At 48.0% G+C, this 70,915-nt stretch overlaps 1 protein-coding gene across 1 annotated transcript; it reads left to right on the top strand.

The window, feature by feature from the left end:
• Positions 1–34,739: 34,739 nt before the first annotated feature.
• On the top strand, positions 34,740–63,593 carry LOC128944335 (acetyl-coenzyme A thioesterase-like; the record flags this gene model as incomplete). The annotated part of the gene is made up of 17 exons (XM_054287518.1): positions 34,740–35,043; positions 35,363–35,432; positions 37,793–37,853; positions 38,808–38,909; positions 41,449–41,581; positions 43,390–43,540; positions 46,192–46,311; positions 46,927–47,083; positions 48,194–48,249; positions 48,608–48,668; positions 49,957–50,046; positions 51,837–51,970; positions 53,359–53,487; positions 54,946–55,072; positions 55,816–55,984; positions 56,904–57,056; positions 63,464–63,593. Coding segments are annotated over exons 1-17 (2,147 nt in total), but the record flags the coding sequence as incomplete, so codon positions are not given.
• Between the last annotated feature and the right edge of the window lie 7,322 nt (positions 63,594–70,915).

Here is a 70,915-nt window from a genome sequence, read left to right as displayed (position 1 = left end):
GTGAGGGTTTCCAGGAGCGCTTCTGGTCCTCCTCTTTCCGGGTCGAGCTTGAAATGGATCTCAGCAGAGGTCGAGATGCTCTTTCTGGACTTTTCCCTTGAGAGTGCCTGTTTCCTTTCCTTCTCGGGCTGGCTTTCAGCAGCTGATGGCTGTGGTGTGGCTGCTTGCCAAGAGCCCACCTGGGTGCCCTCTTGGAGCCCACCAGGGATGCCAATGTTTCAGGATCTCTTGCTGCTCAGAGTGACCCCAAGAAAAGTTCAAAGTCTCTTTTCCCAGCCCGGCGCTTGAAGGAGTCAGGGTTCTTAATTTCTCAGTCTCTAGGTTCTTTATTTTATCTTATCTATAAAAAATTTTCTCCTGCCCTGCCGAGGTCAGCTCAGCAGGACAGTCCAGGCACTCTGCCTGCCCCCAGGGCGGTGTTATGTCTTTATACTAAAAACTACGTGTACAATGTTTACAATTACTTTCCAATACCTATCACCTATGTTAGACAGTGACGTTCTACTCTAAACCAATCAGTAAGTGCCAACATCACAGCAGAAGATGGAGGCCAAGAAGAAGAAGGAGAAAGGCTGGACACACCCAGTTCCCTCCATCTTGCCTCCTGTAGCCTCATACCAAAAACCCCAAAATCTACTTTTCCACCCCTTCACTAATATTCTACCTAAACTGTTGTGGCCTGCTGATCTTCATATAAGGTTTGTAATTTGCTCTACGGGTCATAATCAAATCCACCGGTGTTTTGGGCTCCGTGCCAGGGCTCCTGAGCCCCCTGGCAGGGGTCCTGGCCATCCTGGACTGCCAGAGGGATGTTCTGGGTTCCCACAGGTCTCTTCTTCGGTGTTCTACTGGTTGGTTTTTTGTTTCCTCTCCTGGTTGTGCTGGGAAAAAGCCCCTGCTGGGACATCTCTGCACCCTGGCATCCTGGGCATCTGCACAGGGATGGGCAATGTAACAAAGGACTGGCTGGAGGCCTTTGGAAATGGGAATTTATGGACAGGTGGGATTGCTCAATCTGACTGCACTGGGCCCTCATGCAGGACAGAGCTCTGGATCTCTTTCCTGCTTGCCTGGATTCCGTTTCCAGGCAGTGTGGGCAAGGACTGGCACTCACCTGCACAGAAAGGCTTCTGCCTTTTGTCCCTGTAGCTAAGCCCAGGGCGAGATTCCTCCTTTAGTGCTCAAAGAAAGGAAAGGAAATCCCAGAAGGGATGTGCTGTGTCTTTGAAACCATTACCAACTCTGAGGAACACCCCTGCTGGAGTAGAACATGTCCCTGTCAAAGGAGGTCACCCCTCTGACCAAACTGATGCCAGCCCAAAGGCCAGGCCTTCTGCTGGGCTCTGGAAGGGGTTCTGCAGGCAACGTGCTCAGGGGAGAGATCTCCACTGGCCTCACTTCTCCCAGGGATAACACATCCCATCCCATCCCATCCCATCCCATCCCAAGGGTTCCCAGGATGGCCACAGACACAAGCAGTGGGATCCAGCACACTTACTCAGCTCTTTGAATAGCGCTTCTACACCTTTCTGAGCCAGACAGCCAGCAGCCACAGACACTGGACATCAGGTGCACATGAAAATAAAATCAAAGACAGGATATTTAACAAGGACCTTTCCCCAAGGAACTGCAGGGCTGCACTGAGCAGGTTCTGGGGCAGAACACATCCCACAGCTGGCCCAGGAGCCCCATGCAGTGCTGGGGGTCCCTGACCCTCGGGCCCACTGAGGCTCTCCTGGGCCAGGGAGCTGCCTCAGCTGCCACAGCACTCAGGCACCACACAGGTGCCCCAGTCCCACCAGAGCACAGCCACCCACGAGAGGGTGAGACCCTTCTGCCTCACACCAGGAGTGGAGAGGAACCTCCCAGGCCCCTTCACTGTCCCTTGGCACGTTCATTTCAGCCTGACCCTCAAAGCCCTGCTCAGCAACAGCCCCCGCTAGAGTAGGATGTGTCCCTGGTCAAAGGAGGTCACCCCTCTGACCAAACTGATGCCAGCCCAAAGGCCAGGCCTTCTGCTGGGCTCTGGAAGGGGTTCTGCAGGCAACGTGCTCAGGGGAGAGATCTCCACTGGCCTCACTTCTCCCAGGGTTAACACATCCCATCCAAGGTTCCCAAGGACGGGCACAGGCAAGAGCAATGGGAGCCATGAGTCCACACTTACTTATGGACTCAAATTGGCCTCCTTGGTCTTGCTGCCATGAACTCCCTTTTTTTGTGGCCATTAGGTTCACCTGAAAAGAAAAAGAAAAATGAACAAGAGGAAGCTTCACTATGATATTTCCCCTTAGGTTTTAAAAAATGCATTTAAGAGCTCTTTTGTGACACATATATCCCTCAAAATATACTACTCAAACCTCTGATCTCTTCAGGGTTTCTTAATTTACTGATTTTCCTTTCCATCACTGTCCAAACAGAATACAGCTCTTTCCAAGATATTCAGTCCTTACTTCTGGTCTCCCGTATCATTTTCTCTTCGTTCGCTCTGCAATGCAAGGGAAAAGAGGGGCAAAATCTCTGTGGTTACAACATCTCAGCACTAGAGAAGATAAGGCAGTTGATAAGATGTTCTGTTGCACTCCCAGCTGGTCCCTAACCCATCTTGTCTGCCCTGGAGCTCTGAGAATTCTCACAGACACACACTTCATCTTCCTTGGTAAAAATTAAGACCTTCTGCTTTTGCAGAGCGCAGAACCTGGTGTTCAACCCCAGTCATATTTTCCTCAGAGGCAAGGGACCATTTTCCATTCCTTCAGACTCAAATCCCGGAGGTTATCTTGACCAGCTATGAAGAAATCTATGGTGAAAGGACAAGTGACCTTGGCTGGAGTCGACGCAGGAGGTGTCCTGACCAGAGAGTAATTACCACTCATTCCGTGATGCAGAAGGCATGAAAGACACTTTATTATTTGTGTATAGTATTAAGAAATATACAGTTCCTATAGGAACAGTAGTGGACCTAAGACCTGATTGGTCTTAAGGTGAAAACCTCTCACACTAGTGATGCATTATGATTAGTACACTCTAGCAAACCATTTTGATAAACAACGGTTATAGAAAGAGAGATAATAATTGTTTGATTTTTTTTTTCTAGGATTGTTAGGTTCAGTTTGTGAGAAATTGTCTCTGTTCATTCTTTGACTGAACTGAGAATATTTACAGGCTGGCTGCCAAATATCCATCAAACTTCTCTCACTCCCCCTCCTCAACTGGATAGGAGGAAAAAATACAACTGAAGAGCTCACACAAAGCCTGGGACATCCCTCTCCAGCTGCCACCATGGGCAAACCAGACTCGACTTAGGGACGATTGCTTTGCTTTCTCAGCAATTCCCAATAGGGCAGCAAGCCGGGTAACAAAGACAAAACTGAAACCACCTCACTCCCACTCTCCCCTCTCCTGGCTGTGAACACACCTGGCGCAGGTGGCTGGGGCAGCTGCAGTGCCTGATGCAAGCTGAGCTCCAGGTGGGAGCCCCAGACAGGAGCTCGTGAATGGCCAACAGAGCCCAACAAAGGGCGCCAAGAGCGGTGGCACCGCTGGGGAAGGGGCACCGAGAGACCCAGCAGGAGCTGAGGGCCCGGGAGGAAGAGCCAGACTCGAGCCTCGGGCATGCAGACTGAGGGGATAAAACTGAGGGGCTTGGAGGAACAGCTCAGGCTGTTGGAGGAACAGCTCAGGCTGTTCCTGTGTCACTGCACTGGGATTAAATGGCTTTATGGAATCACACAGCCGAGACTGCTCTGGGAAACCTGGGCTGGAAACAGGGAGGACACAGGGGCTGGGTGTGGGGAGTCCAGCAGGGCCCACTGGGGCACTGCAGCCCCTGCTGTGGAGGGGCTCCTCCCAACACTGAACACCTCTGGTGGCTGGAGTGTGACGGCCAGAGAGCCTTGGGAAGGGTCAGACTGGGAAGTTTCCCACATATCCTCTTCTGCACAGCTGGCTGCAGAAAGCAGGGCCCTGCTGACCCTTCCAACAAAGCCGCCTGTCCCTTCTGAGCACATCCATCAGAGCAGCAGGGACGAGGTGAAGGCAGAAACAGGGACTGCTCAGGAGTGAGGAAAGGTCTGCTCAGGGCACAGCTCGCTGCTGTGCTCTGCTCTCCCTCTCCTTGCACTCCATTTCCCGGGGCTGTCTGCTCCTCGGGACTTTCTGTTTGCTTTGGCCACGTTCCAGAGAAGGAGGAGGACCTGGACTGAATTAAGGGGCCCCTTGCCAAAAGCTGCTGCATGTGCAGAAAGCTTTCCTGGTGTTCAAGGAGAGGATAGACCCAGGTGAGGAAAAGAGGGGAGGATCAGAAATAGAGAAATGCCGGCAGGGACCCAAGAGAAGTCACAGCCCCAGGGCCCATGGCTGTCCCACGGCTCTAACTGAAGGCATCAGACAGGAAATGCCAGGGGTGATTTCCCAGGAATGAACCCTGCTCCATCTCCTCCCACTACATTTTGCTGTTTTGCTCTGGTCTGAACGGAGGGAAAGCGTATAAATGGCAAAAAATGCTCAGAGTTTGAGGAGTTTTCTCCTAAAGCAGAGCAATAGCGTGATGGCTTCTCAAACAGGAACCATGAGTAGATGATGTGCACGTGGAGCTGTCCTGGATGTGCCTCTGCCATTGATCCCTGATGAGCACAGACATTAGCTCAGATCACCGCTCATGGAAAGATGGTTGTGCTTCCAGGGATGGGTCACCCCACTTCTCACAGTCAGAGACACATTGTCCTCTCTGTCTCTCATATTTGGAAGGAGCCCTGACAGCTGCTTTAGACAGGAGAATTATTTTATGCAGGGCCAGATCTGCACTCTTGAGCCAAAGCTGAAGCTTTGAGGGGGAAAAAGAAAAGGAAGGGGGAAGGACAGGAGAAGAGAGGAGAATAAAAAAGAAAAGGGGGGTGGGGCGGGGGTAAGAGAAGACAGAAAAAATATGGAAAAAAAAAAGAAATAAATGAAACAAAAAAAGAAGAAACTCTCTCTGCCACATTGTCAGTGATGGCTTTGTTGCCCAGAGACCAAGAGAGTCTGGTCTGCCAACAAGATGCCCAATAAATTAGACATTTTGAATTATGCATTGAGTGCAATAAAACATTATTACTAGCATGTCAGTTAAATCCAGGAGGATTGTATGAGTGGTGGTGAAATCTCATTATGCTTTTTCTGGTGTGCTAAGGTGAGCTAATAATATTACATATAAAAATTAAAATAAGTTCTAGTCACTCCATGAAATAATTATTCATTCTATATTAGGACTAAAAATTTTTCCAATCATCCAAGATCAAAGCAACAAACAATTATCCATAATGTATTCATGGCAACCAGGCTGTGCCCAATCAATATGCTACTTACTTTTTACTTTTTTCCCATTTAATGTGTAGCAAGAGTCATGGTAACAATTTTTGCTATCAGAAAAAAACCCATGAAATAAATAAGTAAAGCCTGAATTGACCATTTTTTCTCTATGTAGGAATGAATTAGGAACTGGGTTAGTGTCTGTAGACAGAGGGCAGGAAGGGACAATCGACTTTGAATGGGAATTCTATGAAATATTAACTTCGTGGTCCCCCTCCAACCCTTCCTGACTGGTCCCCCACCCTCTGCAGCACAGCTGGGCCTTGATGAGGCAAAGACACTGAAAGCCCTGGGGGCCCTGGAGGGCAGCAGGGCTCCTTCAGGCCTCAGCAAAACCCAGTGAAGGCCGCAGGACAGTCCAGGGAGCTTTTCCCACTCAATCCCCTCTGGCAGAACTGGACTCAGCACTTGAGCCCTTTCCCTGGCTGGGCTCCTGCTCACACAGCCGCGGGTGCTGCTGCCTTGTTTGGCTGCTGGCCCGTGTGCTCCCCCTCCCAAGCGCTGCCTTTTCACCTGGAGCTCGCTCAGTTCAGCCGAGAGCCTCAGGAGAGGAGTGCTTTACTCCTGGCTCTTGGAGAGACCATTCCTGCCCTCAGAAGAGGCTGCCCTGGAAAGCTCGGCATGTTTCCTGACAGGCATTTATGGGAAATCAGTATCGAACGGAGAAAGGAGGTGCTGGGGGGGAGGGAGGAGCCCGTGGGGGTGGGAACCCTCCGCAGCCGCTGGTTCAGCCCAACAAAGCCTTCTCCTCTGGAGCCCCAGCTGTGTGCTCTGCTGCCGGCCTCAGTCCCTGCCCCTCGGTGCCTGGACCCCGCTATTTCCCGGCTGTGCCAGCCCAGGCTGGCACTGGGGAGCTCATCCCTGTGCGGGGCAGGAGCAGCTCCCCGTGAGCACCCCCCATCCACGCACCGGGCAGCTCTGCTGAGCCATCGCTCCCGGATCCCCGCGCTGCTGGGGCCCTTCGCTTGGCCTGGCCACGGATGCCAGGGCAGCTGCCATTCCCATGGGAACCCGCTCACTGGCCTGAGACCGCTCCAGGCTGCCCCCAGAGCTCTCCTGCCCACTCTCCCTGACGATCAGGGGGTTTCTGAGCTGCCAAGGCAGCGCCCCCCTTTCTGACCCTTCCACTGCTCACTCACACAGGTCAACTTAACCTCTGCCCATCCTGTTGAGGATGTCCAGGTATCCCAGCTGCTCTTCACACCTCCCATCCTCATCCTCCCTGACACTCCTCTGGCAGAGCCTCTCCCCTTCCACTGCATTCCACCAGCACTCAGGCACAGCCTTCCAAACCATCCAGGGATGGGTTTGGCTCTGAACAAAAATGATGTAGGCAGCTTCTGAGATCAAAACCAGCAATTTTGGGTTCTCAGGGGTTCAGAAACTCCCACTCAGGAGCATTTGGACTAAGAAACTGCAAGTTTGGGAGCTCTGGGGTCCCAAACACTGATTTAGAAAGATTTTGGGCTCTGAACAAGCCTCAACTTTAGGCAGCATTGGGGCTGAGAAACACCAATTTAGGGAGCATTTGACTAAAAACCACTGACTGGGGGAACTTTTGGCCTCAGAAAGTCCCCTCTAGGCAGCTTTTCAGCTCAAAAGTCCAATTTAGGGAGCTCTTGGGCTCAGAAGCACATGTTTAAGGAACTGCAGTACTCAAAATGGGATCTCAGGAAGCTTTGCAGGTCAGGAAAAGCAACTTGGGGAGCTTCAGGGCTAAGAAACATCAATTTAATGAGCTTTGGGGCTCAGAAAACTCAGTGTCCAGAGACTTGGGGCATAAAAGCAGTAATTGAGGATACTTTGGGGCTCAGCAATACCATTTCAGGACACTTTTGGCCTCAAAAATTGGCATTTGGGGAACTTCACAGCTGAGAATACAGGAGTCTCAGGAGCATTGGGGCTCACCCACCTGGGGATGTTTTTGGGACCTGAAACAGCATTTGGGCTCAGGAATACTGATTTAGGGAGCACTGGGGCTCTTAAACACCAATTTAGGGACACACAGGCCTATGAAACCCTGATTTGGGGAGTTCAAGGCTGAGAAAAAATCATGTTGGGAGGTTTGGGAATCAGGGAGTGATTTGGGGATATTTTCAGAGCAAAAAGAACAATTTAGTGAGCTTTTGGGCTCCAAAACAACCAATTTAAGCCGATTTTGGGCTCTGTAGTCCCTCTTTAGGGAACTTTGGAGCTCCAAAACAGCGACTTAGGGAACTTTTGGGCTGAGAAACATCAACTTCGGGAGCAGAAGGAGCAAGCCCTGAGGAAACCCGGGAGCAAGGGGCAGGCACTTACCTGGGGCAGGTCTGGGAAGGAGCCGCTCTGCGCTGGGGCGCGAGCACGGCTTCAAAACCGGGATAGATAACAGCTCACTAGCTCACTGTGCCCGACCCGTTCCCGCCCCCACGGGCTCCTCCCTCTCTCCACCATCTTCAATATGCCCCGCGACCCCAGAGCCCCGACATAACCCGTTCCGGCCGTACAAGTCCCGTCATGTTCCGTGCCCCAAAGGGAACGACTCTCCAGGTGTCCCCAAGGGCTTCCCGGCACCATAGGTTCCCCGCAGGTTCCCCCTGAGGACCCGAAGTGGCCGCCCGCACCCACAACTGGCTCCCCGGACCCCCAAGTGCTGCAGTGGAGCTACTTCCGGGACTACAGCTCCCATCATGCTCCGCGGCGCTCGTGGCGTTTGAATGCAGCCGGGACTTCATTTCCCGTCACCCCCGCGCTCTGCGGGGCGCCATTGGCGCTCTGCCTTCACCCCCGCGTCCAGAGAGCCCCGTTAGAGCTCCCCAAGGGCCCGCCCGGACCCCGAAGGGCCCCAAATTCCCCTCCCTCATCTCCAAGGGCCCCCCCGCATCGCCAAGGGGTCCCCTGGACACCGAATTGTCCCTCAGAATCCCTGAGTGCTTTCCCCCCACCCCGTTTCCCACCCGGCTCCCCCAAGTGTTCTCCCGATGCTCAGGTTCTCTCTGAATTCCCCCCGCAGACCCAAAACTGCCCCAAATGTGCCCCAAAATGATCTCCGTGTAAGCCCAAGTGCCCCCTTGAACCATGTGTGAGAAAAACATGACTAAAAAGATTACAAAAGGACTAAACATAGGGCGAATTAGCATAGAGGAAAAATTAATAACCAATAGAGGTGAATTAGTGAATGAAGGGAATTGTGATACTTAGAACCAGTTACCATTAATTTTATTGGTTGTTAAACACGGATAGATTTTTGATATAAATATAAAATTAGGTAATAAAAACGAAACAACTATTATTACAAATAAGAAATAAATACAATAAATATATTTAATTGAAAAAATATTAAAAGTAAATAATAAATTGCACTAATTTTTTTTATATTTTTGGATGTTAGTTGCAGGTGGACAATGTCAGACATGGTGAGGCTGGGGATGAGGAGCAGGTTGTCCAAACAGAGTCAGCTTGTAAGGGTGTCATTCTTCTCTGTGCCCAGACCTCCTAAGGAGACATTCAGCATCAAAATCACTTGGGGAATACGTCTATCAGCTCTTCAATGAACCGAAAAATAAAAAACAATACTCATGATTAAAAAACTAAAAATCATGAGGTGCACTTTGAAATTATCCTCCTGAACAGAACTCCAAACTGACTCTAATCACTGCGCAAGCCCTGGAGACTCAAAGACAATGGAAGGGAGACAAAGAGCCCCTGAGGGCAATTCTGTATTTTCATGATCCCCATGGTGGGTTTGGAGCTGGCTCCAGGAGCCTCAGGCACGGAGAGAAGGATGAAGAAGCTGCTCAAGGAGTCAGCAGCAAAACTCCAAGTGCCTTGGAGCATGGCTGGGCCCCAGTGAGGGCGGGAGTGCCCAAGGCTGCCCAGGGCCTGCTGAGAGCAGATCCTCGAGGCCAGGATTGCAGGGAGCCCAAGGCTCTGAGCAGGGAACTGCAGTGCTGAGCAAGGCCTGGCTTGGCTGCAGGAAGCAGAAAGGCCAAGCCCTGAGCCCAGCCTGGAACAGCAGGGCCTGTCCCTCACGGCTGCCTCGGGGCTGTTTGTGGGCCAGGGGGATGTGAGGGGCAGCAAGGACAAATGCCATAAACCTGTGTGACACTCCAGATCCTCATGGAACCGAGGGGCCTGTGGGACACTGTGGGAAGTTGTGGAACCAAGAGGATCACTGTGGCACTGTTGGGGCCCATGGAACCAAGGGGCCAGTGTGACACTGAGGGGCCTCATGGAAACAAGAGGCCATTGTGAGCCTGCAGGGCTGCAACACCCCAGAACACTGAAATGCTGGGGGTAACCAAAGGTTCCTTGACTCGAGTTTGGTGCACAGGAGAAACACCAACCAGATATTATCAACATGGCCAGATGCAAAGAATATTCTTGATAGGAAGGGACCCAGAAGGATCATCAAGTCCAGCTCTTAAGTGAATGGCCCACACAGGGTTGAACCCACAGCCTCACTGACACCAGCACCATGCTCTGATCAATGGAGCTAAGAGGTCAAAAGGACCCAAAATTTTACTGGCAAAATATAGACAATCAAGGAACTTTTGCAAAGGGTTTAATACAACATCCACTTCAATATGAAACCCTTATCATAGCATTAAATTCAATAACTTAGCAAATTGAATCTAAAAACCTTTATCCCTTAAGATGTTAAGTTACCCAAAAAGGTTCCAGGTAAGTAGGATTAGAAAAAGAAACAGCAAACAACAGAAAGACAGAAGATCCATAGAAGGACAAGGACATGCACATAGGTACCAACTGCTCAGGTTCCAGCATCACTAACACAGAAACCCCAGAAACAGGCGGGATCCACACCCTGGGCTGGCCTCGTGCTCCGGCTTTTAAGGCCCTGGGCCCTCATGGGCCCGCCCCTGGGGTGCGACTGCCAGTTGCTTGTCCAATCAGAGCCAGGGTAGCACCAGCTGCTAGTGTGTGATTGATTGATTAACAGCTGGGCTAATCAGGGCTGGGTTAACATCACCCCCTGCTGTGTGATTGACAGCTCTGCCAGGCCAGGGCTGGGGGCGGAGTGAGGAAAGGTCTGCTCAGGGCACAGCTCGCTGCTGTGCTCTGCTCTCCCTCTCCTTGCACTCCATTTCCCGGGGCTGTCTGCTCCTCGGGACTTTCTGTTTGCTTTGGCCACGTTCCAGAGAAGGAGGAGGACCTGGACTGAATTAAGGAGCCCCTTGCCAAAGCTGCTGCATGTCCACAAAGCTTTCCTGGTGTTCAAGGAGAGGATAGACCCAGGTGAGGAAAAGAGGGGAGGATTAGAAATAGAGAAATGCCGGCAGGGACCCAAGAGAAGTCACAGCCCCAGGGCCCATGGCTGTCCCACGGCTCTAACTGAAGGCATCAGACAGGAAATGCCAGGGGTGATTTCCCAGGCATGAACCCTGCTCCATCTCCTCCCACTACATTTTGCTGTTTTGCTCTGGTCTGAACGGAGGGAAAGCGTATAAATGGCAAAAAATGGCTGTGAGGCCACTGCCCCTGCAGCAGCCTGGCTGCCCTCAGCAGACATTCTGGCCAGAAGCCTTGTGAGGGCACCCAGCACAGCAGAGAACACACACTACGGGAATTCTGTTTTTGGGGTGGGGAGGGTTTCACTGGGTCAGGCTGCACAAAGCTCCTGCTCTTGGACAATTCCTGGGATAGGGCATCCAATTCTCTAGAAAAACAGCTGCAGCTTCATGCCACTTTCATAATTGTAGAATATTTCTTCCTTGTAACAAATGTAAATCCACCCTCATTCAGTTTAAAGATATTGACCCTTTTTCTGTCATGGCAAGATTTGGGAGAAAATATCTTTGACCACAATTTTTCCATTTTCACAGACCTTATTTTTTTTCCAAAAATCTCCCAGGATGGGGTTTTGGAGGCCTCATCACAAAACCAGCAGGGGGAGTCTGCAGGCTCTGGGCTCAGTGGTGTGGAGACTGGGGACAGAACAGGAGTAGCCTGGGAGGGATGGAAGGGTGGTTTCAGAGGGGCTGGAGCTTTTCTTCATAGTGGGAATGAGCCTGAAGAAGACATAATAGCACCAAGAGCAGCTGGGGAGGTGCAGAGTGGACACCAGCAGAAAGGAATTTCCCTGCCAGGGCAGGGCTGTGGTGCAGCACGTCCCCAGCAGGAGCCTGGAGCAGCCCCAGGCTCTGTGTGGGCAGGCAGGGGCAGGCAGGAGGCAGAGCTGTCAGCAAAGGAAGGGCCCAGCCAGGTGGGGCAGCCGGGGGATGCCGACAGCCTGCAGGGACAGAGGCGCAGGGCAGGGACAGCCTGGGCTGCACGGGGATGGGCAGCAGCTGCAAGACAGCCCTGCCAGAGCCACCTTGGGCAGCACTTTGGCCATGGCTGCTGGCCCTGGGCCTGAGGCCATGTGAGAGTCTGTCCGAAATATCCTTCATTTTTGCCTCACGGTTGCCATGAAGAGAACCATTAAAAAACTAAAAACTGCTGAACCAGTGGTGGGGGGGGGGAATCATGTGCCTCTTAGCTCTGTTTCCAGAGGTGTTTTTTGCTATACGCAACACTGAACTCGAAGGAGCACCCTGCCCTTTTTCCTGAACAATGGTCCTGGAATTTCTCCCCGCCTCCTGGCCTGGCTGGTTTGAGCTTTAGCGTGGTCCCTCCTCCAAGAGAAGACCCCTCTCGCCCGTCCTCAACCGTCGTGATAGACAAGTAGAGATGTAGGCCTCTTCATCAAGGACCCAAGACATGAAACCCCTGTGTGAGAAGGCTCCCTCTCACCTTCTTTCAGAGACTGGGACTGAAACCCTCCCAACGCGGGGGAGCTGTGCAGAGGGCAGGGAGGAAAGCTGCCCAGAGCAAGCACAGGTGCAGGCAGTGGGCCATGAAAACAATGGTTCTCGCTTGCTGCCTGGCTCGACTTTGTGCGGCCCTGAACAAATACTATTCTTTCCCCCGAAGACCTTTGTTTCGGTTGTGAAATTCATTCCCCCTTCCCCCAACGAAAAATAGTATAACTTGGGGTCCAGAAGAACTGTGCCTCCGAGATCTCCCCGGACGTGGCCTGGCAGACTCCATTGGCTGGATCCCGAAGGATAACGCAGCACCACGTTTGGTAGCTATAACCCACCCCTCCTCTTCCTCCCTCTTTTCCTTATTTTCTCCTTTGTTCCCCTGGTTCCCCTCACCAATGCATTTCTCTTGTGGTTATTTCAAGAAAATTGCACTTGTTGATTGTTACTGCAAATCCCCTGTGCCGTGTTGGGGTTTTTTGCACCCTGAGATCAGCCCTACGAATCATCGCATCATCCATTCACTAGGACGGATCATGACAAATGGTCTCCATGATTGCATGGGGCCTTGCAATGTCACAATGATCTCCATGGATCCACGGTGCCCCTCAGGATCACAACGGCCCTTTGGCTCCACGAGGCCCTGAAATGCAACAACGGCCTCTTGGTTCCACAAAGCCCTGCTGCTTCACACTGGCCCCTTGGGACCATGCAGCCCAACAGAGCCGCAATGATGTCCTTGTTTCCACGAGGCCCCACAGTGTCACAGTGGTCCCTTGGATCCATGGTACTCTGCAGTGTCACAATGGCCCCTGCATGTCACAAGGCTCAAAAAAGTCACAATGGTCTCCATGGTTCCTCAAGACCCCACAGTGTCACAATGGCCCCATGGATCCATGGTACTCACAGTGTCACAATGATCTCCTTGGTTCCACAAGTTCCTACAGTGTAACAGGCTCCACAAGGGCCTGCAGTGTCACCATGGCCCTTTGGCTCCACAACACCCCGCAGTGTCACAATGGTCTCCATAGGAAGGAAACAAGTGAGCCCCAATGGTGCAGGGGCAGATGAGAGGCAGTCACTAGAGGCCAAGGCTAGCCAGACTTGACTGTATTAGCAGATTTTATCTGGGAGCAACCCTTGGATACAGGGAATTTTAGAGGTGGAATCCTAATTTCAGCCATGGGAGGCTAGACAAGAAAGACAGCTCTTTTGCATAGGAATAAAAGCACAGAGCCCCAGTGCCTCATGGTCAGATGGGAAGCGGCCCTCGGCATGGCTGATTCAGTGGGACCTGTCAGACAGCCCACAGGAGGCCAAACCAGGCAGACCTGTTCCATGTTCCCCTGATTTCATGGAGTCCCATACTGTCACAATGGTCCCCTTGATTCCATGAGGTCTTGCAATGTCACAATGGTTTCTTGGTTTCATGAGGCCCACATGGCTCCATGTGGTCCTGCTGTGTCACAATGGCTCCTTGTTCCTATGGGCCCCACAGTTTGATCATTGACCCTTGCTTCTATAGGGCCTCTGAGTTGCACAATGGCCTCCTTGATTCCGTGAGGTTCCATAGTCTCACCGTGGTGATCTTGGACCCACATTGTCACAACTGACCCAAGGTTCCATGAGGTTCCGTAGTGTCACCGTGGTCGCTGTCAGAGGCTGGATGAGATCGACGTGCCGAGACACCTTGGGGTGCTCGGAACGCCCGTGTGGGGCCAGGGCCGGGTCAGGCCTTGGTTTGTGGTGGGACGGAGCCCCGCCCCCAGCCCTGGCCTGGCAGAGCTGTCAATCACACAGCAGGGGGTGATGTTAACCCAGCCCTGATTAGCCCAGCTGTTAATCAATCAATCACACACTAGCAGCTGGTGCTACCCTGGCTCTGATTGGACAAGCAACTGGCAGTCGCACCCCAGGGGCGGGCCCATGAGGGCCCAGGGCCTTAAAAGCCGGAGCACGAGGCCAGCCCAGGGTGTGGATCCCGCCTGTTTCTGGGGTTTCTGTGTTAGTGATGCTGGAACCTGAGCAGTTGGTACCTATGTGCATGTCCTTGTCCTTCTATGGATCTTCTGTCTTTCTGTTGTTTGCTGTTTCTTTTTCTAATCCTACTTACCTGGAACCTTTTTGGGTAACTTAACATCTTAAGGGATAAAGGTTTTTAGATTCAATTTGCTAAGTTATTGAATTTAATGCTATGATAAGGGTTTCATATTGAAGTGGATGTTGTATTAAACCCTTTGCAAAAGTTCCTTGATTGTCTATATTTTGCCAGTAAAATTTTGGGTCCTTTTGACCTCTTAGCTCCATTGATCAGAGCATGGTGCTGGTGTCAGTGAGGCTGTGGGTTCAACCCTGTGTGGGCCATTCACTTAAGAGCTGGACTTGATGATCCTTCTGGGTCCCTTCCTATCAAGAATATTCTTTGCATCTGGCCATGTTGATAATATCTGGTTGGTGTTTCTCCTGTGCACCAAACTCGAGTCAAGGAACCTTTGGTTACCCCCAGCATTTCAGTGTTCTGGGGTGTTGCAGCCCTGCAGGCTCACAATGGCCTCTTGTTTCCATGAGGCCCCTCAGTGTCACACTGGCCCCTTGGTTCCATGGGCCCCAACAGTGCCACAGTGATCCTCTTGGTTCCACAACTTCCCACAGTGTCCCACTGGCCCCTCAGTTCCCTGAGGATCTGGAGTGTCACACAGGTTTATGGCATTTGTCCTTGCTGCCCCTCACATCCCCCTGGCCCACAAACAGCCCCGAGGCAGCCGTGAGGGACAGGCCCTGCTGTTCCAGGCTGGGCTCAGGGCTTGGCCTTTCTGCTTCCTGCAGCCAAGCCAGGCCTTGCTCAGCACTGCAGTTCCCTGCTCACAGCCTTGGGCTCCCTGCAATCCTGGCCTCGAGGATCTGCTCTCAGCAGGCCCTGGGCAGCCTTGGGCACTCCCGCCCTCACTGGGGCCCAGCCATGCTCCAAGGCACTTGGAGTTTTGCTGCTGACTCCTTGAGCAGCTTCTTCATCCTTCTCTCCGTGCCTGAGGCTCCTGGAGCCAGCTCCAAACCCACCATGGGGATCATGAAAATACAGAATGCCCTCGGGGGCTCTTTGTCTCCCTTCCATTGTCTTTGAGTCTCCAGGGCTTGCGCAGTGATTAGAGTCAGTTTGGAGTTCTGTTCAGGAGGATAATTTCAAAGTGCACCTCATGATTTTTAGTTTTTTAATCATGAGTATTGTTTTTTATTTTTCGGTTCATTGAAGAGCTGATAGACGTATTCCCCAAGTGATTTTGATGCTGAATGTCTCCTTAGGAGGTCTGGGCACAGAGAAGAATGACACCCTTACAAGCTGACTCTGTTTGGACAACCTGCTCCTCATCCCCAGCCTCACCATGTCTGACATCGTCCACCTGCAACTAACATCCAAAAATATAAAAAAAAATAGTGCAATTTATTATTTACTTTTAATATTTTTTCAATTAAATATATTTATTGTATTTATTTCTTATTTGTAATAATAGTTGTTTCGTTTTTATTACCTAATTTTATATTTATATCAAAAATCTATCCGTGTTTAACAACCAATAAAATTAATGGTAACTGGTTCTAAGTATCACAATTCCCTTCATTCACTAATTCACCTCTATTGGTTATTAATTTTTCCTCTATGCTAATTCGCCCTATGTTTAGTCCTTTTGTAATCTTTTTAGTCATGTTTTTCTCACACATGGTTCAAGGGGGCACTTGGGCTTACACGGAGATCATTTTGGGGCACATTTGGGGCAGTTTTGGGTCTGCGGGGGGAATTCAGAGAGAACCTGAGCATCGGGAGAACACTTGGGGGAGCCGGGTGGGAAACGGGGTGGGGGGAAAGCACTCAGGGATTCTGAGGGACAATTCGGTGTCCAGGGGACCCCTTGGGGATGCGGGGGGGCCCTTGGAGATGAGGGAGGGGAATTTGGGGCCCTTCGGGGTCCGGGCGGGCCCTTGGGGAGCTCTAACGGGGCTCTCTGGGCGCGGGGGTGAAGGCAGAGCGCCAATGGCGCCCCGCAGAGCGCGGGGGTGACGGGAAATGAAGTCCCGGCTGCATTCAAACGCCACGAGCGCCGCGGAGCATGATGGGAGCTGTAGTCCCGGAAGTAGCTCCACTGCAGCACTTGGGGGTCCGGGGAGCCAGTTGTGGGTGCGGGCGGCCACTTCGGGTCCTCAGGGGGCACCTGCGGGGAACCTATGGTGCCGGGAAGCCCTTGGGGACACCTGGAGAGTCGTTCTTTTTGGGGCACGGAACATGACGGGACTTGTACGGCCGGAACGGGTTATGTCGGGGCTCTGGGGTCGCGGGGCATATTGAAGATGGTGGAGAGAGGGAGGAGCCCGTGGGGGCGGGAACGGGTCGGGCACAGTGAGCTAGTGAGCTGTTATCTATCCCGGTTTTGAAGCCGTGCTCGCGCCCCAGCGCAGAGCGGCTCCTTCCCAGACCTGCCCCAGGTAAGTGCCTGCCCCTTGCTCCCGGGTTTCCTCAGGGCTTGCTCCTTCTGCTCCCGAAGTTGATGTTTCTCAGCCCAAAAGTTCCCTAAGTCGCTGTTTTGGAGCTCCAAAGTTCCCTAAAGAGGGACTACAGAGCCCAAAATCGGCTTAAATTGGTTGTTTTGGAGCCCAAAAGCTCACTAAATTGTTCTTTTTGCTCTGAAAATATCCCCAAATCACTCCCTGATTCCCAAACCTCCCAACATGATTTTTTCTCAGCCTTGAACTCCCCAAATCAGGGTTTCATAGGCCTGTGTGTCCCTAAATTGGTGTTTAAGAGCCCCAGTGCTCCCTAAATCAGTATTCCTGAGCCCAAATGCTGTTTCAGGTCCCAAAAACATCCCCAGGTGGGTGAGCCCCAATGCTCCTGAGACTCCTGTATTCTCAGCTGTGAAGTTCCCCAAATGCCAATTTTTGAGGCCAAAAGTGTCCTGAAATGGTATTGCTGAGCCCCAAAGTATCCTCAATTACTGCTTTTATGCCCCAAGTCTCTGGACACTGAGTTTTCTGAGCCCCAAAGCTCATTAAATTGATGTTTCTTAGCCCTGAAGCTCCCCAAGTTGCTTTTCCTGACCTGCAAAGCTTCCTGAGATCCCATTTTGAGTACTGCAGTTCCTTAAACATGTGCTTCTGAGCCCAAGAGCTCCCTAAATTGGACTTTTGAGCTGAAAAGCTGCCTAGAGGGGACTTTCTGAGGCCAAAAGTTCCCCCAGTCAGTGGTTTTTAGTCAAATGCTCCCTAAATTGGTGTTTCTCAGCCCCAATGCTGCCTAAAGTTGAGGCTTGTTCAGAGCCCAAAATCTTTCTAAATCAGTGTTTGGGACCCCAGAGCTCCCAAACTTGCAGTTTCTTAGTCCAAATGCTCCTGAGTGGGAGTTTCTGAACCCCTGAGAACCCAAAATTGCTGGTTTTGATCTCAGAAGCTGCCTACATCATTTTTGTTCAGAGCCAAACCCATCCCTGGATGGTTTGGAAGGCTGTGCCTGAGTGCTGGTGGAATGCAGTGGAAGGGGAGAGGCTCTGCCAGAGGAGTGTCAGGGAGGATGAGGATGGGAGGTGTGAAGAGCAGCTGGGATACCTGGACATCCTCAACAGGATGGGCAGAGGTTAAGTTGACCTGTGTGAGTGAGCAGTGGAAGGGTCAGAAAGGGGGGCGCTGCCTTGGCAGCTCAGAAACCCCCTGATCGTCAGGGAGAGTGGGCAGGAGAGCTCTGGGGGCAGCCTGGAGCGGTCTCAGGCCAGTGAGCGGGTTCCCATGGGAATGGCAGCTGCCCTGGCATCCGTGGCCAGGCCAAGCGAAGGGCCCCAGCAGCGCGGGGATCCGGGAGCGATGGCTCAGCAGAGCTGCCCGGTGCGTGGATGGGGGGTGCTCACGGGGAGCTGCTCCTGCCCCGCACAGGGATGAGCTCCCCAGTGCCAGCCTGGGCTGGCACAGCCGGGAAATAGCGGGGTCCAGGCACCGAGGGGCAGGGACTGAGGCCGGCAGCAGAGCACACAGCTGGGGCTCCAGAGGAGAAGGCTTTGTTGGGCTGAACCAGCGGCTGCGGAGGGTTCCCACCCCCACGGGCTCCTCCCTCCCCCCCAGCACCTCCTTTCTCCGTTCGATACTGATTTCCCATAAATGCCTGTCAGGAAACATGCCGAGCTTTCCAGGGCAGCCTCTTCTGAGGGCAGGAATGGTCTCTCCAAGAGCCAGGAGTAAAGCACTCCTCTCCTGAGGCTCTCGGCTGAACTGAGCGAGCTCCAGGTGAAAAGGCAGCGCTTGGGAGGGGGAGCACACGGGCCAGCAGCCAAACAAGGCAGCAGCACCCGCGGCTGTGTGAGCAGGAGCCCAGCCAGGGAAAGGGCTCAAGTGCTGAGTCCAGTTCTGCCAGAGGGGATTGAGTGGGAAAAGCTCCCTGGACTGTCCTGCGGCCTTCACTGGGTTTTGCTGAGGCCTGAAGGAGCCCTGCTGCCCTCCAGGGCCCCCAGGGCTTTCAGTGTCTTTGCCTCATCAAGGCCCAGCTGTGCTGCAGAGGGTGGGGGACCAGTCAGGAAGGGTTGGAGGGAGACCACGAAGTTAATATTTCATAGAATTCCCATTCAAAGTCGATTGTCCCTTCCTGCCCTCTGTCTACAGACACTAACCCAGTTCCTAATTCATTCCTACATAGAGAAAAAATGGTCAATTCAGGCTTTACTTATTTATTTCATGGGTTTTTTTCTGATAGCAAAAATTGTTACCATGACTCTTGCTACACATTAAATGGGAAAAAAGTAAAAAGTAAGTAGCATATTGATTGGGCACAGCCTGGTTGCCATGAATACATTATGGATAATTGTTTGTTGCTTTGATCTTGGATGATTGGAAAAATTTTTAGTCCTAATATAGAATGAATAATTATTTCATGGAGTGACTAGAACTTATTTTAATTTTTATATGTAATATTATTAGCTCACCTTAGCACACCAGAAAAAGCATAATGAGATTTCACCACCACTCATACAATCCTCCTGGATTTAACTGACATGCTAGTAATAATGTTTTATTGCACTCAATGCATAATTCAAAATGTCTAATTTATTGGGCATCTTGTTGGCAGACCAGACTCTCTTGGTCTCTGGGCAACAAAGCCATCACTGACAATGTGGCAGAGAGAGTTTCTTCTTTTTTTGTTTCATTTATTTCTTTTTTTTTTTCCATATTTTTTCTGTCTTCTCTTACCCCCGCCCCGCCCCCCTTTTCTTTTTTATTCTCCTCTCTTCTCCTGTCCTTCCCCCTTCCTTTTCTTTTTCCCCCTCAAAGCTTCAGCTTTGGCTCAAGAGTGCAGATCTGGCCCTGCATAAAATAATTCTCCTGTCTAAAGCAGCTGTCAGGGCTCCTTCCAAATATGAGAGACAGAGAGGACAATGTGTCTCTGACTGTGAGAAGTGGGGTGACCCATCCCTGGAAGCACAACCATCTTTCCATGAGCGGTGATCTGAGCTAATGTCTGTGCTCATCAGGGATCAATGGCAGAGGCACATCCAGGACAGCTCCACGTGCACATCATCTACTCATGGTTCCTGTTTGAGAAGCCATCACGCTATTGCTCTGCTTTAGGAGAAAACTCCTCAAACTCTGAGCATTTTTTGCCATTTATACGCTTTCCCTCCGTTCAGACCAGAGCAAAACAGCAAAATGTAGTGGGAGGAGATGGAGCAGGGTTCATTCCTGGGAAATCACCCCTGGCATTTCCTGTCTGATGCCTTCAGTTAGAGCCGTGGGACAGCCATGGGCCCTGGGGCTGTGACTTCTCTTGGGTCCCTGCCGGCATTTCTCTATTTCTAATCCTCCCCTCTTTTCCTCACCTGGGTCTATCCTCTCCTTGAACACCAGGAAAGCTTTCTGCACATGCAGCAGCTTTGGCAAGGGGCCCCTTAATTCAGTCCAGGTCCTCCTCCTTCTCTGGAACGTGGCCAAAGCAAACAGAAAGTCCCGAGGAGCAGACAGCCCCGGGAAATGGAGTGCAAGGAGAGGGAGAGCAGAGCACAGCAGCGAGCTGTGCCCTGAGCAGACCTTTCCTCACTCCTGAGCAGTCCCTGTTTCTGCCTTCACCTCGTCCCTGCTGCTCTGATGGATGTGCTCAGAAGGGACAGGCGGCTTTGTTGGAAGGGTCAGCAGGGCCCTGCTTTCTGCAGCCAGCTGTGCAGAAGAGGATATGTGGGAAACTTCCCAGTCTGACCCTTCCCAAGGCTCTCTGGCCGTCACACTCCAGCCACCAGAGGTGTTCAGTGTTGGGAGGAGCCCCTCCACAGCAGGGGCTGCAGTGCCCCAGTGGGCCCTGCTGGACTCCCCACACCCAGCCCCTGTGTCCTCCCTGTTTCCAGCCCAGGTTTCCCAGAGCAGTCTCGGCTGTGTGATTCCATAAAGCCATTTAATCCCAGTGCAGTGACACAGGAACAGCCTGAGCTGTTCCTCCAACAGCCTGAGCTGTTCCTCCAAGCCCCTCAGTTTTATCCCCTCAGTCTGCATGCCCGAGGCTCGAGTCTGGCTCTTCCTCCCGGGCCCTCAGCTCCTGCTGGGTCTCTCGGTGCCCCTTCCCCAGCGGTGCCACCGCTCTTGGCGCCCTTTGTTGGGCTCTGTTGGCCATTCACGAGCTCCTGTCTGGGGCTCCCACCTGGAGCTCAGCTTGCATCAGGCACTGCAGCTGCCCCAGCCACCTGCACCAGGTGTGTTCACAGCCAGGAGAGGGGAGAGTGGGAGTGAGGTGGTTTCAGTTTTGTCTTTGTTACCCGGCTTGCTGCTCTATTGGGAATTGCTGAGAAAGCAAAGCAATCGTCCCTAAGTTGAGTCTGGTTTGCCCATGGTGGCAGCTGGAGAGGGATGTCCCAGGCTTTGTGTGAGCTCTTCAGTTGTATTTTTTCCTCCTATCCAGTTGAGGAGGGGGAGTGAGAGAAGTTTGATGGATATTTGGCAGCCAGCCTGTAAATATTCTCAGTTCAGTCAAAGAATGAACAGAGACAATTTCTCACAAACTGAACCTAACAATCCTAGAAAAAAAAATCAAACAATTATTATCTCTCTTTCTATAACCGTTGTTTATCAAAATGGTTTGCTAGAGTGTACTAATCATAATGCATCACTAGTGTGAGAGGTTTTCACCTTAAGACCAATCAGGTCTTAGGTCCACTACTGTTCCTATAGGAACTGTATATTTCTTAATACTATACACAAATAATAAAGTGTCTTTCATGCCTTCTGCATCACGGAATGAGTGGTAATTACTCTCTGGTCAGGACACCTCCTGCGTCGACTCCAGCCAAGGTCACTTGTCCTTTCACCATAGATTTCTTCATAGCTGGTCAAGATAACCTCCGGGATTTGAGTCTGAAGGAATGGAAAATGGTCCCTTGCCTCTGAGGAAAATATGACTGGGGTTGAACACCAGGTTCTGCGCTCTGCAAAAGCAGAAGGTCTTAATTTTTACCAAGGAAGATGAAGTGTGTGTCTGTGAGAATTCTCAGAGCTCCAGGGCAGACAAGATGGGTTAGGGACCAGCTGGGAGTGCAACAGAACATCTTATCAACTGCCTTATCTTCTCTAGTGCTGAGATGTTGTAACCACAGAGATTTTGCCCCTCTTTTCCCTTGCATTGCAGAGCGAACGTAGAGAAAATGATACGGGAGACCAGAAGTAAGGACTGAATATCTTGGAAAGAGCTGTATTCTGTTTGGACAGTGATGGAAAGGAAAATCAGTAAATTAAGAAACCCTGAAGAGATCAGAGGTTTGAGTAGTATATTTTGAGGGATATATGTGTCACAAAAGAGCTCTTAAATGCATTTTTTAAAACCTAAGGGGAAATATCATAGTGAAGCTTCCTCTTGTTCATTTTTCTTTTTCTTTTCAGGTGAACCTAATGGCCACAAAAAAAGGGAGTTCATGGCAGCAAGACCAAGGAGGCCAATTTGAGTCCATAAGTAAGTGTGGACTCATGGCTCCCATTGCTCTTGCCTGTGCCCGTCCTTGGGAACCTTGGATGGGATGTGTTAACCCTGGGAGAAGTGAGGCCAGTGGAGATCTCTCCCCTGAGCACGTTGCCTGCAGAACCCCTTCCAGAGCCCAGCAGAAGGCCTGGCCTTTGGGCTGGCATCAGTTTGGTCAGAGGGGTGACCTCCTTTGACCAGGGACACATCCTACTCTAGCGGGGGCTGTTGCTGAGCAGGGCTTTGAGGGTCAGGCTGAAATGAATGTGCCAAGGGACAGTGAAGGGGCCTGGGAGGTTCCTCTCCACTCCTGGTGTGAGGCAGAAGGGTCTCACCCTCTCGTGGGTGGCTGTGCTCTGGTGGGACTGGGGCACCTGTGTGGTGCCTGAGTGCTGTGGCAGCTGAGGCAGCTCCCTGGCCCAGGAGAGCCTCAGTGGGCCCGAGGGTCAGGGACCCCCAGCACTGCATGGGGCTCCTGGGCCAGCTGTGGGATGTGTTCTGCCCCAGAACCTGCTCAGTGCAGCCCTGCAGTTCCTTGGGGAAAGGTCCTTGTTAAATATCCTGTCTTTGATTTTATTTTCATGTGCACCTGATGTCCAGTGTCTGTGGCTGCTGGCTGTCTGGCTCAGAAAGGTGTAGAAGCGCTATTCAAAGAGCTGAGTAAGTGTGCTGGATCCCACTGCTTGTGTCTGTGGCCATCCTGGGAACCCTTGGGATGGGATGGGATGGGATGGGATGGGATGTGTTATCCCTGGGAGAAGTGAGGCCAGTGGAGATCTCTCCCCTGAGCACGTTGCCTGCAGAACCCCTTCCAGAGCCCAGCAGAAGGCCTGGCCTTTGGGCTGGCATCAGTTTGGTCAGAGGGGTGACCTCCTTTGACAGGGACATGTTCTACTCCAGCAGGGGTGTTCCTCAGAGTTGGTAATGGTTTCAAAGACACAGCACATCCCTTCTGGGATTTCCTTTCCTTTCTTTGAGCACTAAAGGAGGAATCTCGCCCTGGGCTTAGCTACAGGGACAAAAGGCAGAAGCCTTTCTGTGCAGGTGAGTGCCAGTCCTTGCCCACACTGCCTGGAAACGGAATCCAGGCAAGCAGGAAAGAGATCCAGAGCTCTGTCCTGCATGAGGGCCCAGTGCAGTCAGATTGAGCAATGCCACCTGTCCATAAATTCCCATTTCCAAAGGCCTCCAGCCAGTCCTTTGTTACATTGCCCATCCCTGTGCAGATGCCCAGGATGCCAGGGTGCAGAGATGTCCCAGCAGGGGCTTTTTCCCAGCACAACCAGGAGAGGAAACAAAAAACCAACCAGTAGAACACCGAAGAAGAGACCTGTGGGAACCCAGAACATCCCTCTGGCAGTCCAGGATGGCCAGGACCCCTGCCAGGGGGCTCAGGAGCCCTGGCACGGAGCCCAAAACACCGGTGGATTTGATTATGACCCGTAGAGCAAATTACAAACCTTATATGAAGATCAGCAGGCCACAACAGTTTAGGTAGAATATTAGTGAAGGGGTGGAAAAGTAGATTTTGGGGTTTTTGGTATGAGGCTACAGGAGGCAAGATGGAGGGAACTGGGTGTGTCCAGCCTTTCTCCTTCTTCTTCTTGGCCTCCATCTTCTGCTGTGATGTTGGCACTTACTGATTGGTTTAGAGTAGAACGTCACTGTCTAACACAGGTGATAGTTATTGGAAAGTAATTGTAAACATTGTACACGTAGTTTTTAGTATAAAGACATAACACCGCCCTGGGGGCAGGCAGAGTGCCTGGACTGTCCTGCTGAGCTGACCTCGGCAGGGCAGGAGAAAATTTTTTATAGATAAGATAAAATAAAGAACCTAGAGACTGAGAAATTAAGAACCCTGACTCCTTCAAGCGCCGGGCTGGGAAAAGAGACTTTGAACTTTTCTTGGGGTCACTCTGAGCAGCAAGAGATCCTGAAACATTGGCATCCCTGGTGGGCTCCAAGAGGGCACCCAGGTGGGCTCTTGGCAAGCAGCCACACCACAGCCATCAGCTGCTGAAAGCCAGCCCGAGAAGGAAAGGAAACAGGCACTCTCAAGGGAAAAGTCCAGAAAGAGCATCTCGACCTCTGCTGAGATCCATTTCAAGCTCGACCCGGAAAGAGGAGGACCAGAAGCGCTCCTGGAAACCCTCACCTGCGAGCTTCTGGACGGTGACCAGGGCAAACTCTGGACCGACCGATTCAGCCTTTGGTAAGAAAAGTCAAAACTGAGCACATGGGGGGGGGACATGCTCCCAGGAACAACCCAGCATCTTGTCAGCCCTACAGGGCGTGGCAGCCACACACCCTGTGAAAATCTCTGAAAAAAGATAAACGGCCTTGAGGCCTTTATCCCCAGCAAGGGTAATGTGAGAGGCAATTTCGTGGAATTCCGCGGGGGCTGCCAGCTATCAGCAGGCAGCAGTATTCTCTCGAGGATGGGGGAAGTCATCCTGCCATCCGCAGGCGGCAGTTGCCCTTACCGACCAGGGAGGGGTAATGGTAATTCCTAGCAAACAGGTGTGGGAGGAACTGGCATCATCTCCAGAGTGCCCAGGGTCCCATGGGTCCCCAGAACTCTCAGGGAGAGGAGGGCGGAGAGGGTCGGGGAACCCGGGGCAGAGCCGCTTCTCGGCGACTGGCGAACCCGTGCCACGGCGGCGCCGGCCGGGAGCAGCCCGGGGGGGCCGCAGCGGCGGCCGTGGGGGCTGCGGAGGCCGGCGGGGGGGCCCACGGGGGCAGCGGGGCAGTCGCAGGCACAGCAGCGGCGGAGGCTATAACGCGCACGGCGGTGCCCGCGATGGCAGCAGCGGGCGGTCGGCAGCGTGCGGGGCACGGCCGGCGGCTGCGGGGGCAGCGCCGAGCGGGCCCGGGCCGGGCGGAGCGCGGGAGCGGGAGGCGCGGGGCTGGCGGCAGCGGCGGGCGCATGCGCGATGGCGGCGGCGGCGGCGGTTTCGCGCAGGGGGTGCCAAAGCCGCGCGCGAAGGGCAGAACCCGCGCGGCTGCGATGGCGGCGGCACCCGGGGAACGCGCACGGGCCGCGGCAGCCGCGCCGGGCGGGACTGAGGCGGACGGGACGGGACGGGACGGCTGCAGCGTCCCTGCGACCGCCGCGGAGCGCGGCAGGCGCCCGCTGATGACGCACAAACCCGGCAGCCGGAGCGGGGCGGGTTTTTCCCAGTGCGCAGACGCGGCTCGGACGCGGCCGAGCGGGGAGCGGGGCAGCGCCGGTGTCGGTCACGGGCACAGGGGGCGTTCCCCAGACCGCGCCTGCGCCGAGAGAAGCGCCGGGGAGGCGCGGTCGGGGCGGGGGCAGCCGCACTCCCGTGAAGGCACCGGGGCGGTCTGGGTGCAGGGGGTGCCCGAGGGACCGGCCCTGCTCCGGTCCCGCGGCAGCGGGCACGCAGCCAGCCCCGGCAGCCGGCACACAGTTTCAGCCTCCATCAGAATCTCCAGCGGGAGATTTTTCGCGGGTGCAGCGCATGTTGTGTGAGGCGCACCGAGCTCCGCAACAGCCCGGTCCCACAGGAGTGACGGAAACAGCATTTACCAGATGATCAGGCTTCAGATGCAAAAGATGGACACGTGAAAAAGCTGTCCAAAATCAGTGTAAAGTGAGGAAGCACACAGGCTTTTTCCCAAGATACAGAAAAAAAGGGGAAACCAGTGCAAATCAGTGGTATTCCAAATATGAGGTAGATGGAAATCTTCTATTGTGAAAAATGCCTCTCAGGGAGGGAAACCACCGTAGAAGGATAGAAGTATTAGTAATGATTCAATTGCCTGAAATGTCTCTGAAGACAGAGCATTTGAGAAATATAAGTCAAATCCTATCTGTGGAGTCACCAGCTGATTCTCCAGTGGTCCAGAGTTTTGTTGGTATTGAGTTTGTAACCTTTGTTATTTTTGGATTTTATAGGTGATACTGATAAATGAGGATTGTTACTAAACCTATATTAATACTTTAAAAAAGTTGTCATAACCCCTTCAAACACTTCCTGTTGAGAAGTTGATTTTATAAGGAGAATTCTCAGAATTTATAAGAATTATGATCAAGGTCTTGTTGTAATATTTACAGCCAGCTTTCATGTGTTTCACTGTCTCTGTGTGATCATCTACAAGAGACGTGTCTCTTCAGAATCTTGTCTTTTTGTTTCTTAACTACTCATGTTTTTTGGGTTTCTTTTAAAGCCAGATTGCCAGTTTCATGGTTTTCTTCAGTTATTATTTCTTCAGTTATGGTGATGCTTTTTAAAGTGTTTGTTTACAGACAGTTTGGTGACCCAAACCCACCAAAGGGATATTCCTGGCCACAAGGCATCATGCTCAGCAAAACAAGGGGGGAGAAGAAGGAGAAGGTGAAGGACATTTGGAGTGATGGCTACTTCCAAGCAGCCGTTCCAGTGAAGCAGACTCTCATGAGAAAATTCTTGGAAAGATGCAGGGATCAGGATAGCTGATAGACTCTGTGTAAGCTCTGATCAGCAATAACAAAAACGTCTCTCTCTTGTTAACCCTGTGTTTTGCACAAATCCAAAACATAGGACAACTCAAATGGGAATAGTCTGGAAAATAGGCTGGCAGTTTTCCAGCTGTCTCTACATACCATGTATACGTGATGAATTTATTATTTTTTAAGGCTAAGCTCCATTAAGGATTTGGTTGGAGGCTCCTCTTCTGTGCATTTCTTCCCTGCCCTGGCAATAAAGGACCCAGTTCTACTGTAGCACGCTAATCTAGTCCTTACATCCTTCATGTACCAGCTGTTTGAATCTATAGTCACGGTCTCTAGCAGGATAGGAGGAGAAAGCCTTTGCTCCTAGGTGATCTTTCAAACACTTCCAGCCCTGCTGCCTTTCCTCTTTTGTTTTTCAGCCCAGGGCCTCTATTGCAGTCTCCTTTAGAGCCCCAGAGTTTTACTTGGACTTCATTTAAGTTTGGAAATGAACTGCCAGTTTATTTGTTTATGTAAGATGTTATTTAAGGCACAAGAAAAGCTCTCTTTCATTCTTTCAGAAGAATCCCTTCTGGAAGACTTTTGTTCTCATCTCTAATTCAAGAATACTTTACCCATGGGTGATAGTTTCCTGTCTAAGTGTTCCAAAAATAATTGTAAAGCTACAAATTGTAAAGCTGTTCTGTTTGTGGCTACCGTACCTCTTTGTGTGGCCTTCTAGCAGAAAGAGGATTATTTTATTCAGAGAGGCGTTTTCCCTAGAGCTGCCGAACTAGTCCTCAGAACGGTGAGGAGTTGTTTTCCAAACGAGAGCCTTTTTATTTACATTTTCATGATTTTATAATATGGTAGTGCAGTTAATAACATCATGATGCATCATAGCAAAGTAATGAGACAAAAGGAACTACCCCTTTGATGTGACATCAGGTATATGGGTTTGAATTCAGAGGAGATTTGTAAATTGTGGAAAACATTGGACTCACTGCTGTGCATAAACGAGCAAGTATTGTGTAAAAAACTCATTTATTCTGAAATAACAAATTTAGCCTGGATTGTTTTAGCTATAGTGGATTTTTGCTAATAAAAGCATGAAAATGTGAACGAAATATAGCCTCAATTTTCCAGATGACTGACTATGCCATAGGGCTGGAGCTTGTGACGTTAGTGTCTCTCTTGGGTCAGTTTCTGGTTCTTTTTCAGTTACATCTTTTATATACATATATTTTTGTAAAACTAATGACAGTAAGACCCCAGTGCATCTTAGAAAGACATCCACTCACTTTTTACAAAAGGATAGATATTTTCCCCTTTCAGATTTTTCTAAAATTGAAGAATAATCAGCACATTTTATTGTGTACCAGCTTTCTGTTTTGGTCTTCATTTTCTTATACAGCAGCTTCTGCAGATTATCTTGGAAGGCTTAAGGTCACAAATAATAATGTTGTAGGTTTGTGAAATGTTTTCAAATATCTAAATTACAGTGGTGACTTTGTGTTTGTAAAGCATGTTCAACCATGTAGATATTAACACCTCCTGCTGTTTTTATTAATCACATTGATGCTGGTCATATATAAATAATTCATCCCATTCTTCTTGTATTATTCCTTCAAATCTGTGGTTTTATATAATTCAAATTTTATTCAGATTTGTGTCAAAAGAATGTAATTTTGTTGCAAAGCCAAGCACCTGCAAGTGGAAAATGCCATTTTTATGGCTGTTGGTGCAATATTAATTCAGCTCCTTTCTGCATTAAGCTGGGGGGCTGAGTGATGTCCTGGGAAAAAAACAGTATCCAAGGAGTAATGAAAATTGTGCCACAATGTGTAGACATGTGCAGCAAGGAGAGAATTCAATTTACACTGTCAACTCGATAAGTCTGGCATTTCTCAGCGTTCAAGAGCTTGACTTCGGAACCCCAGTGTGCTTGTGAGGTTTGCTATTGCGGGAAATTCCTAATTTCCTTTAGGACAGCTGTGATAGACTGGACTACTGAAAACCTCTTGCCTGACAGTGTCACTCAGAGACATTTTGGAGACTTGAGTTCTTAAACTCAATTTGGAGACTGGAGTTTTTAAGCTCAATTTTGGAGACTTGAGTTCCTAAACTAAACAGCTGCTCCCCCTGAGCTGCCAGACTCTCCATGTATTAGTTTGCTGCTAATGCCAAAGGGGGAGAGCGTCTATTGATACAATTTCTTATTGACTGATCAGACTGTAGCCTAGTGTCCAGAGGTATGGATTTCTGTGTGCTGGAGGGCTGCAGTAAGTGCTGAGCTGTCACCAGCTGAAAATGGGATCATCTAACTGGCAGGCTTAGTTAGGTTGTAAAGGGAAAAATGGGAGGAAAGAAGTGGGGAGAAAAAAATGAAAAAAAGGGGGAAAATGACCAAAAGAAGGGGGAAAATTGGGGGGAAAAGGGGAAAAAGGTGAATTTTGGGTTGATTCTGTCTTTTTTTTGGAATTGAGTTTTCCCCATTTTTGGTGTTAATTTTGAGAGAATTTTGCTCATTTGTGGGTGAATTTTGGGTGAATTTTCCCCATTTTTGTTGTTTATTTTGAGTGAGTTTTGAGAGAATTTTCCCCATTTTTGGTGTCAATTTAGAGTTAATTTTGGGTATATTTTGGGTGAATTTTCCCCATTTTTGATGTTAATTTTGGGTTCATTTTAGGTGAATTTTTTGTAAGTTTTGTTGATTTTCGGTGGGAATTTTAGGTGAATTCTAGGTGAATGTTGGGCTGATTTTCACTGAATTTTGGTTTAATTTTTAGTTAATTTTGGATTTCTTTGGGGCAAATTTTTAGTGAATTTTGGGCAAATTTTCTCTATTTTTATGTCAATTTTGGGTTCATTTTAAGATGATTTTCAGTGAATTTTGGGTTGATTTTGGGTTGATTTTAAGGGAATTTTAATTGAATTTTGGGTCAATTTTTTGGTAAATTTTGGGTTTAATTTTGAGTCAATTTTTAATGAATTTTGTGTTAATTCGAATTGAATTTTGGGTGAATTTTAATTGAATTTTGTCCTATTTTCCCCTTTTTTGGTGTTAATTTTCAGTGAAATTTGGGTTCATTTTTGGTGTTAATTTCTAATGAATTTTGTGTTAATTTTAAGTTAATTTTGGGTTAAATTTCCCCCATTTTGGGGTAAATTTTAGGTGAATTTTAAGTTCGTTTTAATTTAATTTTGGGCTAATTTTCTCCATTTCTGGGGTGAATTTTTCGGTAATTTTAGGTTCATTTTAAATGAATTTTAATCTGATTTTAATTGAATTTGGGGTTAAATTTCCACATTTTTGGGGTAAATTTTTGGTTGAATTTTGGGCTTATTTTGAGTAAAACTTCCCCATTTTTAGGGTCAATTTTGAGTGAATTTTGAATTAATTTTGGGCTGATTTTCCCCATTTTTGGGGTGAATTTTTATATGAAATTTGGGGTAATTTCAGTGGAATTTTGGCTCTCAGGAGGAGCTGCAGCTGCTGCTGGAGGCCAAAGGTCAGAGGTCACTCAGGGGTCACGTGGGGTCACTCAGGGTGGTGGAGCATGCGCGGTAAAGGTGATGATGAGGGCGCAGGTAGAAGTGGGGTGTATCGAAAATGGGAGGAGATGCCATTGACACACGGCACAGAAGGAGGGAATTTTCATTTGGCAAGCTCGTGTGTGAGGTGGCAGGTGTCCAAGGATCCTGCACTCCGTACCCCGCGTGGTTATTTTTTTGCTTATGTGCTATTATTGGAACCAAATTATCCCACATTTAAACCAAATTATATTGTCAATATTTCAAGTGTATCCGATTTTATATATTTTAAGCTATTCAATTAAAATTCCTGCTACCTCTAATATTGTTTGGTTTTTTGATGATGGGATAATTGGGCAAATATAACAAACTGAACAAGAAATGGGGAGGAGAAAGGGGGAGAAAAATCTGGAAGAGGTCTCAGAGAGAGAAAGAAATAGGAAAGAGGTAATAAAGGGACAGAAAGAAATAGGAAAGACGTCTCGTGGGTGAGAAAAAGAATAGGGACGAGGTCTCAGAGGGAGAGAAAGAAATCTGAAATGGTCTCAGAGGGAGAGAAAGAAGTAACAAATGCTCCGGCCCGGGCTCCGCAGCTCCCAGGGTCACCCGAGGGCGCAGCGCCTTTTACAATTCCAGCCAATCAGAGGAGGCGCTAACCAATTTCCAGCCAACCAGAGCTTTTCCCGCCGATGACTCACCGGTTGCCAGGCGGACCCGCAGAGCCCGGCGGCCCCGGAGCGGAATTTGGGGCTCGGGCCGGGGGACGGATCCGCCCCGGGGGGGTCCCCGAGCCCCCTGCCCAGCCCTGGGGCCGATCGGGGGCTCCCCCACCCAGCAGCCGGTGCTGCGGGGCCGAGCGGTGGGAAAGGGGGGTCCGGGCTGGAGCGGAGGGAATGCGGGAGGAAGAGGAGCGAGAGGAGGAGCGGGAGCGGGAGCGGGAGAAGCGCGGCGCTCGCAGCGCCCGCACGCCGAGCCTGCAGCACCCCCTGCCCCGGGAGCAGCGCCCCCAGCCCCGAGCCGCAGGTGAGGGCGGAGGCCGAGCTCGCCCCGGCTCCAGCCCGGGGTCTCCGGGAGGGTTTTTCTGGAGAGTGTTCGGAGCCGGCAGATCCCGGACTCGAGCCCCGGGTATCGCCGGGCTCCCTCAGAGGAGCTTTTTAGGGGGAGAGGAGCCGCGATCGCCCCTCGGAGGGTCCCGGGGGTCCACGTGGGGATGGCCCGGTACCGACGGGGCGGGACATTGGTTTTGGGGATCCCCGTGAGAGCCGGGGCTGTGGAACGGGGGACCCCCGGGGCAGGGAGAGGGGAAGGGGCGATACCGGAGCTGGGGCACCCCCGGCAGCCCGGAGATGAGGCGGGGACGGGACCCCCTGACCCTGACAGGGGCGTGTCCTGGGGTGACTTTATGATGCTCGAACCCCATCGGTGTGTTTAGCCCAGAAATGAGTTCTGCACCTTTCAGGCCGGTTCTGAGAGCGAAGGGGAGGAGGAAGAGCAGCAGTTTGTTTTCAGATACTGCACTCACTCCTCCCCATTCCGGCTCCTGGACTGTTGTGATGCCTTAAGGAGCTGGAACACAGCCCAGACAGAATTAAAAGGAATAAATTTGATTTTTATTGAAGTGCTTTCAAATGCCACACCCTGGCAGTACCGGAGCCACAGTTGTGGCTCCGCCTAGATGGCCCCAGGATGGGAGCAAAAGAGAGTCACGAGATCTCACATTTTTATAAGTTTTAGTCCATTTGCATATAGGAGTTAACAGCCCAATTAATAACTTCAAATGATGAAGTTTCATCCTCCTTGCTTGCTTGCCTGCTGTCATCTTTTCACGTTGTTTATGCTTTGGGGCTGAAGTTTGAAGAGATCATCCTTGAGTCTCCAGCTAGAACAGGATTGTTTTGTCTTCACGGAACGCTCCCGTTCCCGCAGCTCCCGCCCCCATCGCCTTCGCCGCCGCCGTTATCCCGGCTCTTATCCCGCTTCTGTCCCGGGTTTCTGGCGGAGTTTGTCCCGGGTTGTGTCCCGGTTCCGGTGCCCTCCCGTACCGCACATGGCGCGGCTGCGGCGGGAGCGGAGCCGGCGGGAGCGGGAGCGGCGGGAGCGGGAGCGGCGGGGAAAACCAGGAGCGGGAACAACAAAAAAAAAGCCAAATCCCACCCAAAAAATCCCAAATCCCACAGAAAAACCCCCAAATTCACCAAAAAAACCCCAAATCCCACCAGAAAAATCCCACAAAAAATCAATCCCAAATTCCAGAAAAAAAACCAAATATGCCACAAAATCCCAAATCCCACCCCCAAAAATTGCAAAAATTCCACCAAAAATCCCAAATCCCATCCAAAAAATCCCAAAAGAACCCAAAAGTCCCCCACAAAATCAATCCAAAATCCCCCCAAAACCTCAAATCCATCCCCCAAAAAATCCCAAATGCCAAAAAAAGTCCAAAATCTCAAATCCCAGGGAAAAAAATCCCCAAAACGCCACAAAAAAATCTCAAATTCCACCAAGAAATCCCAAAACTCCCAAAAAGAAATCCTAAATCCCACAGAAAAATTCCCACAAAAAAATCCCACCAAAAAAACCCCAAATCCTGAATAAAACCCCCCAAATCCCAGGCAAAAAATTCCACAAAAAATCCTAAATCCCATAAAAAAAATCCCAAATCCCACCAAGAAAAATCCCACAAAAAATCTCAAATTCCACCAAAAAAGTCCCAAATCCCACAAAAGATTTTCAAAACCCCACAGAAAACCCCAAATCCCACCAAAAAAAATCCTAAATCAACAACAAAATCCCAAATTTCACAAAAAAATCCCACAATAAATTCCAAAATCTCACCAAAAAATCAATCCCAAATCCCACAAAAAAATTCCCAATCCTGCAAAGAAAGCACCTCCAAATGCCACCAAAGAATCCCCAAAATCCCACCAAAAAAATCCCAAATTCTATAAAAAATCCCAAATCCCATCCAAACAATTCAAAACCCCATAAAAAACCCAAATTCCACGAAGAAAATCCCAAAAATGACACAAAGAGAATCCCAAATCCCTCAAAAAATTTCAAAATCCCACAAAATCACAAAGTTTGCAAAAAAATCCCAAATCACACCAAGAAATCTCAAATCCCCCAAAAGACAAAAAATCCCCCAAAAATCATGTTTTTCCTTTTTCAGAAAAGTAAAAAATTATCCCTGCAGGAATCAAAATAACTTTATCTATACTAATTTCATGGAAACTATGTAAGTGAATTTATACCTTCAGGATATTGTCTTTCTCAAAAGCACTGAATGATGTGAAATTTTAATTTTTCAGTAAACCTTCAAGCCTTTTATGAAGACAAAACTTGATGACTGAAAGACATTTTGGCAATGATTTAAAACATAAATGATATTTTAATTCTGAAATGTCTAGTAATGGTTTACTTTCTGGAAGCAGAAGTAGTAACCATAAAACAAGGAAAGATTGATGTGCTATGCATGAACAGAAAATTCTTGGATATATTCTCTTTTCTTCTCACAAATGAGACAATATTCCTGAAAACAAAAGTCATCCCTATAAACATAGAATTTAAAGGAAAACATTAGAGCTTGAATATTACAAAGGAGATATCCTTAGGCAAGGAATAATTCAGCTGCAATTGAATTAATGATAGGAGGTAAAAAATAACCCCTTTAGAAATTATTTTGGCATGTTATTAGACAACTCATCAAATACAGGCTTTCTCTGAGTAATTAATTCTTCCCCAAAATTCTAAAAATTTAGATAGGGGCTTGAATGTCTATTATTTAGAATAGTTAGAAATCTATTTCAGTTTTTGTTTCTGGGGTTTTTGTTTGTTTTTTTATGCCTTGGCCTTTTAGATGATTTAAAAATATCTTCCTATTGAAATTTCTTGCTTTTTTGTCTTCTGACACTTCTAGCTTCCTAATAACTCTATTCACAAGAAAATTCCAAAAAAATCCAGAAAAATTCCCCAAAAGTGCCCAGAAAAACCCTAAAAAATTCCCCCAAAAATCTCCCCAAAAAAACCCTAAAAAATTTCCCAAAACTACCCCTAGCAAGTGCAGTCAGTGCCCTTGGCTGCGTGCTTAGCGAATCTCTGTCGGGCCGGGAGACAACACTGTAGATAAGAATTGATAACACTGAGGAACTGAGAACTGAGGACTCTTTTTTTTTCCAAGGCCATCAGGCGATTTCAACAGCCCCGTACGGGCAGCCAGCGGTGTGCGAGACTTCTTGGAGACAGGGAATATTATTTCCCTAACTTCTGCTGAAAAAAGATTCCTACAGGTAGCAGTGGGAATTCTGGGGGGATTTTGGGTTATTTGGGGCGTTTTGAGGGGTCCTGGGGGGTTTTGGAAGGATTTTTGGGGGGATTGGGGAATTTTAGGTGGATTTAGGAGGATTTTAAGGGAATTTTGGTGAGTCCTGGGGGTATTTGGGAGATTTTGGGGGGTCCCGGGAAGATGTTGGGGATTTTTGGGGGCATTGGGGCATTTAGGGGGGGCTTTGGGGCATTTGGGAATTTTGACGGGTGATTTTCAGTTGATTTAAGGCTATTTTAGGTGAATGTGGGTATTTTTGGGGTTTTAGGTGATTCTAGGGTGATTTTGGGCACTTTTGGAGTCATTTTGGGGGAAATCGGGGTGATTTAGAGTACTTTAGGACACCCCCTCACTCTCCATCTCTCCTCTTCCCGGAGCACCGCGGCATTTGTCGTCATGCAGCGGCTGCGGGTCCCAGGCGCCCGGAGCGTTGCGGCACTTGTCCCCAGCCGCCTCCGGAGAACCGGCTCCCTGCCCCCCGTCCGGCGGGCGCGCAGCGACCCCCTCCTCACTGGCGCGGCCGCCCGGCGCCGTGGCGCGCCGGCCGCGCGCGCGGGTTCCCTCCCGCGTCTGAGGCGGTGGGCGTGGAAGTCGGCCTTATGTGTGTACCGCAAGGTACTGGCGGCCGACACCGATGGCCACGGGGAGCTGGACTCGGGGACACTGTTGCGGTGGATGGAGCAGGTCGCCTGGCTGGCAGGTACGTGTCTGAGAGTTCATTTTTAGAGAAAGACCTTCGATGACAGTTTTCTAACTGAGTGAGTTAGTCACTATCGTCTAGTCTCATCTCCTGATGTTACCCATAAATACAAACACCCTTTACAACAGAATCGTTACAAAAAATGTAAACTTTAATCTTACTTAGCTTCTGTTTTTTCCTAAGGGTCTCATTGCAGAGTTGCATTGGTCCCTCACACGAAGAAGACGGACCTGGTGCCTGGCCTGTCAGGCACCAGCGCAGGGGCGAGTGCCTGCTGCAGGTGCAGAGTGCTAACTGTGTCCTTGTGTCTCTTTTGAAGCTGAGAAACATGCCGGTGTGCCCTGCACGACAGAGTCCATGGATGAAATTGTGTTCGGAGACACTGCCAGGTACAAACCAGCTGACAGCACTCAGATGTTTCCCTTCTGCAGGCTCTTATTTGGCAGAGATAAACTGAGGCATTATAAAATGGGAGACAGCAGACTCGTGGACAGCCACAGGGCTGAGTCTCAAAACTGCTCTTTTCTACCTGTAACCTGACCCATGCAGAGAGCAGATCCATCTCACAGGGCAGAAATAAACTCTTGTTAACTTCACTTGGCAGTTGGGATGCCTGGTGAGAAACTGATAGCATCTGGCTCCGGCTTATCAGTTCGGCTTATCTCTGTTAAATAAGCAATGCTACCTATAAAACTTACTGTTACCAGTGTTTTTATTGCTGCAAGGTCTCTTTCGGTTCACTTAACATCTGTCTCTTTCAGCTATTTTATAAAAAAGATAAATGTTTTACATTCACTGAGCACTGAATTAACTGAGTCTACAAATAACAGAGGACTGAACTTGTTTTACCATTTCTCATGGTTTTCAGTGGCAGAGGAAATAGGCCCTTTATTCCTAACGCATACCTTTACAGAAAGCTGAAGCCATTACTTTCTGGGTTTAGTGTGGTTTCACACAGGGCAATCTAGGAATTAAGGAGAGGTTAGATAGGATAGGCTTGGTTGCAGGGGACAGTGCACATGCAGTTTTTGTGGCTGTGAAAAGAGCAACGCTGGCTGATGGCAGTTAAAAACTGTTCATAAGTGTAAAATAAGCATCCGCTCAGACTTGAGACTGTTAGGGCAATGCCCATTAGAATGAGAACTAAAGCCAGTGACAAAGAAGAGAACGTGATCGTACCAAATCTGGAACTCAAAAGAGAATTTCTCGGTCTGTTTCACAATATTGAAGTGTTTGTCTTGTCTTGATTTGCTCTGTGTTTTTACTTTTCCTTCCAAATTTGTTTCTGAATATTTCTATTTCTTCTCTCACTTGTAATACCAATGTTCCATTTGTAATAAGAGTTTCAGGTACCAATCTTGTAACTGTGAAAGAAATTATTTAAGAAATTATTTTTCTCTGCCAGGTCATCCCTAACATCCTTCATGTAGTTTACTGTGCAATTTCCTCAATTTTGCCACATCTAGTTCATTATACAAACATCTTGCATAAATAAAAGAACTCTTGCTTCTCTCTCTGGTAAATTAATAAAATAGTTTAAGTAAGTGGCTTACTGGAAGGTTTATTTACCTAAGCCAGGTGACTAAATCTTCTGCAGGGATTAAGTCTTCTGTGTTTATTATGTAAAGAGAAATTGTCACACATCTATATAGTTCAAAACTTATCTTTATACCATGATAACCTCTCCATCCTCCTGTAATACACAGCAGTTCAGTGTATTACTGAACTGCTGATTTTAAATTGATACCTCTGATTTTAAATTGCATTTATTTAAATGTTGTTAGTCTTCTGTCTGTGAATGATAGTCACTTCATTCTGGTAAATTTCTGATAGTTTTAAGTGGAAGTGTGGTGTTGTGTGACTTCTGCCCCTGCAAATCTGTAGCTTTGACCACTCTCCTATCTGGGAGGGAGCTGGTGGCTCCCTTAGCTGTGCAGTTGGGAACAATTGCCTTAAGAGTTGTGCTTTTTCTTTGCAATAAATAATGCAAAAACTGCTTCTGAGCATCTCCTGCAGAGGCTAATGAGGGCTGTGCACCTGCAGCTGGCCTTGGTTCTTTGCACTGACCATTTCCCCTGCCCTGTGCACCCAAAGGATTCCACCTTGGGTTTCTTGGGTGAGAACAAGAAAAAGAAAATTGCTGTCTAGTTTGTTGTTCCTGTCAGGTCCTCTGGAAGAGCAGGTTTCCTGTTTCCCATTTCCCATTTCCCATTTCCCATCCTACTTCTGCAGTGGAATAAGCAATTTAAGTAAGCCTTTACCTCAGTCCTGTTCTTGGCCAAGACTTGGAACATGAATTCTTTCCCCCTCCAAGAGCACTTTTTCCCTGGAGTTATCTACTCATGTGCACGCCCCTGTGTGCCAGGGGTGCTTGTGGAGTGTGTCTGAGTGCTCCTGCAGCTGTATGGACTCCGTGATTTCTGCAGGATGTGCTTGTGAGCAAAGCCAGAACTCCTGGCTGTGCCTGAGCACACCTGCTGCCGTTCAGACACCGGCAGAGAGAAGCAATGTTGCCATTAAGGTTGTGCAGTGGCTCTAATTTTATTGACCAAGTCTGACTGGAGAATAACAGTGTTGAATTGAACGGTGAAAAATTCACTTTTCTTCAGTGAATTCTCAGTGCAGTGTGGAAGACACAGACTGATTAATGAGATGTTCTTCACCACTTTTAGGAGTACACAGAGAGGCAAACTCAAGCCCTTATAAAGCTGCATGTTTGCCTGCTATAAGGTCTTACTCTTCTTAACAGGGTTGGAGAAATTCTTGCCATCAGAGCAAAGGTGAACATACAAGTCAAAGCCCGCATAGAGGTAAGAGACCAGCACTCTTTTTTCTAAAGATATTGAAGGAATAGAGCAGAGTTGGGAGCAGCAGAGGAGCACAGCGTGGCTCCAGGTTTATTTGCTCCAGATATCTGCAGATATCTGAACAATGACACTGCCCAATGGCACTGCTTTCAGAGTGCTACAGTTGTGTGTTTCCTGTTAAATGATCCATGTCAGAGTAGCAGCTGGGCCCCAAAGAATTGAAGCCTTTGGCAGGTGGAGTGGGCAGGATGGGAGAGGTGGTGTTGGTCCAGGCCAGATCCACAGAATAGGTGAAGTTCAAAGCATTTTTGAAACTTTTGATACAAATGTACGTATCTCAGGTGTACACATGATCTTAATCTTCATACTGCAGGCAGTATGCAATGCCTTGCCTGATCACTTCAAATCAGAACTGAACTTTGGGGGTGCTTTTTGTGCACTCCCATCGTTATGAATGGGAGTGATGCATCTCACAGGTAATGTATTCCAAAAGTTTCTAAAAATTAGAAAAAATCAGAATTTTGGTGTGTGTCAGGCCTATGCCACAGGATCGAATCCAATGTTTCACGTGCAAGTGTTTCATTTTGCTTTGCACCCCTAAACACACTTTTTTTGCACGTACAGACCTTAGAAACTCATTCAGATGGGGGCTCTGAATGCCACAGAAGAAAACGGAAGATAATATCCATAAAACTACGCTTAAGTGTCTTTCCTGGTCTTGTAATTTTACCCTACAAGTGATGCTAAACAAACATAAAAGTTGTGGTACTAAAAAACCTTTCAGGGTTGACTGAATATTGTGATCGCCAGATATGTATTAGTGATTAGAGCAGGTTTTTTACCTTTTTGCTTTGGGTGTAAGGGACTGATAAAAACTGCACTGTATTGTCTCAAATCAGTTGACTATGATGTAAATACTTCTTTTGTCTCCTTCTTCCACCACCTTCTTCCTCATAGGTTGGCATAGAGGTGACAGTAGAGGATGTTGTAACGAAGTATGAAAAGATTGTGACTATGGCATATGCAACATATGAGGCCAAACCAGCTGGTGCTGAAAAGGTATTTTTCCTGCTTTCTCCTAAGCTTGGAGTGACTGAGTTTCTGTGAAATAACCCACCTTTTCTGGTCGTGTAACACAGCAGAAGCACTGTTTATTCTGATCAGTGATAGGAAAAAAGCACTAAGTTCAGACTTTTTCAGATAGAGTCTGGGGGTTTATTTCTAATTTGTTTCTCTGAAATGGTTAGGTTGTTGTTGCTGCTGTCATTATTATTATTATTATTGTTATTGTTTTATTGTTATTGTTTCCATTTCTATTTCCATCTCCTTTTGCACATTTGTTCATTATAGAAGTGACATCTTTGAGGCCTGCAGTTTTGACGGAGGCAAGCCGTGAAAGGGAGATCCTTGTGAGTCTCTCTCCTTTTCAGAAGTTGATTGCAGAGTGGGCTCTTTTATCTTTTACTTCCCCTCTTGGGGAGGTTGTTCAGACAGAAGTCATTATTTTTAAGCTCACTTCCAATCGAAATTGGTTCTTTGCCATTTATGTTGATTGGTTTTCACACCAGGGTTGTTTCTTCTCCCCAGTGTTTGGAAATCAGTCATGGTACCATTGGCCTTCACATCACTGTGCCAGACAGGCACAATCTTTTTAGAATTTTCTTGTAGAGAAGGCCAGACACTCCTCAGACTCTCCTAAAAAAAAACTCCCTTTGCATTTAAAATTCTGCTTTCTTGAATGTGACATCGTGGATCTGACTTTCCTGTCTGACTGCATGTGTTATGACAGCACATCTGGCTGTCATAAACATCCACTGGAGATTGGCAGAGTCATCCCGTGAGCAATTAATACATCCAATCACTACTGCTCTCTCTTCTGTGAGGATGTGCCACAGTTTGGAAAAGAAACAGACTGGAGCAGTTCTGCTAAAACTAAAGCCCAGCTCTTGTCTCTGAAAGGCTAATGGCTAAATTTCTGATAGCACTAAAATGTTATCAAGTAAGAATTGTTTGTTCCTACTTTGATATCATACTCATAACATAAACCAGTTCACCTTTTGCCCAAATTTCTGGGGACATTAATTCAGGATTGAATTGGTGATGATTAACTAAGATTAGGCTTAAGACAGGAATGTCCCAGAGGGAGTTTGAGAGTTCAGTTCAAATTCCATGACAAACTAAAATCTCAGAGACATTGAAGAATATTTTTTTCAAATCCACTTTTCTAAACAACTGTTTCTAAGGTTGAACAGAGAGAATGTCAATATAACCACCCTCTTAATATTTTAACTGGGCCACATGGGAGAATCTAGGAAGCTCTTGAAAAGGGCTGGAAAGGAGGCAGCGAATCTGGAAGAGGGTTAGAGGGAAGAGTCAAAGGCTGAGAAACATTAGTGGCTGCACTGCAAGACACAAAATGTTGAATTTGTCTGTGGTGCACTGCTTTGTGCATTATTTTAATGCTTCTGAGGCTAGGCCTTCTAGACAAATCTCACAAGTGATTGTTCAGTGTCACCTGTGGTGTAATTATCCACATGGAGTAATTTTCTTTAAATTACTACATTTGCTTTGGATGCAGTTTGTCATTGAACTGAAATACACAGGAATTTGCACTGACACCACTGACCAGTGCAACTGTATTTATTTTCTGGTTCCAAAATTCTATCCTCAAACCTTCATATTAAGTTCATCTTTTCCTGTCTTTTTTATTTCTTGTTTTTTTTCTTAAATGAGAACTGTCTTCAACACTGTGTGCTGTCATGGATGTTTGTATTCAGAAGCTAAAAGCACTTTGTCATTGAGTTTTAATGAATGATTCTGAAAGGATAATGCAGAATCTCTTGAACTTTATACCCCATGTTAGTTGTATTATTGAACTGGTCATCTTGGACAGCTGATAGGAAAAAGCTGTATTGGAATAGAAATCCCAATATTATCAGTTAGATGGTGCCTGGGCCAGTCTGACCCTCGCTGCTGGGCCAAAGGCAGCAACTGTGGTGTAAATCACCCCAGAGATACCTTGGCTGCTGGAGGTTGCAGCTGGGCACTGAGCAAGTCCAGGCTTGTCAGGAACTCCGTTTACCTCAGGAGAGAGAGCTTCTGGCGATGGTGAAGAGAAAAAGGAGAGGATTCCGCTGCAGGGTTCAATGTCCAGAAGTTTATTCCATGGTTACAGAGGTCTGGACGGCAGCAGCTGCTCCAGCAGAATAGAACCGCATGGTCTCATTAACCTTTTAAGCTCAGGGACAGGGGGAGGGGAGGTACAGGTGAGCCACCCAACCAGGTGAGGGGGGCTGGGTCTCAGCGGGGGGACGACACCCAGACTGGCCAATGACCCCTGGGCATAGGGGCATCTTTTGAACTTGACCAACCACAGGACACCTCACTGGAATGTTGAGCCTGATTGACAGGACTCACTCAGCATGGGGGCAAGGGGGAAGGGAGAGAGGTATAGGCACACCTGGGAAAGGGACCCAGAAGCTCAAGACACACCGCAACAAGCTGTAGAAAATGCTGATGCCATTTAAAGTTCAAAGTGCACTTTGTTACAATTGTGACATTCAGAATTGTTGTATTTTTTTCCTCTCCATTTGCACAGATTGAGCCAAAACCCATAGAGCTTCGGTCTGAAGAAGACTACCTGGAGTACTTCCTGTCTCTGGACAGGAGCATATTCCGTAGGGACTATTCGGAGGTCCTTCAGAAGGTGATGCAGGAGAGCAGTAAGGAAGGTGAGTTTTCTACTCAGCACAGAAGGTGGAACAAACACTTATGAGCAGCTGGAAGGAAGGAAAAAAGCAGGCAAAGCATCTCCTTGGGGTTGTGGTGTCAGGTAGAAAAGTCTGTGCCAGATTTGTGGGTAGAGGTGCCAGAGGTGTGTTAGGCAGTTACTCTAACAGAGTGGTATTTCTTTGTCTCTCAGAAAGTCCAGATGTAAAAACACAGGGTTGAAGGCCAGGTGTGCATTAAATAGATGTGAAATGCAGATCTTCATGTGGTTCTGTGTGTGAGGTTTCACAGGTTTACAGCAGTAAATAAACTTCTGTGACACTAGTTGTGATGTGGACAGAAGCAGGACATTCATTCAGGCTTATGGCCATGCCTTTGCCAGAAAGGAAAGTAAGAACTATGTTTATGCCCTGAGATGATTCCCAGCAAGCAGAAGTTTCACTATGTGGAGGTCAAAACAGGTAAAAAAGTTAGAAGAACTGAACAAAGAAACAGGTTCCTCGTTATTTATGGTAGTAATTTCTGTTCTTAAAGAAAGTTGTGCTTGTAAGTTGTTGTGTTCCCTCACAAAAGAAATTACTCAAAGCAGTTAGGAAAATATGCTGGTATTTGGAAAATCTGAGCTGTAGCTCCATGTATAAATAACAGGCATTGTGTGGTTTTACTGAGGAGAGATTAAACCTGTTATAAACAAAAATCTAACCTTAACAATTTAGTAAGACTTCGTAGAACAAGAAAACAAGCTATTTGTCTTCATGGTAACTGTCCCACAGGGTTGCAGTTTAATAACCTGAGTGACAAATCAGAGGTTGATGGGTTTTGTCTCCACTGCCTTTCCTGGAAATTTCTTTGAAGGATATTATATATTGTAGCACTAATTCACCTCCTTAAGGAGACAGAACAAGCAGAGTGGGAGAAGAGAGGAGAGAACATTGTGTGTAAAGGCTGCTAGGGAGCAGCACATGTACAAATCATACCCTGAAAGTGAGGTTTGTTTGACGAGTGGATCTTAGGGAACACCTTGAGTAGGTCCAAAGTACAAGTCAGTCATATGTGTCCACACACTTACATAATCACAAAGTTAGCTAATTATGCCACAAGTCAAAAGCACAATTCAGGTCAAGCAGCTCCTAGCACAGATAGGCACTTTTAAAATTACTTGATGTAATCTCATGCCTAAATCTTTTCCTGTGAAACACGACCGAGAAGAATTGAGATTAGCGTGAGGATGCAAGGCTGAACACTTGAAAGTGACATCAGAATTGTTCGGGTAATACAAGGCGGTTCAGATCCTCATTTCAGTCATTTCGCGCAGGTGTTATCTCAGGCAATTAAAAATTTGTAAGAAGGTGAAATAAGTCCTGCTCTAGTCTTAATTCAACACACCTGTAGGGGTGCCCATCAAACACAGTGCAGAGTCTTTGACAGACATTTGAGTTGGTGCTGAACTGCTCTGACAGCCCCTGAAAGCCAGCACACGCTGGGGCTTCAGCTGCTGCTCCCCTGCAGGACCTGCCCCTGACAAAGGGACACAGAACTGTCCTGACACAGGGACTCAGAACTGCCCCTGACAAAAATGGCACAGAACTGCCCCTGGTACAGGGATGTGGGCATGCGCTGAGGGCTGGCAGTAGCAGCTCCTGGGAGAACAGAGAAAACGTCCAGCTTCTTATTGCTTCCCTTGCAAACCACAAGGCTCTTCTGTGCCTTTCTGTTTGTCGTCTTTTTGCTGAGTCTGAACAAGCTGCTCTCTTCACTGGGTGTGCTTTCTTCTGAAAGCATTCATTGATTCATTGCTGCTCTGTTTCAGATCTTTCTAAAGATGAACAGGCCATTTCAACCGAGCACACCTATGTCCAGAGCATGGAGCTTGTCCTGCCTTCGCACACAACCCAACAAGGGAACACCTCTGCTGGACAGATAATGGATTGGATACAGATGGTGGCAAGCATCTCAGCAAGGTACTTTCCTCCAGCATTGTCTCTGCATGTGGTTCTAAGTGGATGTGCTTTTAACGTTCAAGGTTTCACAGGGATTTATTTTATGAAGAATACAGACCCAGGCCTTTGTGACTTGTCTTCCTCCTCACATGACAGGAGGCCTTTGAACTATTTAAGTGGTCCGTCTCCCACAGCATGCCATGCCACTGAGACTCAGGCATTATTCTGTTACACATACAGAGCCTAAGGCAAAAGAGGCTGTGTTACCTTTCTGGGAATCTTTGCAGAAGGCTAACATTGGATACAGGAACGGAAACCTGCTCTCCTTGTGCCTGGTGCAGTGCTTTAGAAACAAAGTTAGTTGTTTAACCAGGATCAAACCAATGCTCACCCTGCATCAAGTGGCATCCAAAAAGGAACAGCCTGCCAGAACTTAGTCTGCAGATCCTCGTGATGCCAGAAGACAAATAAGTCAGAGAAAAAGGATCCACATAAACAGGCTCTGTGTGGTTGGTGTGTGCACAGAATGGATGCATAACCCTCAGCAAGTCCCTTGACCTTTCTGTCCCTCTGAGTTGCACATCCTATGGCTTGCAACAATTTTAGCAGTTTAAAGAGCTCGGGCATCTTCAGGTGAAGAGAACAAAATATATTTTGTGACGCTGCCTGCCAGTGTGACCCAGGCACATAATCACTTAATTCCTCTTCCCTGGAGTCCAACCCTTGTTTGTCTCCCTTCCTGTTCCTGGGCACTGCACAAAACTTCTTTGGAAGCAGCACTCAAGTTTCAGTCTGAATTCTCCTTGCATACCGAGTGACCTAATGCACTGCAGGGACGTTAGATATGTTTTCCCTTTTTATCTTTAATAATCAAATGACTTCTCCATTCATTATTCCTGTGGTTTTGATTTGTATCCAGTGGTTGTACTGATAACAACAGATTTTCTGTAGTAGTTGGATAAACAACTTGTTTTAGTAACAACAGAGTGCACTGACCCTACCCCCGTGTGCAATTCCAGTGGCTTGAAGGGACTGCTGCAGATTTTTGCCGTAATATGACTCAGAATATTTACCTGTTTTCATCTGATAAGTTTTACCTTGTGGGAGTCACATTTAGATTTAAAAAAGGAACGGAGACATCAGCAAATGGAGTACTGGACAAATTTTCTTTGAACTAATTCATGTCAAACATGATTACTCATGTTGAGAATTTCAGGAGTAATAGCTGGTGTCAGAGGCTGGTTGAAAGCAGAGATGTTGTAGTTTTTGCTGGAGAAGTAACTACTCTCACTATGAACCTTTTGTGAGGCCATTCAGACCCTACCTCTGAAGGTGCCAGGTAAGAGTTTCTATGGCCACAAACTGTGATGGAGGAACAGGAGAGGAGGGATAAGCCTGAAAAAATAAAATTCTAAGGGCGTTTTAAAGGTTACTCACTCTCCTTCTCACTTCCCCACCACCTTTTTTTGGTCAATGCATAAAATTGTGCAGATAGCAATAAAACAATTTGAATATTAGTAATATTAGCTTGAACTTGATGGATACTTTCTTATTCCTTACATTTTCAATAAAAGCATTCAGGGTGTACTTTTCCAGAAAGAAATTAATATTTAAGCCTGATTTCTGGCTTGTTCCTCTCCTCATCATTATTGTGTTTGCATCTTTAGAGTGAACATTGTAAATAAAATCAACGCTTAGCATTTTAAATCAGAGGAGCAAATTATTTTAATTTAATTACAAAGTAATTCCAATGTATTATTGAAGAGATGTACCAGCCAGTTAATTAGCTGCAGATAATTGTGTGCATTTAAAAATACCGGTACATTAGTTTTCAAAGTGCAGTTGAGTTAAAAGCTAGAAGTGCTACAAAACTGTATTTTGAAATTTAGGAAACCTCACCATGGAACAGTCTATCCTAGATGTGCACGTGGGCTCCTTACTGAGAGCAATGTGTTGCCAAAAATAAATGTCATATATTGTAAATTGTCCCCTCTTCCTGTGATGCGCAGACTTCCCAGTAGAAAGTGAGGGGCTTTGAATACATGCAGAACTGATGAAGAAACCTGATTTTTTCCTGCTCCAGAGAGCTTGGAAACAATATTCTTTTCACTCAGAATGCATCTGGTAGCCATGTGACGGTTTTTTAATTCTCATTTCATATCATACTAGCAGAAAGCATCTAAAACCAAGCGAAAAGTACCAATATTAAGACTAGGTAACTTGACATGGCATTGCTTGGACACTGTCCCTGGTGCTCAGCCTTCTGTTCAGGTTTTCTTTAATTGTTTAAAGGCCTTAAGGTCTGGCATTTTTACACTGCTCAGGGGCCTGCTCCCCATGCAGTCCTGCAGAAAGCAATGAAACTGTGAGGTAAGCGGTTACGCTGTAGGTAAGGGATTCGTGGTCTGGCTTTGAGAGAGGGCAGTCTCAAGCAGTGAGGATTAATTGGCGTTTCTAAAACGTGCTGGAAATGTAACAGCATGGCATAAGTGGTATCATGATGGCTGAAGCTCGAGTTACATGCTCTTGGAGCTGACCGTGCTAGCATGGAGTAGATCAGTGTAATTTAGTGACCTTCCAGGTCCTGCAAGCCCTGTTTCTGTGGTCAGTCACGCTGGCTGTGATTTTAGCACAGCTGTGTTTCGGTCTGTCTCTCTGTGTTTCTGTTTCAGCCGCCTCTGTCGGTCACAGCCATTCCTAAAGGAAATTAGCAGGTTCACATTCTGGCGGCAGTCCGTTGAGTATGACCGCCTGCTGTTCAAGGCCAGTGTTAACAACACTTTCAAGAGCAGGTAAGGCTCCTCATCTCTCGTCTCCCTGGGCATCTCCAGCACCAGCCTACACTGTGTGTTTCACGTTTCATCAGTAGGATTTTCATTAGTCAATTAGTTATTTTTCAGGTGGGACTTGGAGGCATGTATCTGTATCTGTAACTTCCTATATGTGCCCTTTTTTTGGTTTCACTTTTATCAGTGGAAGTTTTTTTAAAGAAATTGTTCTCTGACTCTCAGTTTAAAGATCATTTGTCACCAAATCCCACTCCTGCAAATTCAGACAATAAATATTCCTCTGAAAATCAGGGATTTTCAAGGGCTGAGTTGCTCCCAGAGATCTGACTCCTCAGAAGATTCCAGCTTCTTGCCAGGATCTTCCCATCTTGGCATTTATTGACAGACTGCATTCTATTTATTGCTTATTTTTGGTAGCACTATTTAGCTACTGCCATCGTTTATTTTATTTCAAAGGTGTGCCTGTCCAGATTGAGTAATTGATTTGCTATGCTACAGACGGTATTTGAGTCAGGCTTCCTGCACACCTGCAGGCACTGCAGTCCTCTCCAGAATGTCTCAGGGCTGATTCTGCACCACTGGCAGCAGCTCAATGATTTATTTAACCTGTCCTTGCAGTGTGGAGGTTGGTGTCCGTGTGGAGGCTTTCAGCGCTGAGGAGTGGGCCCAGGAGCGCCCGGAACCGCAGCGCATCTGCAGCGCATTCCTCACTTTCTCTGCTTTGGACGAAAAAGGGGAGCCATTCACCTTCCCCAGGGTCAGGCCCGCTACTCGGGTGAGCTCTCAGCAGTGGGGTGGGCACCACAGCCTTGCTGGGGAAGCAAGGACCAAGCAGGGCACTGCAGTGCATCTTCTTGCTGGAGAGAAAAGCTCCAAATGAAGCGCTTGCCCTCGAGTGCGAGCTTTGTTATTGTCAGCTTTAGTCTTCCAAAAGTGAGAGGCTCCGTGGAGAATCCTCATGACAGAGATTCTGTGGTTGATGGAGAGAACCACAGAGAAGAAGAATCTGATGTGTTAGGAGATTTTTCCACTTGTCTGTTTCTCGTGCAAGTTCCACTGACCAGATGAAATTTATAAGTATTCGGTGAATAGTTATTTTTATAAACCCTTAACAAAGGTGAGAAATAGAGTGAATAAAGAAGTCTGTGGGAATCAAATCCCATGATGTGGGTGGGCTTTCCAGTCGCTTTGACATGGAGATCTCAGTTCATGTTTCCCTGAAAGTGGTTCGTGAAGCACTTGAAGCAGTTTGACTGCTATTGTTGAATTATTTGCTGTGTTAACACCTGTCACTAATCCTCCTGCTCCAGTTACAAGAATTTTAGAGAGCCAGTGTAGGCAGAAATGAAATTATTTTTTAACATCAGAGACCTTATTTTTTATAGGATGGGAACTAGACAAATTAATCAAGGTGTCTTATGTACTCACTGGGGCAGTAAGTTTACTACTGCGCACTGCAGGCTGTCCAAGAGAAGAAACTGACTTTGAAAAATACAATTTCCCTTTGTGCTTTGAACACCAGATGATGATAAATTAGGTTAATAGTTTATTTGGTGGGTGGCACGTTTAGAAAGAGCAGAATGTGTGGTGCACTGCCCAGCTGCAACTGCTTTAGGACCAAAGAGCACCTGGAGGATGCTGCAATAATACAACTCTTCTATCCCATTGTTTTTTTTCAAATTTCAGAGAATATTGCTTAGGCAAAAAGTAAACCACTGGTTTTCTGGGTTAGCTTGTGGAAAGGCCACTGCACAATTGCTCTTTATTTGCTTGTATTTTTGCTCTGGCATTTGCCCATCTGGAATAAATAATTTTTAGTTGTCTTTTTTCAGGCTTTGTTCTAAAATAATGAGATTTGTTGCTCTCTGGTTCACTTTTCCTGCAGGATGATGAGAGAAGATTTTATGAAGCTGCTGTTAGAAAGAGATTTCTGTTCAACAGGTATAGCTGGGTCACTGGCAGGTCTTGATTTTGAAAACTTAATTTCATAATCCTCTAAATAAAGTAATTGAACTCCCCTTAACATATATATGACTGTTATATGGCATACATTTGCAAATAATTTTGTTTCAATGGCACTGAAATTGTTAGAGGCTTCTTGTCTCAAAGCTGCTTTGCTCTGGAGGTTATTGTGTTTCACTGTCTTTCTTGGAAAGAAAAAGCAGTTATTGCAAACCAAAACTTGATAAAGTACCTGTATTTAAAAGACACTTAAACCTATAGAAAGTGATTTTTCCTAGCATACACAGATGTGTAAAGAACCAGTTTATGCTACTGTCTCTTTTTAATTATGTTTTAGTATGTCCATCGTTTACGCCAGAGCAGAAGAGCCCAGTGACGTGTGGGAGGAGAGAAACAAGGTAATCTGTAGGTGCATAAAAAGCTGTATTTGTGCACCTTTTGGGGTGTGTGAAGCAACTGTTCAGGCTGTGGCAGTACAGGTGGACCCTCGGAAGTTTTGTGGTAATCGTGAGGAATGGATGGATGTGTAACACAGTGAAATGTCTCTTTTGAAAAGGGGGAGTAGATGGTTCACTACTGCTCTAAGAGTGAGTTCAATAGAAGGATATAAAATAGTCTTTAAAACGCGTGCATACAAGTGGTCCCTTAAGGTCTCCTGCAGATTTATCCCTCAGTATCCCCAGCTGTTATAAAAGCTGAATTCTCCTGTGGAGGAAGTAGTTTGGGGTTTTGGTTTTTGTCTTTATCCAGCCACAGAATGTCTGAAAAATTGGAAACCATTTAGTAAGTGCTAAAAGTGGGGGGAGAGATAGCACCAGCGAGATGAACATTGGAATAGCTTAATGGAAAGATAGGGGAAATAATTTTCATTCCCAGATTCCCTGCACCAAGTGTCTCTGGTTTGGACATGATGGGCCACTGACTGTGTCCATGTCCTGTAGTGAATGATGAATTTAGGTGGATTTATAAATAAATTAAATGTTGTTTCAGTGTCCAGTTTTTGTAGCTAAAGCAGCTTCTTTTCCTTTTTTTTTTTTTTTTTTTTTTTTTTTTTTTTTTTTTTTTATGCAGAGCAACAAATGTAAATATGCACACAATGATAAAAATCGCTTGGTTAAGATTTATTTCCTGTGAAATCAAAACCTGTCATAAACACTCTGAGGCTGTATTCCCTTTATGGAGTGGTTAAATGAGAACTCCATCCACTGTAGCCAAGCACAAAGAATGGCTATATTTGCATTTTCTTTGCTTGTGAGCCTGCTGTGAAAAACAATTGCCGAGATGGACCCAGCTTGGTAGCAAAGAAGAGGTTAATTTTTGAGTAGATTCTAATTGCTTAAGAGGAAGATGGACAAAACCATTAATTCGGCGGTCTGAGAGGTTATCTGTATTGTCTCCCTGGTGGTCAAAGTTGCTCTTCACAACTTTATAACTGGAGAAGCTGAAAATAGTGTTTTGTTGTCCTTTAATTAAGATTGTTTTGCCAACAGCCATGTGAGTGCATCAGGAAGCCACTGGAAGTGTTTTAATTCAGAAACTACTGAAGTGTGTTTTCCCTTACAAGGAGAATAAACATTTGTTTGCAGTTGAAGCATAATGATGGGGAAAAAGAGCACCTCATTTCTGCAATGTTCAGTGAAATGTACCCTTACCCCTCCATTTACAGACACGTGTCTTGTGTTTCAGGCGTATTTGAATTACAAAAACATTGCCGCGTTGACCTACGTGGCAGAGAAAACAAAGTGGAAAATAGCCTTGGACAATTCTGAGGATAATGTAAGTGCCGAAAAGAAATTACAGAAATCTGAAAGCAGAGCACCTCCCTGTTTGTGAAGGGTTGTTATAAACCCAAAATCAGTGAGGACACCTGTGTAAACCAGTTCTAGCAGAGGAGGACGCTGCTAGGAAAAGCAGGAGACGGGCAAGGGAAAACAGGGTGTTAACCCTGTTGCAGTGCATGTTTTCCAGAAAATGGAGAGACACCTGGCGTCTGCCAGGGCTGAGTTTCTGAAATGGGGTTAGTGACTGGCAGTTTACTTCCAGATCGTGTCAACCCAGAGGTGTTTTGGGACAATAAATGACTTTTTCAGCATTTTAGTCTGACCTCCTGTGCATTGCAGGCTATGGAACATTGCTTAGTGACTCTTGCATGTAGACAATAGGATACTTAATAAGGGCAGATACAAATCATGAGGAATTCGAGTGATGGCAAAGCTGCCAGTGCTGTGTGTAGGTTGTTCCAGTGGTTAAATATTTCAGTAAATACTGCTGTGCCAAATAAACAGCAAGCAACTCTGTATTTGTATTTAGAGCTGGGAAAAGCAAGCTTGAAATAGCTCCTGGAGACAGGCAGAGACAACAACTGGGGTTGTTCCTCCTGGGGAAGAGGAGGCTTTGGGGAGACCTTGAAGCACCTCCCAGTACCTAAAGGGGGAGGTACCAGAAGTCTGGAGAGGGACTGCACAAGGGGGAATGATCCTAAAGTGCAGATCTGTTCCCTTTTCCCTGCAACTGGAATGACCCCAAGCTGACTTGACAGTTTTTGAAGGTAAAAAATGGCATTCTTTGTGTCTTTGACACAAAGCCACAAGGCTTGTAAGGCTGCAGAGATAATCCAGCCTTGCCAATGTTCACTTAGCAGAGAGGCGTTTTGACAGCTGCACCTCCTGCTTTTATTTGTGATTTCTCAAGTCTAGAAGACTCCTAGAACAACATGATTTCTGTTCTGTGCCATAGAGGAATATTGATGCAGACCTCCTGTAGATGGTTTTTAAAGCTCTTAAGCATTTAATTTTACACCAAACTTTACTTCAGAAAGGTGCTTGCTGGATTAAGTTGGGGTTTATTTCCTCTTCCAAGATAGGACAATCCAGAGAAATACAAAATCTGTGTTGTTGCGGAAATGCAGAAGAAACAAAACATTGCTCATTTTTGATGCAGAAAAAGAAAACCAAAACAACAAACCTTCAAAAGTGATGATGAACCTTACGAATTTTGCATCACTTGGAAATGCAAATCTGTTAAACTTCTCAGGATTTGAGAGGCAATAAAGCACATGAATTTGGGAGTAAAATTCGCTAATTCTAAACACTCTGTTGTACCCATCCTCTTCCGTTTTATGGGGTTTGTGGGAGGTGACAAACCCTTCTTGTGTGTGCATTGTGATGTACAGGTTATTCCCTTTGAATTCTCTGTTTTGGGGTTTAGGCCTATGAATAGAAATAGACCCAAAATAATCAAGGCAAGATAGTACAGGTGGGGAACGAGAGATGCAAAACTGTGATTTTAAGTAGTTATTCAGAGTGTCATTAGTTCTGGGTGCTCTGCTTCACAGAAGAGAGCAAAGGAGAAAAAGAAGGATATTTTGGAAAGGGAAGTGGGCGTTTACTCTAGGGCAAGAGGGCTAAGCCAAGGTGTGGCTGATTTGCCTGGACAAAAGGGTGTGGCATTTCCCAGGAACTCCTGAGAAAATCTGCCTGAAGTCCTAACTATGTAACATTTATGTATCTAAACATTTACAGTAATAATTCTTTGTTTCTAATACATGCTGCCTTTATTTTTCCCAGATAAAAGTCTTTACTGACGAGGAGGGTGATACTCGGTTAATGAAGGTGGAGATGGAGGTCAACGTGCCATTTCACATGGCCGCCTTTCTACTCTTGGATTTCAAGCATCGTCCAACCTGGGACAAATACATCCTGTGAGACCCTGTCCCTGTGTGGGGCTCTGAGCCCCCTCTCCTCTCCTCTCCTCTGTCACAGGCACATCCAGTGAGACCCTGTCCCTGTGTGGGGCTCTGAGCCCCCTCTCCTCTCCTCTCCTCTGTCACAGGCACATCCAGTGACACCCTGTCCCTGTGTGGGGCTCTGAGCCCCCTGGCCTCTCCTCTCCTCTGTCACAGGCACATCCAGTGACACCCTGTCCCTGTGTGGGGCTCTGAGCCCCCTGGCCTCTCCTCTCCTCTGTCACAGGCACATCCAGTGACACCCTGTCCCTGTGTGGGGCTCTGAGCCCCCTCTCCTCTCCTCTCCTCTGTCACAGGCACATCCTGTGAGACCCTGTCCTTGTGTGGGGCTCTGAGCCCCCTCTCCTCTCCTCTCCTCTGTCACAGGCACATCCTGTGAGACCCTGTCCTTGTGTGGGGCTCTGAGCCCCCTGGCCTCTCCTCTCCTCTGTCACAGGCACATCCTGTGAGACCCTGCCCTGTTAGGAACAAAGTGTTGTAAGAGTTTGACATCAGACATTTATTAATCAAAATATGGGGTTTGGGTTTTTTTAGTGTAGAAGTAAAATTTGGTTTGTGCTTAGTCTGGTTCCAAAATACAGAGTGCACTGTATTTTTCAAAAGAATTGAATGCTCTGTATCATTCAAAGGCAGGGATAGGACAGAGGTCAACTTTTTCTTAAATAAGCACTGCTCCAGTCCTAGGCAGGTGTATGTTAAAAGTTTTTGTACAAAAACCCAAAACTAGTAAAAAAAAGAAAAAGTTTAAAGTAAGAACTGAGGTGGATATATTGTGCATGCTAGCTTTAAAAATTAGGGAAAAGCTGGACTCCTTCATGTTTGTGCTGTTGGAGACACTGATGCTCAATTTCACAGTCAAAATGAGAAATCAAGAAATGGGGTCCTTCAAAATGCATATTTTCAAAAAATAACATGTTTGAAAGTTTGTATGATTTGAAACAAGTTTTGGAATGGCTCTAAAAGGTGTTTGGGGTTTTTTATTTACCTTTTATGGTGTAGAATAGTGATTAGAGACAGTTGAATTGAAATTGTACTGATTTGATATGGTGAAGCATTTTCAGTTAGTTATTCCATCCTGAAAGATTTTTACCTGAGGGTGGAACTTCAGGGATATTTGAAAATCTGCAAACTCTACTGAATTTACAGCTTGTAACAAACAAAACCTAAAGAAATCCTGCTGATGAGGTGTTGCAGAAAACCTAAATGTTTCACTCTCTCCGCCTTGCTGCTGGAACATGAAAATGAACGGTCCAGTGTCAGGATGAGCCTGTTTGCACTGAGTGTGTTGGAGGAGCTGCAGTTGCACACACAGGGCCTGAGGTGTGTGCTCAATGTCTTCACAGGGCGTGTAAGGTCGTGGAGGATGTGAGTCAGAGCGAAAAGATTTACCATCTCACGTCTGGCCCCACGGCAGGCCGCCAGCCCAGGGATTTTGTCGTTCTAGTATCCCTAAGGGAGCCTTTCCAGGCAGAGTGAGTATGGCTCTGATTTTAACTCTGAGCACTTTGGGGACGCAGTCTGGGGTGCTGTCACCTTGAGCTGTCACTGGGTGACAAAAGGGCATTTTGCTTTGTAAGGAGTGAGATTCCTTGGTTGATGCCTGAATTTGTACAGCCAGATTTGCTTTGCAATGTTAGGGTGCAATGAAATAAATACAGATCATCACAAATTTTTAGCATAGTCCAGTATTGATTCCCTGACAGTGACTCTTTGGGAGTGGTCTACCAGGAGGGCAAATAGGCCAGAATTTCAAAAGGGCAAATGGAGAAAAAAACTCATGTCCCAGAGAGCATGTCAGTATGCTGAAGCACCTAGCTGGGAGTTTATTTGTTCTTTGTTTGAAGTGACTTTGTACTCCCATTCCACGTAATTATAGGGTTTTTATTTAGTCAAGGAACTTCTTGAAACCTCACACATTTGTTGTGTCTGTAAATTCTGCCGAGTCCCTTGCTCAGTTTAACATATCCTGCTTTTTAAAGTTTTATTATTGTTATTAGATCTCCTTTTGTTCTTACACAGTGAAACATGGGCAAATGGAACGTTTTGGTCTATCTTACCTTCCTCTATTCTGTTTCTTTTTCACATTCAGTGATTCTTCCAGTTAGCCCTAAAAGGCAGCACTCTGTATTGTGCTTGCCTTCCCCCTCCATGAGGGGATTGAATGAGTGTGGATACCTTTACTGTGGCCACACTGTGAAGCCTCTGGGTAAGGGTTGTTCCCTGATGCAGTAAACATGAGCTGAGGAGAGCAGGGTAAATTAAAAAGAAAAGGTGGGGAATTGTTCTCTGGCTGCTACAGAGGTCTCCCGCACTGGGCTCTGTGTGAAGCCTCACTGAGGCTCAGCAGGGGCCCAGCTTTGAGCCAGGATCGTGCAAAACACCCAAGCTCCTCTGCCCTCCTGTGAAAAAGATGTGTTGTTGTCACTCCCATGAATGTTTTCAACAAGAGGAAGGGTGTGATGTGTGGTGTTGTGAGGTCTCCCCAGGATGAGGTGAGAGATGAGAATTGACTCCATGTTCTCAGAAGGCTGATTTATTATTTTATGATATTATATTATTAATTTAATATTAATATTAATATTAATTTAATATTAATTTAATATTAATTTAATATTAATTTAATATTAACATAATATTAAAGGAAATGCTATACTAAAACTATACTAAAAAAAGAGAAACGATACATCAGAAGGCTAGACAAGAATGATAATGAAAGCTCGTGATTGACTCAGAGAGTCTGACACAGCTGATGGTGAGTGGTCATTAATTAAAAACAATTCACATGTTTGGATAAACAATCTCCAGCTACATTCCAGAGGAGCAAAACATGGAGAAACTGAGGTTTCTCATCTTCCCAGGAGAAGAAATCCTGGTGAAGGGATTTTTCAGAAAATATCACGGTGACAGTGATGCTTGTCCCCGCCCTGCAGCTTGCCCTACATTGTAGCGGTGAAGTCTGTGACGCACAGGGCGATGCCCCCACGCCTAGGGTACAACAGGGCTCAAGACGTCTGTTCTGGATTCCAGATTCACAGCACCGGCATCTGCTCCTGCACTGTGAGTAACCCTGCAGGGCCCAGCTGTGCCCCCTGCCCTGTCCCCCTGCCCTGGGGCTGTCACCTCGCCTGAGCTGAGACTCCAAAAAAGGAGTTCAGTCTGGGTGTGTGTGGAGTCTGCCTTGCCCAGCTTTGGCCAATCTGACTGTTAGAAATGAGCCCTGAACCCCGACCCCTCCAGACTTCTAAAACACACCCCTAGAGGATGTGCATTGCACTGGCCTCTGGCGGTGTGTCTGTCTTTCCGCTGACTACAGAGGCCAAGGAATTAGTTCAAATTAAATTCATCGCTTGCACTTTCATATGCCAGGAATCTCACAATCTGATTCCCATCTCTGGACCCATGGCCAATCTTCTTTGCCATGGGAAGGCTAAAACTTTTCCATTTAAGAAAACACATTTCTGAAAACTTTCAGCAGCGCTTGATGGCTGCAGTTCCTTTTTTGGGGCAGCAGGTTTGCTCACAGAGCACACATATTTGATATGTTATACACAAGTGTTTCTTGCTGCACTGCTCTGTACATTTACCTGCAGATGCTGGAGGGCCTGGGAGCAGAGAGGAAACCAGATCACTGGGGTGCTGTAAAAAGGCATGCTTTTTGCAAATTATTGCCTTCAGTTTCACAAGCACTGTGTGCTTCTATTCACATCCATGAAAGCTATGGTACTCATCCAGGCTCTGCAAAAAAATGGCTAGCTTGCAATCCATAGGCTTTTTTGTTTCGTTTACTTTTGTACAAACAGGTCTGCTACTTCCTTCCGTTATCATCACAAACTACGTCCTTCCTAACTGCAGATAAGGTTACTGACGCATCAAGCTCAGTCAAAGACACTGCGTTGGCCTGTATCAAGTTCTTAGAGGAGAAATACTTGGAGGAATGGGCGCAAAGAACTGTGAAGGGACGTTTAAGCAGTGTGATATAATTGTGATTGAAATTCCTGCAGTCCTCTTCCCCTTTTAAAAATGTGCTTTGATTATTACTAAATGAACATACACCCCTTATCTCAGTCTCCACAGCAGCACCAAGAAATCTAAAATGTGACCTCTAATCACTGTATTGTTTGGCAATATTTTATTAAAAATAATCACCTGTACAAATAAATAAAATAAAATATCCCCACAAAATTTAGTTTCCCATATTTGTTTTTTGCTGCAAGAAAAATATGTGAGGGAAGGTCAGGGTGCACTTCTCCAGTAATACTGGTGGATGCAGGAACTCTGTTTGGAGTTGGTTTCTTAATTTTTCTGTTTAATATCCACCAGGTTTTTTCTTTTTACAAAGAAAAGTTTACTCCCAGCTCACCAAGGCATGGAAACACTGCAGATTTTTGAGCATTTTCTTTGAAAAATAAGTAAGTAAACTAAGAAAGCTTCTCACTTGCTCTCCAATTCCTTAGGGGTGTGTTTCACCAGAGGTTTCAGAGGAAGGGCTGGATTCTGTTAGTGAACACACTGAAATGACCCAGTGTGCATGACCAATTAGGTTAATCGCAGATAATTACCACTACAACCATCAGGAACTGCACCCCAAGCCCAGCAGCCCACAGGGCTGATCTGAAGCTTCACAAGACTGCTCAAGCTGGAACATATGGAGGAATAAGTTCATTATTCCTAAAAGGAAAAGTCAAAACCAAACCAGAATCCAACAAGAGCCTTTAGAAAACACCCACAATTCCTTTAATAAAGCAGCCACTTGCTGTGCTCCTGTTGCTCCCAGCTTTACAGTGCACCAGGCAAGTTTGGGAGGCAAACCGGGAAAATGAGGGGAGACAGAAAACCAACAGTTCCTCTGCAGCTCGCTTGATTTTCTGGATCCGCTCTCTGTCGTCAGCACTGGAGTGCAGCAGCACAGGAGAACTCTTTGAGAGGCCGGAGCCTTCAGAAAGTGACAACCTTGGGTCACTTGGGCCGCGCTCTCTGCGGCGCCGGCGCGGCCATGACATCCTCGTGGTCCGCGCTCAGGCCGGGGATCCAGTGCCCGACAGTCACCTGCTCTGCAGGGCACAGGAGAGCGGTGCCAGGCCAGCCCTGCCCCCTGCACGGCCTGGGCTGAGCCCCAGCAGGGCAGCACACCCAGCACTGCACACATTGGCTCATAAACAATTTCAGCTGCTGAGTGGCCTCCTCTGAGAACACAGCTGGAGATTTACCAGGTCACCCTTCACTGTCCCCAGGTGAGACCCCACCTGCAGAGCTGCATAGCTCTGGAGGAGCCTTGGGGCTGCTGTGGGGCAGGGCTGGGACCCCAAAGTCTGTGCTGGGCCCAAAGCCCAGAGCCCCGTGCTGGGCCCAGAGCCCAGAGCCCCTTGCTGGGCCCAGAGCCCAGAGCCCCTTGCTGGGCCCAGAGCCCCGTGCTGGGCCCAGAGCCCAGAGCCCAGAGCCCCGTGCTGGGCCCAGAGCCCAGAGTCCCGTGCTGGGCCCAGAGCCCAGAGCCCCGTGCTGGGCCCAGAGCCCCGTGTTGGGCTCAGAGCCCCTTGCTGGGCCCAGAGCCCAGAGCCCGGAGCCCAGAGCCCTGTGCTGGGCCCAGAGCCCAAAGCCCAAAGCCCAGAGCCCCGTGCTGGGCCCAGAGCCCAGAGCCCCGTGCTGGGCCCAGAGCCCAGAGCCCTGTGCTGGGCCCAGAGCCCAAAGCCCAAAGCCCAGAGCCCCGTGCTGGGCCCAGAGCCCCGTGCTGGGCTCAGAGCCCCTTGCTGGGCCCAGAGCCCAGAGCCCGGAGCCCAGAGCCCTCTGCTGGGCCCAGAGCCCAAAGCCCAAAGCCCAGAGCCCTGTGCTGGGCCCAGAGCCCAGAGCCCAGAGCCCCGTGCTGGGCCCAGAGCCCCATGCTGGGCCCAGAGCCCAGAGCCCCTTGCTGGGCCCAGAGCCGCTTGCTGGGCTCAGAGCCCAAAGCTCAGAGCCCCGTGCTGGGCCCAGAGCCCAGAGCCTCGTGCTGGGCTCAGAGCCCAGAGCCCCTTGCTGGGCCCAGAGCCCCGTGCTGGGCCCAGAGCCCAGAGCCCAGAGCCCCGTGCTGGGCCCAGAGCCCAGAGTCCCGTGCTGGGCCCAGAGCCCAGAGCCCCGTGCTGGGCCCAGAGCCCCGTGTTGGGCTCAGAGCCCCTTGCTGGGCCCAGAGCCCAGAGCCCAGAGCCCAAAGCCCAGAGCCCCGTGCTGGGCCCAGAGCCCAGAGCCCTCTGCTGGGCCCAGAGCCCAAAGCCCAAAGCCCAGAGCCCTGTGCTGGGCCCAGAGCCCAGAGCCCAGAGCCCCGTGCTGGGCCCAGAGCCCCATGCTGGGCCCAGAGCCCAGAGCCCCTTGCTGGGCCCAGAGCCGCTTGCTGGGCTCAGAGCCCAAAGCTCAGAGCCCCGTGCTGGGCCCAGAGCCCAGAGCCTCGTGCTGGGCTCAGAGCCCAGAGCCCCTTGCTGGGCCCAGAGCCCCGTGCTGGGCCCAGAGCCCAGAGCCCAGAGCCCCGTGCTGGGCCCAGAGCCCAGAGTCCCGTGCTGGGCCCAGAGCCCAGAGCCCCGTGCTGGGCCCAGAGCCCCGTGTTGGGCTCAGAGCCCCTTGCTGGGCCCAGAGCCCAGAGCCCAGAGCCCAAAGCCCAGAGCCCCGTGCTGGGCCCAGAGCCCAGAGCCCTGTGCTGGGCCCAGAGCCCAAAGCCCAAAGCCCAGAGCCCCGTGCTGGGCCCAGAGCCCCGTGCTGGGCTCAGAGCCCCTTGCTGGGCCCAGAGCCCGGAGCCCAGAGCCCTGTGCTGGGCCCAGAGCCCAAAGCCCAAAGCCCAGAGCCCCGTGCTGGGCCCAGAGCCCCGTGCTGGGCTCAGAGCCCCTTGCTGGGCCCAGAGCCCAGAGCCCCGTGCTGGGGCCAGAGCCCAGAGCCCTGTGCTGGGCCCAGAGCCCAAAGCCCAAAGCCCAGAGCCCCGTGCTGGGCCCAGAGCCCCGTGCTGGGCTCAGAGCCCCTTGCTGGGCCCAGAGCCCAGAGCCCGGAGCCCAGAGCCCTGTGCTGGGCCCAGAGCCCAGAACCCAAAGCCCAGAGCCCTGTGCTGGGCCCAGAGCCCCGTGCTGGGCTCAGAGCCCCTTGCTGGGCCCAGAGCCCAGAGCCCCGTGCTGGGGCCAGAGCCCCGTGCTGGGCTCAGAGCCCCTTGCTGGGCCCAGAGCCCAGAGCCCGGAGCCCAGAGCCCTCTGCTGGGCCCAGAGCCCAGAACCCAAAGCCCAGAGCCCTGTGCTGGGCCCAGAGCCCAGAGCCCAGAGCCCCGTGCTGGGCCCAGAGCCCCATGCTGGGCCCAGAGCCCAGAGCCCCTTGCTGGGCCCAGAGCCCCTTGCTGGGCTCAGAGCCCAAAGCTCAGAGTCCCGTGCTGGGCTCAGAGCCCAGAGCCCCGTGCTGGGCCCAGAGCCCAGAGCCCAAAGCCCAGAGCCCAGAGCCCAGAGCCCCGTGCTGGGCCCAGAGCCCAGAGCCCCGTGCTGGGCCCAGAGCCCCGTGCTGGGGCCGGAGCCCCGTGCTGGGCTCAGAGCCCCTTGCTGGGCCCAGAGCCCAGAGCCCCGTGCTGGGGCCAGAGCCCCGTGCTAGGCTCAGAGCCCCTTGCTGGGCCCAGAGCCCAGAGCCCGGAGCCCAGAGCCCTGTGCTGGGCCCAGAGCCCAAAGCCCAAAGCCCAGAGCCCCGTGCTGGGCCCAGAGCCCCGTGCTGGGCTCAGAGCCCCTTGCTGGGCCCAGAGCCCAGAGCCCGGAGCCCAGAGCCCTCTGCTGGGCCCAGAGCCCAAAGCCCAAAGCCCAGAGCCCCGTGCTGGGCCCAGAGCCCAAAGCCCAGAGCCCCGTGCTGGGCCCAGAGCCCCGTGCTGGGCCCAGAGCCCAGAGCCCCGTGCTGGGCTCAGAGCCCAGAGCCCAAAGCCCAGAGCCCAAAGCCCAGAGCCCCGTGCTGGGCCCAGAGCCCCATGCTGGGCCCAGAGCCCAGAGCCCCTTGCTGGGCCCAGAGCCCCTTGCTGGGCTCAGAGCCCAAAGCTCAGAGCCCCGTGCTGGGCCCAGAGCCCAGAGCCCCGTGCTGGGCTCAGAGCCCAGAGCCCAAAGCCCAGAGCCCACAGCCCAGAGCCCCATGCTGGGCCCAGAGCCCAGAGCCCCGTGCTGGGCCCAGAGCCCAGAGCCCAAAGCCCGGAGCCCCGTGCTGGGCCCAGAGCCCAGAGCCCAGAGCCCCATGCTGGGCCCAGAGCCCAGAGCCCCGTGCTGGGCCCAGAGCCCAGAGCCCCATGCTGGGCCCAGAGCCCAGAGCCCAAAGCCCAGAGCCCGGAGCCCAGAGCCCCGTGCTGGGCCCAGAGCCCAGAGCCCAGAGCCCAGAGCCCCATGCTGGGCCCAGAGCCCAAAGCCCAAAGCCCAGAGCCCAGAGCCCAGAGCCCCGTGCTGGGCCCAGAGCCCAGAGCCCAGAGCCCCATGCTGGGCCCAGAGCCCAGAGCCCAAAGCCCAGAGCCCCGTGCTGGGCCCAGAGCCCCATGCTGGGCCCAGAGCCCAGAGCCCAAAGCCCAGAGCCCAGAGCCCAGAGCCCCGTGCTGGGCCCAGAGCCCAGAGCCCAGAGCCTCGTGCTGGGCCCAGAGCCTGATCCCCCCCATTTACAGGCACTTCGTGAACAACAAAAAGGCAAAACTGAAAGAGCACCCCCCAGTTTTGATTAAAAATTTAGATTCCGGACAAGTAGAAGGACCATACAATCTTATGGGGAGAGGGATTTCCATGTATTTCCACAGGTGGAGGGCTCAAGTGGGTTCCAGCGAAGAACCCACGCATTGGAGCCCGCTGACGCCCCCACATCAGCCAGAGACTCCGTGAGGGGAAACCAGGAAGCAAGCACCCAGACTTGAACTGCGCAGAGTCATCAGGAGAAAATGATCTGCCAGAAACAGCTCAAGAAAAGAATGGACTTTTATCATTTGTGCGAATGCATGTTGCTTTTATTCTTTTGTTTTAGTTGTTGTAGTGAAGCTTTACCTGTAAATCAACCAAAGACGAATGTCTGGGTTGCTTTAGCCAAGTCCGCGGGCTCTGATACCATCTGTCTATCTGACACAAGCCCTGACAAACCCTTCTCAACCTGTGTAGTTGGAGTACCTTTCCCAGAAGGTTTTGATAATGTTACATTTCAGAAATATTGGCCATATGATGATCATCATGTATCTCCAACTCCCAGCCAGAAACACCAAACTTATATCGATAATTCTAAAGTTGATAAATCTGACCTTCAAGAGCTAGAAATCCTAGGCTCATTAACTATGGATATCTGTTACTTCTTTCATTTCCTAGGAGAAGGTGGCCCTCATTTAAATGTTACCCCGTATCACCCAGCTTATAGCAATATGACTTCTTGGTGTAATCAAACCAAGCTTCTTATGTACGATGAACCTCATGCAGATCATCTTAACAAACTTCCAGTTCGATTCCCTAGAGGAATCTGGCTCATCTGTGGAGACAGGGCCTGGCAAGGTATACCCTCAAAAATAGATGGAGGCCCTTGTGCCTTGGGACAACTTACAATAATTGCTCCCAGTGTCAAAGAGGTAGTCAAAAAGAAAAGCAGAGAGATTAGGTCCTCCTGGGGACATCAATATGAAAGCAACTGTGATAGTGATTTTCACCCCTGGAACTCTGGAAAATCAATTGTTGCAAGCATTTTTTTACCTCTGTGGGCTTCCTCAGCTGCATTGACACAATTAATCAAGTTAGGGTGTTGGCTCAGCAAAGAAGTAAATGCCACCTCTACTGCCATTAGTGACTTGTCGACAGATGAAGAGGCAATCAGACATGCCACTTTACAAAACAGAGCTGCCATTGATTTTCTTTTAGTAGCACATGGGCATGGTTGTGAAGATTTTGAAGGATTATGTTGTATGAACTTATCTGATCATTCTGTTTCCATCCATAAACAGCTACAAGACCCGAAGGATTTAGCTAACCAAATTACAGTAGATGACCCATCTTGGCTGGACAGTTTGCTTGATGGTTGGAACTTGGCACCTTGGCTAAAGGAACTCTGTAAAATAGGCTTGATTATTCTAATAGTAATAATTGTAGTTTTAGTAGCAGTACCCTGTATAGTTCAGTGTGTGCAAAGAATTACGAGTAAGAAAGTGTCCAATATTTCAGTTGTTGATCAGAACGGGGGAGATGTTGGTGAGGATGGAACAGGAAAGCCTTATAAATATGATTGCCTGGCAAAAGATTTTGAGAATATAGAAACTATAAGTGAGATTGAAATGAAAGCAAGTTTTGAGATCCCTTAGTTACTGAACAACTGGAAAACAATGGTGTAGCCAGCCGAAGGTAATCCCCTCTTGATGAAACAATGCCCTCTGCAAGCAGGCAGGTCCAAGGGTCAGAGCAGACCCTGCAGCTTGGCAGATGGGGCCCAAAGAGTAAGATTTAGGGTTTAAAATGTAACACAGTACGGTAATGTAGTGATTCTTATAGATTGTATGGAAATGTTACAGGACATGCATGCTGTAGTAGATTGGTTGATGAGAATCTGAATATTCAACACTAAAGATGATTTATTGTCGGAGGAAGGAGACCCAGACACCAGTTGGTTCATCCAAGTCCAATTTATTGATCGAATACGGCGGGTTAAATATAGTTCTTAATAAGCTTCATACATATTGCAAAAGTTGAGCTCAGGATTGGTTAGTTACATATCAGCAACTACACCTACTTCTACATTCTTGTGCTTATTCTTCTGTTACATTCTGCAGATATTCAGGACTACTCTCACCTCCCTTTCCTCATGTTGCAGCAAGGCCATCCGGCATTGTTGCCTGTCAGCAGTCACTGAATCAGAGACTGCTGACCTCCCTTTCAAGCTTAACCAGCGGCATTAAGTCAGTATGGCCTTTCTCAGCTAACCAACTCTTAATAAAATCCTCCACAATTTATTGTAACGGAACTTTGCGCTCTTCCTCCGCTCTTTCTCTTCTCTTTTCGCGCTCACCTCTGCACTTCTTCACCCCCTCCTTTCTACATGCTCTCTGCTCTTAAACCTTTAATTCTCTTACACTTTAGGCCTCTCTTCTCTCGGGCCTGCTCCGAGCTGCGGCTGGCAGCTCCCAGCAGGGCCCTGCACCCACGCCCTTTGTAATAAACCGATAGTTCCATGACCTGGCTGCAGAGATCTCTCGTCTCCGTCCGTCCCGACCGTGCGCGACCCCCGTCACTCCAACAGACTCCCCTACAGGCTACAGTCTGGTTTGTTTTTCTGCAGGTATTTCTTGTGAATCTTTTAAGAAACCCGATTGCAAATAATGCTGTAGTCAAAGGGAGGTTGGCATGCCCTGTGCTTTCCATTTCTTTTAGTGTGTGTTTGATGTCACTGAGCCCAGTGTGATCAAATTAATTTCCCATGCACTGCAGGAACAGCCAGTATTTATCCTTACAGCCTTTCTTTGCCTTGCCTGTTTCCCCTCAGACACCACGATGTATTCCACGGAGCGCTCGGAGCGCTTTAAGCCGTGCAAGGACAAGGACCTGGCATATTGTCTCAACGAGGGGGAATGTTTTGTGATCGAAACCCTGACGGGATCCCACAAACACTGCCAGTAAGTCACCTGCCAGAATGTGCCAGAAAGGCCTTCTGCCTCTGGGAGGAAGCATTAGGAAAAAAAAAACCAAAAACATTCAGTTGCAGAATGTTGGAAAGCAATGGAATTTTTTTTCCTCCAGTTTGACTGCATCCCTCACAGCTGGTGGGTTTTTTACTAGTCTGTGGTAATCATCAATAGAAATATGTAGATACAAGAAGCAACATTTTGATCTTATCATAGATAAGAAAAATCTTCAATGTTCTATTTTCTAATAATGTAAGGATTCCTGTTTCATTTTGTTGGGTTTTTTACATATGAAAGTCCTATATTCCCCTACATACCAGAAGCATCCTTTATTTTGGGTACTCCAGGTACAGTATTTGACAATAGCTATATGTGCTGTTAATTGAGAGAGAGGAAGGGCTAGTAGTCTTAAGAATTAGGGTTTCTTAAGTGTAATTACTGAGGGATGAAATGGACTGTGATAGCCATCTGAACCTGCTCTATAGCTGTTGGACACTTCTATACTCCCGAACTTCTGCTATTATGTGAGGCCATCTTGAATGTATTGAAAATATCAGAAAAGAAAGCCAGATCATTTATTATTATTTAGCCATGGAGGCCAATAAAAAAGAGTGATATGCAGAAGGAATACTGCAGTGTCTTCCTAAAGATGAGGATTTTAACACGCATATCCACCAGACCCCAATTATTTAGGCAATTTTTTAAACAGAAGAGCAGGTTTCCATTTTGGACTACTTGTGACCTAATTTACTCCTATGATACTGTGTATGGCACACAAAAGGTGTATCTGAGATACACTTGTATCACTTGGGCACTCATATGCCCCAATTCTAATTTGAACACCTAAACGTATGGAGAACTCTAGCAAAAATAATAAAAAGTGTCAAGGACAGAAGATTTCCTGAAGGATTCGGGATTTGAGCTGCTAAGTCCCAAAAAAAGCAGAAAAACAAAGTTGCAAAGTCACATGTGCCTGGCTTGAAAATGGAAATTTATGAATTTAGAGATTGGTGAAATTCTGCTTATCATCAGAAGAATCTTTCCAAGATTTTCACTTTTTTATACAACACTGGTGATTTTTCCCATTCAGTTGTGTATGGTTCAGTGATCATTCATTTCCCTTCTTTATGTTTTTGTATGGCATGCTTAAATTAAATATTATGATTCATTTGTTGTGGAAAATGTATGTCTTTTTCTACTTCCATCATAATACACAGTTTTGTTTATTTGGTTTTTTTTCCTCAAAGCAGATGAGTTTTTTTGGTCTTTCTTAGAAATGTCATGAGCTGTTAAGGGAATTATATCACTCAATTATTTAACTGTTTCTATAGTCAGTATATTGAAACTGAGCAAAAATGCTATAAAATAGCAGAGAAAATTGATGTATATGAGAATTTTTAAATTGGCTAATAAATTTAGTAGCTAACCTCTTTAAACAGACTGGTTTTGTAAACTGTGGGTTACATTTTAAAAAATTGGCAGGAGATATCTCTTAAGAGCTACATTTTTTTGTTGTTGTTGTTGACTTTCAGGATCTTTCCTATTGTCTTTGCCAAATTCTCATTTATTTCCTGTGATTCTGATAGCGCAGCCTGGCGAATGGTTAGAAGTTTTCCACCCAAGCTTTCCCCTGTTAACTCAGCAAGCTAGAATGTTGACTTTTCATTCTTTCCATCAGAGTGAAATTTTCCCAGCACCTTCCTTGTGTTATCCTCCCATAGGGAAGCAGCAGTATCTCTGGGAGTCCCTTGGCTCCCCTGTGTTTGAAGTTTTTCTTGCCTGTACAAGTTTCAGGCACTGGCACATCCTCTGGGAATTAAACATCTTTTTTTATGGTGGGTACTTTGAATGGTACAACACCAAAAGACCCATACAAGGCAATGATTTTCATATAGCAAAAGATAAATTCTAAAATTTAAAGGGTGATTAGTTGTAGTACTTTGTTTAGTTTTGTAAGGACCAGTTGGAAGGTGACTTTTCCTTTTATAAGGCTGCCAACCCTTCATGCACCATAGCGTGCCCCGATACCCTTTGTCCCTTTATTACCTGTGAAGATCCATTGATGTACAATCGTTTTCCACCTTGGAGTGGCTGATCTGTTAGGTCCTGTCTTACTTTAGTTTGATAGTTTATAACCTCTAGGCAATTATGTATTAATTCCTCATCTGGTTCTCCATAGAAAATCTGGGCAAGGTTGAGTTGGCTACTCACAATTAGCTCTAAACCATTGTCTCTTAAGAATGCTTCATACTTTAGCACTGAGGAATCAGTGAGCCATTTCTCAGCCTTTTGGCTCAGGATACTCCTTACTGAGTTTGGGATATATATTTTCAATTTTCCCCCAACAGGTTAATTTTTTGCTTTCTGCTAAGAGTAGGGCAGTCACTGCCACAGCCTGAATGCAAGTTGGCCACCCCTGGCTAACAGGGTCTAGTAATTTTGATAAATAGGCCACTGGTTTCCTGGATCCTCCCCAGTCCTGGGCTAATATTCCATGTGCTACCCCTTATTTTATATCCACAAACAGATAGAAGGGTTTGTCTAAGGCAGGAAGACTCAGTGCCAGTGCACTACTTTTTGCTTTAAAAGCTTCAAACTTTGTTCATCATCTTTTTCCCACCTAATCTCTTCTTCAACTAACTTTTCATACAAGAATTGGACAGCCTGTGTGTATCCTTCAATCCATAGCCCACAATATCCCAACAGACCTAAAATCCTTCTGACTTCCCTCTTAATTTTTGGCCTTGGGAGTGAGACTAACCCCATAATTCTCTCAGGGTTCAGCCGCCAGCTCCCTTGACAAATCACATGTCCTAGGAATTTTACTTCCCACTCTACAAATTCAAGTTTCCCTTTTGATACCTGAAGTCCTTGGTCCCTCAGAAAATTTAACAATACTATAGTGGATTCCCAAACTTCTTTTTCTTCCTGTCCTGAGAAAAGCAAATAATTTACACATTGGATGAGCTTTATCTCAGGTTTGATGGAGAAGAGCTGTATTACTTCTCCTAGGGCTTGACCGAAGAGGTTTGGGGAGTCGGAAAACCCTTGGGGTAACCTAGTCCACCGAAGCTGTTGCTTCCTCCCGGAATCAGGGTCCTCCCATTCAAAGGTAAATATATCCCACTTTTCTCTGCCAGTAGACATGCCTAAAAAGCATCTTTTAGGTCTACCACACTGAACCACTGCTGTGCTGGGGGGATATTACTCAGTAGTGTAGAGGGGTTAGGCACTACTAGGTACGGATTCACTGTTCTTTTGTTCACTTCTCTCAAATCTTGAACAAGCCTGTAAGTCCCATCTGACTTCTTTACTGGTAATATGGGTGTATTATGAGGGATATAGATGGTTCTAAGGTCCTATCCTCAAGTAGGTCCTGGATCAGTGGCTGCAATCCTTGTCTCCCTTCCAGGGAGAGTGGATATTGTCGTACCCAAACTGGATGGTTCTCATTAACTACTTTTATTACTATAGCTTTCATGTTCAATTTACCTCAGTTTTTTGGTTTTGCCCACACCATCTCATGAATTTTGTCCTCATCTTCTTCCCTTAATTGGAGAAGATTAACTACCATTCTCCCTTCCTCTGGAAGCATTCCAATGTCAAACTGCACCTGTAAATGCCATCCTAATAAATTTCACCCTGCTTCTGGAACTAATAGAATTAGTCCCCAATTCCTTTTTTTTTATTTATTCAAATAAAAAAGATTTATCCTTTATAACTGTGGCTTTGAACCCTTCCCCTTTAGTACCTACTACTTGCACAGTATCTTGACCCTTTTTGCATCCTTTTGGGATTCTACAAACAGAAGATCTTTCAGCCTCCATGTCTACTAAGAATTCAAATGCTTCCTCCTGAGGATCTATTTTTAAAGTTATCAAGGGCTCCTGATGGTATCCTGTCCCCAGGAAGTAGAGCCCCTGACACCCCCTAGTCTTCCACTTCTCCTTTTTGCTCAATCTCATAGACCCTCAGCTCATTTTCCTTGTGGGGGCAATTCTTTCTGATATGCCCACTCTCTTTACAGTAAAACCAAACTGGTCATAGGTTCCCCTGTTTCCCAAACTCTCCTTTTTGTGCCCAGACCCAAGGAGCTGCATCCCCCCTCCATCTATCTTCCTGCACTCTGAATCCTCCTATCTTACCAGGGTTGTTCTTTACATGCTGCTTTCCTTCCCTGATGGCAGTTACCATTACTTTGGCTTTTGCCTTGGCCTTCTCTTAGTCCCTTTTTACATACACCTTCTGTGCTTCCCTTAAAAGATTCTCTAACCTCCTTTCTTGCCAACCATCTAACTTTTCTAACTTTCTCCTATATCTGGCCAGGTATGAGTGACAAAATTTATCTTCAGTAAGATCTGTCTGGCCACTGTGTCAGGATCAACTCCTGAATACTGCCTTATATTTTTCCTCAACCTTTCTAAACCCTCTGTGGGGGTTTCTTCCCTCTTTTGCTGCTCATTGAGAACCTCATGGGCATTTGGGCATTTTGGTCAAGTGGAGCTGCTTCTTTGATGCCTCTTATAATCAATGTTCTATATTCCTCCATGTCTTGCCTACCCCCAGTGCTGTTGTGGTCCCAGGTGGGGTTCACTATGGGCATTTTCAGATAGATGTAGAAGGAGGGGTGGCATATGGAGTACCAGCCCCAGGTGGTCCTTGCACATGCTCCCTTTCCCATATCCATATCCCAGCTTCCCAGATCCTCTGTCTTCTGGTGTGAATAGCATGGTGATTATTGATTGCATCTCTTCCCATGTATAAATATTGGGCCCCAGAAACTGATCTAACTGTTCCACTAATCCAGCGAGGTCCTCTAGTAATCTTTTCAATTATTTCTTGAACATTCTCACATCAGAAGAACTGAGAGGCACGATTACAAATCTAATTCCTCCCTGCATCCCACACAGGGGTACTTCCCTCAGGGGATATAATCCCACTGCTTGGTTCCCATCCCTTGACCTGCTTTCCTCTCATTGTGCCACCCTCTTTCTGGTGTTTTGACAAGGCCCATCAGGGGGTAGGGGAGGTGTATCTACGGCTATTGGAGGTGGAGGGGGGGAGTGTTCTAATGGGTTCCATTCTTTATTTTCTGATACCTTAAACATGCTCACCTTTGAGGGTGAACTCTCCCTCACACAGCAGGCAGCATAGTCAGTCTCTTCCTGATTGAATGGCTTCTTAGCTCTTACATGGATGTTTAATGCCTGACACATCCGTCCTTCATCTGACCCATATCTCAGCCAGTATACATGATTGCTCCTAATTTCCCTTCTGGTCCATTCTACCATCCACTACTGAATCATTTTGAGCTCATCCTTATCCCTGGTATTTGGGTCGTATTTCCTTCCCAGTGGGCCATCTGGGGGTATACCTATTGGTACCTGTTCAATTTCTACTCCTCCCCCAAGGGGATTCTCTATTTGCCCACAGTCCCATCCTGACTGGCTGATCACAGGCCCTGCTCGGACAGAGCCCACCTTTCCAACCACAGGCCCTCTGGACAGAGCCTGCCTCTCTCAGAAGGGAAAAGGAAAGGAGGGGTGGGAAAAAAGAAACAAAGAAAGGAGGAAAGAGAAGGAAAGGGAAGAGAGAGATAAAACCCAAAACACTCTACATCTCTTTTGACAAGTAAAAATAAAAAAACCCTTATGATTGAAGGGCTTCCGTATCACTGGATTGGTCCCTGCCCTTTCTCTCCTCCTCAGTTCAATGCTCTGGTCCCACGGTCGCACTCTGCTCCCTGTTCTGCCTGCCACATCTCAGCTATGGCCTGCCCCTGGCCCAATTTGCCTTGGCAGCTGCAGTCCCACCCCTGGCCCAACCTGGCTCGGCTTCGGCAACTCCGCAGGCCCCAATTCGACTCAGCGGCTTCCATCCCGCTTCTGACCCAACTAGGTTCAGGTTCAGTGGCTCCCCCATCCCAATTCAACTTGGAGGCTCTGCCCGCCCCAGTTCGGCTCGGCAGATGTGGTCCTGCCCCTGGCCTGACTCGGCTCAGCCTCAGCGGCTCCACCTGCCCTGATTTGGTTCGGCTCAGCAGCCGGCCCAGCCCGACCCTCTCGGTTTGGCGGCTCTGCCCTGACGTGACTTGGCTTGGTGGCCGGATTGCCCCGACCCCCTTGGCTCAGCAGCACAGAAACTGTTGCAGCGGCTCCTGGGTGACCCCTGCAGCAAACCCCTTGGCGGTCACCCGGCTTCCAGCCCAGCTTCGGCTGGCCCTGGAAATTACAGCGCTGGCTGTGCCCCAGAGGCTGCCCCCACTCTGAGCACTGCATGAGCCACCGTGCCATGTGGAGCTCACCGGCTCCCTTGGTGTGTGCTGGATGGGAATCCCGCTGTGAATCCCCATCCCGGCACAAACAGGGTTTCCCTGATGGGTGAACCCTGCTCCCAAGTCCCCACAAACCCTTCAATCCTATGTGTCCCGCCAGCAATGGGGTCCTTGTCTATGGGATGCCTGGTCTCCTCCCCTGCCATGCGTTCCGCTGTTCCTTTTTCCTCTCTACTGTCCAATATCCTGACGCTTCAAGGGACGAGGACGGATCCAGTATATAAATAAGGTGAAGCTCACTTTCGTACACTGGAATTATGGAGTCACAATCTGGCCAAAAATAGTTATGTGGACGGTGCTCACCCCTCTTCCCCTCTTTTCTTTATCCAGTCTCCTGGTGTCTTTGGGCTTACAACCTGCAACCATTGGTGGAACTGGGAGAGTCCAACAGACTCCACCCAATCTGTGGTGGGGGGCCCCCCTTTTGAAAACTCCTAAGGACACCAGGTGTATTTCCTGGACAAGTCCACATTTGTGGGAAATGATGCTCACTTCCAAAAATTTAAAAGGATTATTAAAACCTAATCAAAAAATACAAAAGAAGAAAGAACACAGAAAATATTATGGCACCGGGAGCAAAGGATTTTTTCCCACCATGTGCTTGCCCACACAATGGATGTTTCGCCCTTTAACCCTTTAGCCCCTCTCAAAATCTTGTTAATCAACTCTTTCTTCGCTGTCCAGTGGTGGAGGTCAGTTCCTCACGTCTTGATTGACAGTCAGGTGTTGCCATAGTACCAAGCCAACCCTCCCAAATACCCCGACTACCAGGTAACCCTGTGATAACAACACTAAGGGAGGTAAAACATAACTACAAATCTATAAAACTTGTCTTAACATATCCATAATATCTGCCTTTTAATTGTGAGACTCAACTATCATATTACTCATCTATCCCTGAGTAATATCTATCACATCTATCTATCACATCACTGAGTAACATCTATCACAACTATTTCAAAACTGCTTTCTGTTTCAC

Source organism: Melozone crissalis, unplaced genomic scaffold (genome assembly GCF_028551555.1).
Source record: "Melozone crissalis strain CALT ecotype California unplaced genomic scaffold, PUWL_Pcris_2 ptg000058l_1, whole genome shotgun sequence".
Classification (NCBI taxonomy): Eukaryota; Metazoa; Chordata; class Aves; order Passeriformes; family Passerellidae; genus Melozone; species Melozone crissalis.
This window is presented reverse-complemented; position numbering and strand designations above follow the sequence as displayed.